The 71,941-nt window shown below is 45.6% G+C and overlaps 1 protein-coding gene across 1 annotated transcript; it reads left to right on the top strand.

Annotated features, from left to right (window-relative positions):
• The first annotated feature begins 28,114 nt into the window (after positions 1-28,114).
• DUSP5 (dual specificity phosphatase 5) lies at positions 28,115-56,022 on the top strand. The gene is made up of 4 exons (XM_003409122.4): positions 28,115-28,508; positions 32,851-32,999; positions 37,261-37,480; positions 40,616-56,022. The coding sequence occupies exons 1-4, from the start codon at positions 28,130-28,132 to the stop codon at positions 41,020-41,022; spliced, it is 1,155 nt and encodes a 384-aa protein (XP_003409170.1). The 5' UTR covers positions 28,115-28,129; the 3' UTR covers positions 41,023-56,022.
• The last annotated feature ends 15,919 nt before the right edge of the window (positions 56,023-71,941 follow it).

The raw sequence follows: 71,941 nt of genomic DNA, 5'->3' as shown, positions 1-71,941 counted from the left end.
GACCAGGGTTAGGAGATAGGGTGGCAAGGACATTGGGAGAGGCTGAGTAACCTGTCTGTCTTGTGTTTAGGGCCACAGAAAGCCAGCAGCATGGGGTGGGAGCACACAGGGGCAAACTCTGGGGAGCCCACATCCTTCTTTCAGTTCCCTAAAGTGTAATGACGTCTTTTCATTCTTAAAAGGTCATTGTCACCACCAAATACATGAAAAGATGTTTGGTGTCATTAGCCATCCAAGAGATGCAAATCAAAACCACAATGAGATACAATTTCATTCCCACTAGGATGGCTAAGATAAAAAAACAGAAAATAACAAATGTTGACAAGGATGTGGGGAAATTGGAACCCTTATCCATTGCTGGTGGGAACGCAAAATCATACAGCCTTTGTGGAAAACAGTGTGGCAGTTCCTCAGAAAACTAAAAATAATAGAACTAACATGACTCAGCAATACCACTCCTAAGTATATACCCAAAAGACTTGAAAGCAGAGACTCAAAAAGAGACTGGTACACCAATGTTCAGTGCAGCACTAGTCACCATAAGTCAAAAAGTACAAACAACCTACATGCCCATCAACAGATGAATGGATAAACAAAATGTAGCACATACATGCAATGGAATACTACTCAGCCAGTAGGGGAAGTAAAGTCTTGATACATGCTACAGTATGGATGGAGCTCAAAGACATTGTGCTGAGCAAAACAGGCCAATCAAAAAGGACAAAGATTGTATGACCTCACATATAAAAAGACAAGAAAAGGCAAATGTATAGAGACCTATGTTTATTAGTAGCTACCAGGGGCAGGAGGGAGGGGGAAAAGGGGGTAAAAGGTGATGGAAAAATCGCATTGATCGAGTGTAGGGTTGTACACCTGATTATTGTAATTTGCTGTCAGTAAGTTGTACACCTGTAAAAAGTTGAATTTGCAAAAGTCATGTGATAGATATTTATTAAAAAAAAAAACTAACTGAGGCTGCTTATGTACAGCCAAGCAGCTCATGGGATTTGGTTCCTTGGTTTAGAGGTTTAGGGTCATGGTTTCATGGACATTCCAGTTAATTGGCCTAATAATAATGTGCTTAGTGCTTCTGTTCTACCTCCTAGTTTATTGTGTCGTATCTGGGGTCTTAAAAGCCTGCGTACAGACATCTAAGGCACAGCAATTGGTCTCTATTCACCTGGAGCAACACAGGAAGGAGAGTCAGGAATAGGAGGATATGGAATGTGTAGCTAATTGCCTCCATGAACAACTGCCTCCTTTGCCATGAGACCAGAAGAACTGAGTGGTGCCTGGCTGCCATAACAGAACACTTTGATCAAAGATTCCATAGAAGAACCCTGATCAAAAGGGGGAAAATGTAGAACAGAATTTCAAATAGTCATTAACTCTAGACTTTCTGGAGCCATGGAGGCTAGATGAACCCCTGAAACTATTGGCCTGAGATAACCTTCAAATGTTAAACCAAAAATATACCCTGAAGTCATCTTAAAAACAAACAATAGTTTAGCTTAACTAGTAAAAAAAGGTCTGCCTTGAGCATTATGGTTTTTTAAGAACTATCTATACGGGATCAAATTGACAACAGCAACTGGAAAGATTAGATAGGGATTTCAGGGGGCAGCGAGTTTATGTTAATGAAGCAGAAACAACTCAGAAAGGGTGAAAACGGTTGCACAACTCAACGAATGTAATGAATGCCACTGAATTGTACATGTAGAAACTGTTGAATTGGTGTATTTTGTTGTTCTCAACAGCAAAATAAATAAATGTTAGAGAAAAAAAAAAAAGATCATTGGCAGAGCCAGAGCCACTGTCTGTGACATAAAAGTGTTTTAGAAATAAAAACCTGAGAGCAGTTAGAAACAGCTTATATTTGTTTTGTTTGATTTGTTTTATATTTTGTTGTTGAGAATATACACAAACAGAATTTTATTTTCTCACAGTTTAGGAGGCTAGAAGTCCATTTTCAGGGTACCAGCTCTACGGGAAGGCTTTTCTCTCTGTCGGCTCTGGAAGAAGGTCCTTTTCTCTTCTGAGCTTCTGCTCCGGGGCAATCTTTATGTGGCTTCACATCTCTCTCCATCTCTGCTGCTCTTGGCTGCTTGCTTAATCTCTCTTATATCTCAAAAGAGATTGACTTAAAACACTCTACCTAATCTTGTCTCACTAACATAATAAATAGAACCCATTCCCAAATGGAATTATAACCACTGCCATAGAGATTAGGATTTACAACACGTAATTTGTGGGGACACTATTCAATCCATAACAGACGACTTTAGGGACATTTTGATTTAAGGTTTAAGGCTTAAAGATTATCTCCAGACAATAGCTTCAGGGGTTCATCTGCCTTCAATGGCTCCAGAAAGTCTGGATTCCATGTGAAATTGAAATTTTATTCTGATTTTATTTATATTTATTTTTATATTTTTAAATTTTGTTTTAATTGTGCATACACATGATAAAAATTTCAGTGTAAGAGCTCTACCCGTCTTCCTTCCTAGAAATATTCTCTGTTATCTGTTTATTTTTTCCAGAAATATTCTCAGCATATACACACACATAGGTTACATATTCTATTTTAAACACAAATACAACATAGTCTACATACCGTTTTGTGCCATTTTTTTAATCAAACAATATTTCTTAAAGTTCATTTTGTTATCAGTTCATGGACTGCTATCTCATTCTTTTCAATAGCTGCATTGTACACTATTGTATGGATATAAACAATGAAAAAAAAAGCCAAACCCAGTGCCCGTCGAGTCAATTCCGACTCGTAGTGACCCTATAGGACAGGGTAGAACTGCCCCATAGAGTTTCCAAGGAGCATCTGCCGATATATCATACAAAAAATGGACATTTGGATGGTTTCTAGGTCTTGACTACTATAAACTATGTTGCAACAAACATTCCTCATATGTAGGTCTTAGGTATTTCTGTTGGATAAATTCCTAGAAGTCGAATTTCTGGCCCAAAGGAAAATTACTTTTTTTTCTGCATTGATAAATATTGACAAATTGCTCTTTGGAGCACTTGGATCAATTTTCTCCCCACCCCCTGCCCAGTAGACTCTCAGAGCACCCCCTCCATAATGACAACATACAGGACATTGTTCAAAGGCTTCATCTTTGCCTATCTCATGACACCTGACAATTTGCACTTTAAATAAGTACAAGCACACCTACATTATTATCACCCCATTTTCCAAATCAGAGAGGTCAGCACACCTGCCCCAGGACACAAAGCCAGGGTCCACTGGGACTGTGAGCAACAGTAGACTGCAGAGAGAGGGCAGAAACCATGGACTGGAACACAACAAGCAAAGCCAGAGATGGAAAACAGAGGCCAGGCATGGAAGTGCTTGCTACCACAGATGCCCAAATATTGGCAATCAAGATAGGCGAAGGGGACACACAGGTCAAAACCAAGAGAAACCAAAGACCCAGCATTTGTGTCTTCTGCACTCCTGCCTGGGCCAGCCTAAGGCTAGACGTGGGTGTGATGAGCCATATCAGAGATGGTAAGTCGGTCACTTGCTGGAGGAGTAGGGAGTTTGGGAACAGAGATAAGAACGGATGTTGGCATCTGGGTCTAATGCTCCAAGTATTCCTTTCTTTCTGCAATAAACAAGTTGGTGGTTCCAAAGCAGGAAAATGCAGGTTCCATTTTAAAAAGGGGGTAGGGGGGAGGAAGGGGAGAGAGAGAGGTCCCTGTCCATAAACCACAGCATCCAAAAGAACCTAAGTTTAGTACCACTCTCTAAGCCTGTTTGGGAGCCTCTTGACTGCCAATTCTTCTAATGGGCTCCACTTCCGTGAACTAAGAGGTAATGGAATTGGCTTCAGCAAAAACAATGTTCTAAATAAAGAAATGCTATCAGAGCGACTGACCTTCGACAGAAAACTCTTCTTGCAGGCCTTGAACTTAAAAAGAAGTGAGGAATGTATGCTATGAGAGGGTGTGTACGTGTGAATATTATGAATTTCAAGCGTGGCTGAAAACTGTAAGAAAGTTCTACCATATCATTAGGACTAGCAAATAACCTTCAAGAAAAAAGATAAAGATGGTGGGGAAACTTGTTAGTTTTGAACTGGCCTCAGGGCCCATCAGGGTGTGGACAGTGTTACTCATGGATAGAACTCCCAAAGGAGTAGGTCTTTAAAGCCCCCCTCAGGGCTCATGGCACATGCCTTCACACCCATCCTGATAAGCCCGCATATGGAGTGCTCCAAGGTGGGCAGCATTGGGCATGAGGTCAACACTCAAAGACTCCTAAGGAAGTCTTGGCCCCTGAAGCAGCATCATCCTAGAAGCTTATGTCCATTAGGAGATGCTTGCTGGGCACTGAGGGTCAGAATCAAGGAAACAAGAAGGGGGTCTCTGAGGGGATCCCAGGCTATTTGCCTGGAGAAGCCCAAGTGTGGTCTGTGGCCAGCAGAGGGTCTGAGATTCTGGGGTTTTTAGTTGTTACCTTTCTGAGTGAAGATAGTCTCTACTCCTTCCCTACCTTTCTGATTGTCTGTCTTCTGTGCCACCTACCCATTCATTCCACCAATTCAGGCAGTCAGTACATAAAGCACCACCACAACTCAGACTGTGCTAGGCATTGTGAGGAGGACTCTTACACGAGGTGGTGGGGAGCAAAATTGTAAAGCTGAGCTTGTCTGCACCCATAGCCCAGCAATTAATTCCACTCCTAATTATAAACTCCAGAAACTCTTACACCTGTGTGAAAGATGTGCCTAAGGAATGTCCAAAGCAGCATTGTCCATAACAGTAAAAATACGAAAAACCCAACGTCCATCGCCAGAAAGAAATCATGGAATTGTGGTCTAGTCCCACTATGTAATACGCAGTTGTGAAAATGAATGAGCTACAGTTACTAGTAATAAGATGGATGAATCTTAGAAACAAAATGATGAATGAAGAAAGTGGATTTCGAAAGACTACATACACTATAACCATTTTTCTGAAGCTTAAAAACAACCAAAACTAACAACATTTTCTAAGGAAATCATACAAATGTGTCTTAAAATTTGTTTAGAACAAGGGAATTTTTTTAGAGCAAGAATATTAATTTTTAGAACAGGGATGCAGATGGCTCCAGCCTGGTTAGCATGGTGCCAGTTTAGCAAACCCAAATGAGCCTTCACCTCACCATGCTCCTTTACAAAATCCTAGGCAAAGACTGTGATTGGCCTTTTTCGGGCCACATGCCAATCCCTAGGCCAATCACTGTGGCCAGGGGAAAAGGTGTGGTGTGGTTGATTGGCAGGTTCAGCCTAACCTCAAGGAGTGAAGGAGGGGAGTTCCCTAGAGGAAAGGGAAGGCGGGGAAAGGATGCTGGACAGACAAATGCAGCAGAGGTCCACTCCAGGGGCTCAGACAGCAAGGGAAGTAGCAGCTTAGGAGCAAGGGACAGCAGTGAAACTCTTTAGAAAAGAAGGTCCTAGCAGTGTAGGCTGAAGGATGAGCAGAACTTGGGGCCTTTGGGGAGGGAGGGAGGAAAGGAGGCTCCCGTCAGACCCTGGAGGCAGAAGACTGTAATGCAGGAATGGCTCCGGGTGACCCTGGGGGAGCCATTTTAATTGTTCTGTGCCTGGTCAGCTCCAGGGTGTAAAAACAAACCCTGATGGGAGGGATTCCCTGTAAATGGAAAATAGGTATGCAGAAGGCAGAGCACAGGAAGTTGCGGAAGCAGGGAGGACGCCCCCACACAGGCCTCTGACTCAAGCGGACGTCTGGGGCTGTGGAGGGGGCAGGCTGGAGGTAGACTGGGAATAGAACACAGCTCTGGGCCAGGAACTCTTCATTCTAGAAGGAGTTGCCTAGAAGGATGGTTTCCATCCGGCCTAATCTGGCTGGCCACCCCCAGACCAGAGCCCTCAGCAATCCTATGCTCAGTTACTATGTCAAGAGGGGACACTCAGTGTGGGGGACCAGCTCCTAGCAGGCTCAGAGGCCATCAAAGAACCTAAGGAGATGCTTGGACCTCCGGGCCCAAGAGTTCCTGCTCTAGAGAGAAGTAGGAAGGGGAGGGGGCTGCAGCTGCCAAATCAACAACACCATGTATACTTACAAGTCCAGGGCTCTAGAGTTTGGCCTGGATTCAAATCCCTACTCTGTCACTTAGCAAGTGACCTGGGCCACTTGGACTGTCTGAGTCTCAATCTGTAAAATACTCATGACAAAGTAGTAGTACCTACCTAAGGAGCAATTGGGAGCTCAGATGACATAACGTTATTGTTGACATGAGATATTCCATTGATGTTTGACTAGTTATAGCCATGAGTTCATAACTTACCCACCCTGTGGTAAGAGTGGTGAGCTCTCCAACAGTGAGAACAGCCACATAGGAACTAAATGACCCCACAATGTAGAGGGCATTGTGCATTGTGTTCAGAGCTCCTTCCCACCTCACGGCTTTGCGTGTGCTGTGTCCTCCACTCAAAATATGCTTCCCTAGGACCCTGCATGGCTGCCTCCTCATCTTCCGAGGTTCAGGATAAATGCCACCTCCTCAAAGAAGCCTTCCTTAGTCAACCTAACTAAAAAAACAACATTCCGCCGTCTATGCCATTACTCCCTTTTACAGTCTTCCTGTTGCTGTGGTTAGGAGCTAGGGCAAACTGTGGCTGCTAACCAAAAGGTCAGCAGTACAAATTCATTATTACCCTCTGACATTAATCTATTTTATTTCCTTATTGTCTGATTCCCCTCTGGAATTTAAACTTGCTGAGGGCAGATACCTCTTTCACCACTGTATCCCTAGCCTGGCACACGATAGATGCTCAAATATTTGTGGAATGAATAAGTGAAGAAAGACCTGGTAACGTTCAGACCTTGCATTTCAACAGAGGTTCAAGGAGCCTGAGTGAGTCCCAGAGACTGTGGCTTTGAGCCCTCACAACTCTCGTGGCCTTATTTGCATATCTCAGGGTAGCTATGAGTCAGAATCAACTCAACAGCAACAGGTTTTACTCAGGGTCCAGAAACACTGGTGGCATAGTGGTGAAGAGTTCGGCTGCTAAACAAAAGGTCAGCAGTTCAAATCCACCAGGGGCTCCTTGGAAACCCAGTTCTGCTCTGTCTTATAGGGTCACTATGAGTCATAACTGACTCGATGGCAATGGGTTTGGTTTTTTTTGGTACTCGGGGTCCTAGAGTCCCTAGGTGCTGCAAATGGTTATCACAGTCAGCTGCTAACCAAAAGGTTAGCAGTTTGAGTCTACCCAGAGGCATCTTGGAAGAAATGCCTGGAGACCTACTTCCAAAAAATGAGCCACTGAAAACCATATGGAACACAGTTCTACTCTGACACTCAAGGTGCTTTCCCAGTAAGCAAGGTAAACATGGGCTTACTTGTGCTTACTTACCAAACCATAGTAAGATGTGGTGAAATCCATATGAAATTGGTCACTACAGATTAGTAAGTAAGCACAAGTAAGACTGTGCTTACCTGTGCTTACTGGGTGATTCATCCCCGTCATGGATCCTAAATTTGAAGAGGCTTTGATTCTGTAGGAAGGTGCTTCAGGGTTGGGAGAGAGACAGATGCCAGCCATACCTCGAAGCAGAATCTTCGATGTGGTGAAAAAACATGAAATTGTTCATTACAGATGATCTGGTAAGCAAGGTAAACACTATGTTTACCTTCCCCATTGGATAATCCGGCCCTGCTGACACTCATGGGGTTGGCATGACTTGGAGTCGACTCGATGGCACCTGGTTATTCAGGGTCCTGACTGTAAGGTCCTGGTTCAAGTCAAGCCATGGAGACTCCAAGACTGGGTACCACCAGTTGACTCCCTGGTTCCCCCTCAGGTTCAAGTGGTCCACCCAGACTAAATCTAACCAGCTGGGCCTTAGCTAGACAATCCAGCAGTCTATCAATGAATATTTGCAGAGAGCTTCCTGTGGGTTCACCCAGGCATGAGGTGAGGGCAGAGTGCCTTGATCTCTGCCGCTGGGGAAGGTCCTGGGGTTGGACTGACCTGGGAAGACAAGGCCTGTTGGATGTCCTCCTGGGTCAGCTGCTGTCCTGAAGCCTTCTGCATGGCATCCCAGCTGTGTCATCAACTACTAAGTCTATTTCCTTACAAGAATTTTACCTCCCTCCTTGGGTTTTTGTGGGGTTTAAAGGAAGATAATAGGTGTAAAGTGCTCAGCATAGAGCTCTGCACTCAGTAAGTGCTCAGTAAGAGGTAGCTATTCTTATTAAAATAACATTTTTGAGACACTGAGTGGGACTCTAAGTGTTTTTGAGATTCCAGGCATTGGAGGGAGGTCAGTGTTGACCAGCTTTGGTGAGTGAGTGCCTGGGTGACAGACAATCCACAGGCCTGTGCACCTCCAAGTGGGGTCCCCACAGACCATTCCAAGAGACTGTGAAGTAGATGGTGGATCCCAGAAGTCTACAATTCAACAGGATCCTCCAGTGATGTTTAGGACCAGGAGGACTGAGAATCACTGCCTTCAGTGTGGCCACACTCAGCAGGCCAGCTCCCTCCCTTTTGTCTTTCAAAGCAGCAGCACATGGATGCATTTCTCCTGGGGGTGCCAAGGGAGGCTGGATGCCTCAACCCTGCCTTCAGCCTCCAGGGGCAGGGCTTTTCAATGTGCAAACAGAGAAATACAGAGATCACAGATTTCAGGGGGCTATGTAAAAATGCAGATTCCTGGACCCCATACAGACCTTCTGAATAAGATCTACAAGGATGTGGACCAGAATTCTATAAGAAGTTGAGTTAGTGAGAAGCCTGGCTCAGTGCCCTCGGCTAGGAGTGCCTTTCCCCCATCATTCTACCTTCTGAACTCCTTGGTCTTCCAAGGTCTAAATGTCACAAATCCTGTGCTGCTGACAATCCAAGGCTGAGCCAGGTCCTCATGCCCAGTGCACATGCCTTATCTGTGACTGCATTAATCTCACCATATTGCCATGATCTATGGAGGCTGTCATCTCCTCCCAGAGCAAGTTGTCTCCCTTGCACTTTTGTGCTCATCCATCCTTCTAACCTCAGCAAGTGGTGCACACTCAGCAGGTGCTCCATGAATGTTTGAGGTATAAATTTGGGGGTTAATTTTTTTCTCTTCTCTCGCATCCCTTATGACATAAAAATACTTAGAAGGCGAGGGTTGCATCCAAACACTAGTCTTCCGCTACAACCAGCCTTCCGTAAATACTTGGTGAGATGAAAGACTGACTCCAGTGTTGAAGTCAGAACTTCCCATGGTTCCTAGTAATTAAGGAAGGCATGATTACTCACATGATCAAGGCTGACAACCTCCAGAACAAAGTAGAGTTTTTGCTTGCTAAGGAAGTCCTACTTAATGACTGGAAATTACCTTTCTTCCGTTTTCCAGCCCCTGAGGTGTGGCTACCCTGAGGAAGCCAGAGGGCACCAGAGCCTGGAACTAATGTACAGGACCACCTGGGATTTCCCTCCCTGACTACGACCAGGGAATTCTGCCAGCTAAGAGCTGTCATTATGTTTAAGCCAATGACCAATGGCTTCCCATCTGGCCCAGATTAAAAGCCAAAGACCTTATGATGACTACAAGGCTCTTGGCAATCTACCTACCCATTCCACAACTCCCATCCCCCACCTCTTGTTATCTCTCTGACATCATCTCCTGAAGCTCTTCCTCAGCCTGTTTTTTTGTAAGTTACTGTTCCACACGACCCATGTAGAACTGCTCCATAGGGTGTCCAAGGCTGTGACCTTTTGGAAGCAGATCGCCAGGACTGTCTTCCCAGGTGCCTGTAGGTAGGTAGGTTTAAACCACCAACTTTTCAGCTAGTGGTCGAACACTTAACTGTTTGCACCATGCAGGGACTATATCCTCCTCAGTCCAGATCAGAGTTTCTCAACCTTGGCATTATGGACACTTGGGGCCAGACAATTCTTTGTTGTGAAGGACTACCCTGTGCACTGTAGGATGTTTAGCAGCAGCCCAGGCCTCTACCCACTAGAGGCCAGTGGCACCCCTTCTCCTGGTAGTGACAACTAAATGTCTCTAGACACGCCAGGTATCTCCTGCCCAGATGCCCCCCTGTTGGAGGTGGGGCAAAATCACCCCATTAAGAACCACTGGTCTAGATCACTGTTGCAACCACTCTGGCCTCATTGCTGTTCTCCAGGCACTTGCTGTTCCTTCTGCCTGGATATCTGCAGGGCTCCCTCTTGAGCTTCTTCCAGGTTTTTACCCAAATGTCATCTGCTCAGCTAGGTCTTCCCCAGCCATTGTATTTAAAATTGCAACCCATCTGAAAACCCCTAAAACCCTTCCTTGCTAAGTTTTTCTCCATAGCACATATCACCATTCAGCATACCATGTGTCTTACTTTCTTTGTTTATTGTCTGTTTACTTCCACGAGAATGTAAGCTCTCTGAGGATGAGATTGTGTTTGCTTGGTATTTTGTTTTATTTAGATCTGCTCAGTCCACCACTGTGCTCCTGGATTTAGAACAGTGGCTGCCACACAATGGGTACTCGATAGATATTCATTGAATGAATGAATGAATGAATTGGGCAGCTCTCATTTCTTCTTAAGAAGAATTGATGTCTTTGAATTATGTGTTGGCAAAGAATATTGAATATATCATGGACTGCCAGAAGAATGAACAAATCTGTCTTGAAAGAAGTACAGCCAGAATGCTCCTTAGAAATGAGGATGGCAAGACTTCATTTCATGCGCTTTGGACACGTTATCAGGAGGGACCAGTCACTGAAGAAGGACACCATCATGTGTTGAATTGTGTCCTCCCAAAATACATGTCAGCTTGGCTGGACCATGATATTCAGTATTCTGCGGTTGTCCTCCATTTTGTGATCTGATGTAATTTGCCTATGTGTTGTAAATCCTAATCTCTGCCTGTGGTTAATGATGCAAGATTAGGTTATGTTAAAGAGAATAAGAGTGATATATAAACCCTTACTCAGGTCACAGTCCTGATTCAATGTAAAGGGAGTTTTCCTGAGGTGTGGCCTGCATCACCTTTTATCTTACAAGAGATAAAAGGAGAGCGAAGTGAGCAGAGAGGGACCCCATTACCACCAAGCAAGAAAGCCAGGAGCACAGCGTGTCCTTTTTGGACCTGGGGTCTCTGCGCTGAGAAGCTCCTAGACGAGGGGAAGATTAATGACAAGGACCTTCCTCCAGAGCCAACAGAGAGAGAAAGCCTTCCTCTGGAGCTGACACCTTGAATTTGGACTTCTTTCCTCCTAGAATGTGAGAGAAAAAATTTGTTTGTTAAAGCCATTCACCTGTGATATTTCTGTTATAGTAGCACTAGATAACTAAAACAGAATTCATTCTTGGTAAAGCAGAGGGTTGGTGAAAAAGAGGAAGACTCTCAGTGAGATGGACTGACACAGTGGCTGCAACAATGGCTCAAACATAGCAACGATTGTGAGGATGGTGCAGGACCAGGCAGTGTTTCATTCTGTTGTACGCAGAGTAGCTCTGAGTCAGAACTGACTTGACGGCACCTAACAACAACAACAATTTCTTCCAGTTTTGGAGGCTCCCAGTCAAGAGAGACGACAAAACTGTCACTTCTGTTACTATGCTCATCTAGGTGAAACCAAATCGTTAACATTTACCGTAGGCCAAAGATAAGAAGGTTAGGGGGCACAGGGAAGCTAGATTAATGAAAATAAAACAACCAAAATGGAAATAACGAGAATGCTAATATATTGTGAAGAATGTAACCAATGTCACTGAACAATATGTATAACAAAAAAACAGAAAGTGTTAAACAGGAACCTAATTTCCTGTGTAAACTTTCAACAAAACCACAATAAAATATTTAAAATACAAACACAAAACTCTCTTACTTCTCCAGCCTGCCCACCAGCAAATCTATGGCAGAACATTGGGGGCTCTAAACTAGGTCTTTCCCCTACTGGCAGGATCCCCCTCCCATGCCAGTGTTTTCTTTCATTCCCCTCTTGTGAGGGTAGTGGAATGTCGCATGGGACAGGGGCTTTCAGAGCTGGCTATTAATACACAGTCACTCCTCCTTTTCTTTCTTTCCTCTCTAACAATTCTGTTTATGGTTGTATGTATCTGTTTTAGGCTGGATTCTTTTTCTCTATATATATACACCAAAAAAACCCAAACCCATTGCCGTCCACTCAATTCTGATTCATAGTAATCCTGTAGGACAGAGTAGAACTGCCCAATAGGGTTTCCAAGGCTGTAATCTTTACAGAAGCTGACTGCCATATCTTTCTCCTGTGGAGCGGCTGGTGGGTTTGAGCTGCCAACATTTTCATTAGGAGCCAAGCGCTTAGCCACTGCACCTCCAGGGCTCCTTATACATACATAGAGAGAGAGACAGAGACAGAGAGGGATGTATATCAAGGAAATGGCTTGCGCAGTTGTAGAGTCCATGGGTGAGGTGTCAGGCTGGAGGCTTTTCCTGGCTCACGTAGGTGCAGGGGCTGACGAACCCAAGATTGACAGGTCAGACGATAGGCTGCTGGCTCAAGTCCCAAAAACCAGAGGTCAAGTGATGATGAACCAAATGCAGGATCCAGAGCAGAGCAAAAGCCAGCGAGCTTTGCCAGAAAGTCCATATATATTGGATGCAGGCCACACCCCCAAAGAAACTCTCTTTCAACTGATTGGCTGCTCATAGCAGATCTCATCATGGAGGTGATTACATTATATCAGATCTCATCATGGATGTGATTGCATCATTACATAACTGCCAAACTACATCATAACTTCCAAACCATGGAGACTCATGGCCTAGCCAAGTTGACACACAACCTTAACCATCACGGTATTCAGGAGTGATGTGGAACCGCATGATACCCGTGTCCTTCGGTGGGGAGTCTAAGTTTCCATATATCTGCAAATATATTCTTGCACATATAATTCTTTTTAGTTATACAATTAATAATATCTGACCTTCTCGGAGTGCTTACTGAATGGCAGGCATCATGCTGACTGCTATACAGACCATCTTGTTTAATCCTCCAAACTACCCTGTCCAGTCAGTGTTGTTGTTATTGTCATCCCACTGTCACATTTGAGCTGAAAGAGCATCAGTATCTGGTCCAAAGACCCACTTCTGGGTTTGAACACAAACAAGATGGTTTGAGTCCTGAGTCCCCCTTGTTCCTAACCACTACAATAGCTGCCTCTCTCAAAAGATGTGCTCACTATCAAAAAGCCAATTTATAAGAAAAGTAAAAAAAGCCCCAGCATGCTCTCCTGAATGAACTACTGTTATCTGATAACACTTTTTTGTGTATACTTGCAGAATTTATTATGCAATACTTACGTAAACACACACATGTGTAGCGAAGTAGGGTTTTTTTTTTTTCCCTATAAAAGTAGTCCCAGACTTTTTGTTCCACTTAGAATTTTCATTCCCAATGTGCTCGGCTACTAACTGAATGGTTGGTGATTTCAAGACTACCCAGACACACCTCAGAAGAAAGGCCTGGCCGTCTCCTCCTGAAAAAACAGCCATTGAAAACCCTATGGAGCATAGTTCTACTCTGACACACTTGGGGTTGCCATGCATGAGTCAGAATCAACTCGAAGGCAGCTAGTTGCTTCATTAATAATACTTTTGGGACCAGGCCTTTAAACTTGACTGAGTTGGTACTGCCCCTCTTATGAGCTTTTAGGCTGATGATCTGGTTGCTGGGACTAAGGATGAAGTGAGATGGAGTAGATAAAGCTAAGCATGACGTGAGATGAGGTATGTAATGACTGGCCAGAACAACAGCCGGATGCATTTGGACTCTTTCTTATTCAATAGCTGCCTTCAAAAGGGGTGTTTCATTTGGTTTTGATTATTTTTGTTTTTTACCTTAGGAGGGTCCAGTTGGCTGAGAAATGAATGAACTTTCCTACCTGTATCAGAGGTTCTAGAAGAAAAGCTTTCCTGGCAGCCCCCGGGAACTGCATGGAGAGTAGCTGACGGGAACAAGGGGCTTCCATTCTTAGGATCCCTTAGGATCTCTAAGAGGGATCAGACCCAAGACTCATCGCCCAACTTCCAGGCACAGCCACTGTGCCAGGTGCCAAACTCATGGGAGTTAGCCATTTAATCTGGACAGTCCTATCAGGACGTCTCACTGCCCCCTTTTACAGATGAGGAAACTGATGCTCAGAGAAGTGAAGTTAACTTGCCCAGCTAGTAAGTGGCAGAACTATCCCTTTCTCACTAAGGCCTCAAAAGATCCCAGCAAAAGGTTGCAGCTATTTGAAATTTTCTAGCTCCAGTCCTCCGTATAAATAAAGTACAGTGGTCTAGTGCCCTGACAAAGCTGGCCACAGGCCACAGAGCAGGTGCAATGAATTGGCTGAAATTCCGTTTTGCAATCTACATTTGCTATAAAAGAATTCTAGGGAAGTTGGTGGAATTGTATGAGGCAGAGTCCTTTCTACATCCTGGTGCCCCAGAGGCATTGGAATAACTGATTCCCTGAAGAGGATTTGCCCACAGTTGAACAGAATTCAGCTGCCTGTCAATATCAATCAAGGGACATTCATCTATAACTTTCCCAAGGGCAAAGCCCCAGACCTGCTGTGCTGGGTCTGTTGATGGAGCCACCCTGGGGTGGAATGAGGTGGGGGCTGATACTGGAAATGAGACATAGGGAAATAGACCCGCTCACTCCAGCCTATTGCAGTGGAGTCGATTCCAAGTCACAATGACCCTAGAGGACAGAGTAGAACCGCCCCATAAGGTTTCCAAGGCTGTAATCCTTATGAAAGCAGATCACTGGGTCTTTCTTCCTGTGGTGCCTCGGGGTGGGTTAGAACTGCCAACTTTAGGTTAATAAACCTAAAACCCAAACCTGTTGCCATTGAGTCAATTCCAGCTCATTAGGCTAATGGTAGAGCACAAACTGTTGCATCATAACGAAAAGTTAAGAAAGGATACAAAAGCAGTATCACAAATTTTTCATAAGGAAAAATTTGGAAGATACAGAAAAATAAAAGGGGAATCACCCCACTCCCAGCATCCCACCCCTGAAAAATAACTGTTTTAGTATTTGATATAGTTCCTTCAGTTGGATGTGGTTATGTTATATAAGGTGGTGGTCATAGTACTGGCTTTGGAGTGTGACCAGGGTTCAAGTCCCAGATCTTCCACTTCCTAGTTGGGAGAGCCTCAGTCTCCAAAACTGTTACATGGAATGAATTCTGCTTTCTCAGGGTTGTTGTAAAGATGAAAAGAGAAAGTATGAACAGACTGAGCCCAGACCCTAGGACATAACACTCAATACATAGCAATTATTATTACCTGTAATATGCCATTTTATTTAACATTTAAACATAAGCCATTTTCAACATTACTCAGCCTTTGAAATCACATTTAACGGCTGCTAGATATACCAGTTTTTTTTTTTAGATATACCAGTTTCTTTTTAGATATACCCGTTTCTTAGCCATTCAATTATGAGAAATGTATCACTGCTTCCATTTTTATCTTCTTATAAATAGCTTTGTGATGAACACTGTTGTGAATATAGTGTTACCTCCCCCCATATTTTGGAGATTTTCCTTAAGATCATTCCCCAGAAGCGAAATTACTGGGCCAAAGGGTAATAAACATTTCGAAGACGTTTTTTAATGTACACACTGCCCAGTTGCACAAAGCCGTTGTTATTTCGTATACTTGATCTTCCCCACTTTGTTACCATCCCCAGCACCTCCTTGCCCCCCATGGAGTGGTCTTTGCATTGTCCGAGGAAATGACACAGGGCTGCTCCTACCCCTCACTCCTGGTGCTTCTGCCATCCTGTCTCCTTCAGCTGCAGAGCGTTCCCCTTCCCTCTGCCTGAGCAAACCTTCCCCGGTTTCCAACACTTATCCTTTTCCCCAAGGAGCCCTGGTGGTGCAGTGGCTAAGCACTTGGCTGCTAGCTGAAAGGTCAGTGGTTCAGGCCCACCAGCTGCTCTGTGGGAGAAAGATGTGGCAGTCAGCTTCTACAAAGATTACAGCCTTGGAGACTCTATGGGGCAGTTCTACACTGTTGCTATGAGTCAGAATAGACTCGATGGCAATTGAATTCCTTTTTCCAGCCCTCGACCATTCTGCCTCCTCAGAACTTACCCAGCCCAATGTATGGACCCTCTTCCATTTTCATAATTCAGATTCAGGCACCTAACAAATAGATGACTGGCCCCTGAGATCAGGAACGAAGTCTTGGGCTTCTCTTCTATTCCCCTTCTCAGCCCAGAGCTGAGAGGCAGATGTACGGAGCTAAGTTCTAAGGCTCAATTTCATGTATTCATTGGGCAAAATGTTTTACTAGGGCCAGCTGGGGGCCAGGCTAGGGGCTGTGGCTGCAGGGACCTGGCTCTTCAATCAGGCAGAGGTGTTAGTTCATGACAACCCCACGCACAACAGAATGAAATGCTGCCCAGTCCTGCACCATCCCCATGAACAGTTGCAAATCGGATGCTATAATCCAAAGAGTTTTCATTGGCTGATTTTTGCAAGTAGATTGACAGGCCTTTCTTAGTCTGAAAGCTCTACCGAAATATGTTTAACATCATGGAAAGACGCAAGTCACCACTGTACTGACAGAGGGGTGGTGGCAGCATGAGGTACCTCAGCTGGGAATCTAACCCAGAACTCTTGCATGGAAGGTGAGAATTCTGTGTGAACCCCCTGGCATAGATAAAAACCAAAAAATCAAATCCATTGTCATCAGTCAATCCCAACTCATAGCAACCCTATAGGACAGAGTAGAACTACCCCCATTGGGTTTCCAAGGCTGTAATCTTTACACAAGCAGACTGCCACATCTTTCTCCAACAGAGAAACTGGTGGGTTTGAACTGCTGATCTTTTAGTTAGCAGCTGAGTGCTTAACCACTGCACCACCAGGGCTCCTCTGGCATAGATGAAACAAAAAACCAAACCTACTGTCATCGAGTCGATTCCGACTCATAGCAACCCTATAGAACAGAGTAGAACTGCCCCATAGAGTTTCCAAGGGGTGCCTGGTGGATTTGAACTGCTGACCTCTTGGTTAGCAGCTGTAGCACTTAACACTATGCTACCAGGGTTTCCCTGGCATAGACAGGGAAGTATAATCAAGTCTAACCATGAAAGATAATGACTTTGACTAAAGTTCATAAGCAGGGGAGAAAAAAGTGAGAGGTCAGTTCAGCTTGGTGGGTTTTGCTCAAGGGGTGATAATTCCTGAAAGTCTTGCTCTGTAGCCCTGAGCAAGTCACTTAGCCTCTCTGAACCTGGATGCACCCATCTGTACTAAGTTTCTTCACTGGGATGTAATGAGGTTAAATAAGATATTTAGGTGAAGTTTTTGGCCAGAGGTATGCAGCGGTGTTCAGTAAATATTTGCTCACGGTGCAGGCTCAGTGCAGACTTGTGAGCTCATTTTACTGCCTGGGGCTGCACTGGGAGGTTGCTTGTGGCTGGGTGTGGGATTCACACACTTCAGCAGGCCTGTTCTTCCCTTGAGGGCTAGGCTGCTGTGTGTCCATTCCCTCCACCAAGGGGCCAATTTCTAGCAGGGTCTGGCTGCCTGGGCCTCAAGCCCAGAGTCCAGAGGGACATCCGGAAGGGCTGGATTCCGGCAGTGTAGCATATGCTTACAAGGAGTTCACTTGTGAATCACCCTTGACTCTGGTGCGGTGAAGCAATGAGATGGCCTGTCAAAAATGCCTCCTTCTACACTGTTTTTCTGGGCATGCTGCAAACTTGCTCCTGTTCAGGCTGCAAGTCATTCCACCCTGACCAGGAGAACTTTGCACGAGGCCCGAGGACCGGAGGATCCTGGGGATGACATCACTGGAGGCTCGATGAATGCCAAGGGCACCAGGCTGGGCTCTCCAGTTATTCATCTTTTCCACCGACAAGGATGAGTGAGCTCAGAGCAGCCCTGCCCCAGCAACAGATGCACCCAAGGATATGGCCAAGGTAGGCCAGTGAGGTGTCTTTTGATGGTGGGGGTGCAGCAGGGGCTACTGTCCTCAAGTTTCAGCAATTTAAAGCTGAAAGGACCCTTAAAAAAAAAACAAAACCAAACTAGTTGCTGTCGAGTTGATTCCGACTCAGCGACCGTATACCCAAACCCAAACCCGTTGCCATCAAGTCGATTCTGACTCATAGCAAACCTATGAGACAGAGTAGAACTGCCCTGTAGAGTTTCTAAGGAGTGTCTGGTAAATTCGAACTGCCGACCTTTAGGTTAGCAGCCTCAGCTCTTAACCACTGCACCACCAGGGCACTATGGTGCCATCGACATGGGCACTATAGACACCATCAAATTCAACCCCTTCCTTTTGCAGAGGGCGAAAATGAGGCTTGGAAGGTTGAGAGACTTGACCAAGAGCACACAGCTATGGAGTGAGTTGTAAAGCTTGGACTTGAACCTGGTCTCCTGACTACTGGTACACTGCTCTTTCCAAGACCCCGTGGGTACATTATGTCCCATCGTCCTCTGCCTCTGGGGTTACCTATCCACCCAACCCCTCTTTACCACCCGTAGACGCACAAATCACTATAATATTGACAACAGAGCTACTATCTATTGGATAAGTGTTGAACATAAGCACCAGGCTAAATGCTTAGAGTGTATTGTCTAATTTAAAACTTTCGACATCGCTAGGATTGGTGGTACAATGGTTAAGTTCTGGGCACTAATCAATAGGTTGGCTTAAACCCACCCAGCAGCTCCACTGGTAGGGTCACTATCCAACAACACCTGCTCTTTCATTTCCTAAAGTGACTATACCTGTTGCCATTGAGTCAATTCTGACTCAGAGCAACCCTATAGGACAGAATACAACTGCCCCGCAGGGTTTCCAAGGAGCACCTGATGGATTCAAACTGCCCGCCTTTTGGTTAGCAGCCGTAGCCCTCAACCACTATGCCACCTGGGTTTCCAAATTGACTATAGAGACTCACTAAAAGAAAACAAACAAACAAAAAACCCTTATTCTGTCTTAAGCAGTAGTATCTGGGGTTCGATATCTGGATTCTAATTTTTTCTAGTAGAAGTTAAAACACATAACAATTCACTTGGGAGATTTTCATCTCTGTACCACCTACAGTCGCCTCTCCTGCCACCAAGAATGCCACACCACACTTGGGCAAACAGCAATTGGCTCTGGAGTACTAGAGACCAGGGTCGGGCCCAGGCTTTAAAAATGACCAAAAGCATATCTTTAGACAAATGGCTCAACTCTTCCGAACTTCATTTTCCTCTGGGGTAAAGTTGGATAATTAATAACTTGCAAGGTAGAAAAAATGATAGATGTGAAAGTGCCTTGAAAGTACTCTGTAAAGCGTTCAGGATATTCTTTTTCATCAGTAATTCTCTGGCTCCTGGGGCTCTGGAATCCTACCTTCCCTGTCCGGGACAGTAGAAAAACATTGCTAAACCCCAAGAGTTAAGAGCAAGGGCTTTGCCCCAGGCTGCACCGCAGCTCCACTCCCTGACCCACTGTGGAACACTGGACAAGTTCCTTGCAGTCTCTGTGGATCAGCTTCCTCATCCCTAAAGTGGGGTTACTTATGGCAGCACTTCTCAAACTTGAATGTGCATACCTATCCCTGGGAGCCTGCTGAAATGCAGATTCGGGTTCTGGGTTCTCTGAGATTCTGCATTTCCAACCAGCCCTCGGGTAATGCTGATGTTGCTGGTTGAGTAGCTAGGAGGTACAGTACTTAACTCCTTGTTGTTGTTAGGTGTCCTTGAGTCAATTCCGACTCATAGCGATTTCATATGACAGAGTAGAACTGCCCCGTAGGGTTTTCTAAGGTGTGATCATTACGGGAAGGAGCCCTGTTGGTGCAGTGGTTAAGCATTCAACTCCTAACTGAAAGGCTGGTGTTTCAAACCCACCAGCGGCTCCTGGAGAGAAAGATGTGGCAGTCTGCTTCCAAGAAGACTACAGCCTTGGAAACCCTGTGGGACAGCTCTATTCTGTCCTATAGGGTCACTATGAGTTGATATCGACTCAACGGATTTGGTTTTTGTTTTAATCTTTATGGCACCAGATCTCCAGATCTTTTTCCCATAGAGCTGCTGGGTGAGTTCAAACTGCTAGTCTTTCAGGTAGTTAGCAGCCTAGCACTTAACCATTGCACCACCAGGGCTCCTTAAAAGAGCAGGTGGCACTCAGTTATTGCAAAATAGGCAAAAGTGGTAAGAGAATGACTGCCCACACTGCCCCTACAAAGAAAGCTCTACTCAAGCTGTTTACATTTAATGTGTAGGCACTTTTCTCCTGTGGCCCTCCTAGCCCACCCGCCCCCACAGTCTTGGAATGAAGCAAATTCAATGCTCACTCAAGGGCTCATGTGCTCCATTAAAAAAATTATAATAGTAAAGATCAAGTTGCACTCGCCATTGATCTCCCAGGCATGAATCACGAGGGTGAAGCTAGAGAGAAGGACAAACATCCTCCTTGTAAACCCTTCCCACTCCCAGCCCCCTTCCTGTAGCTTTCAGGGGTGCCCGGCAGGATCCAGACAGGATCTGAACTGCAGAATAGGAAGTGTGGCACGGGGGTGGCTGGAGCTGGAGGATAAAATCTGACTCTTACCCTTTGGGAATATCCTGCATGCTCCTCAAATGAGGGTGAAAAGATGCCTTCTTTGCTTTCAAGTGCTTGTTCTCTTCAATCTCACCCTTTCTTTTACCATGTCCAGGACCCTTAACAGCCACTTTTTTTTTGTAGAACCTTAGAACTTTGACTAAATAGACATTCTCTGCTGTGCCCCAGTTTCATTTTGAGGGGTCATAAGTAAAGAGTCCTGGCAAACAAACAATAAGTCTTCCTAAGAGTCTGGAAAACTGACATTATAAGGAGCTAGGACTGTTATCTTAGAAAAGACAAGGCAGGGAAGGGACAATATCACTGTTTTCAACTATTTCAAAGAGGGTCTGGACTTATACTAGTTTATGTCTATACGGTATTTCCTCAGGTCTGGAATCAAAGGATAGGAGACATGGGGAAGCCTGTTTCAGCTGTGTGACCTTGAGAGGGGGACAATAGTATTTACTTACATCACTGGGTGGTTGTGAGGATTAAGCAAAGTGCCTAGGACATACCATGCATCGTATAAAATCCCTGGATATGCTTGTTTCCTTTTTCAGCCTCATTTAGAAATGTTTCATGAAGTAGTAAGCCCTTCCTCTGGAAATTTTTGAGCAGGTAGAATTATAACTCCCTACTGCCAAGATTTTGTGCTTCAGTGCTGCCCATGACTTTTCATAAAGAAAAACATTGGCTCATAAGGAAGCCTTGCCATGCTCCAACCACACAGAGAAGGGCTTTACAGATACTTCATTTAATCTCTCAGCCCTAGCAGGCCAGTACTATTATCATCCCCATTGTTTTCAGATGAGTTCATTGTGGCTCAAAGAGGTAAAGTACTTTGCTCAAGGTCACACCATCAGTCAATGGCGGACCACGGACTTGAACCTCAAGTTGTCAGACTCCAAAGCCCCTGCTCTTACAATTGGAGGAGTTATCAAATCTAAACTCTCCTGGGTCCCTGCCCTAATACTTCAGCCTTCATTGATCTCTCTGTACTCTAAATTTCTTCAGCTTTCAATATCAGAACCACCCAGTTCAGCACTTCTTATTGTGCGAGTGGATTCTTTTCTCTCCTACTTTACTGTAAGTGGGTCTGGGGATTTTTATTCTTTAAACATCCCCCCGTACTTAGTAAGGAGCCCTGGTTGCACAGTGGTTAAGCCAAAGATGTGGCAGCCTGCTTCCGTTAAGATTTACAGCCTTGGAAACCCTATGGGACCATTCTACTCTGTCCTACAAGGCCACTGTGAGTCAGAATTGACTCAATGGGTATGAGTACTTAGTAGGTCTTCAGAAGAACAAACTCAAAGGCTTCTAATAATTCTTTCTTTGACCATCAACTGAATTCGACAGGAAGAAACTCTTTCTTCCTTGCACTCTCCCCCTCCCCCACCACGTCTTTTATTTCCTGTGCCATTAGAGCCTTTTCTTGGCTGGAACAAAATACTACAGCCTGTTTTACTAGGTCATATTTATTAAGTTTTTAATATGTGCCAGGCACTGTTCTTAGAACTTTACATGCATTAACTCGTTGAACCCTGACAGTAATCTATGAGCTAGTCCTATTTTTACCCCCATTTCACATGTAAGGAAACTGAATGTACCATTGCATCAGTATTTGACCCAATCAATGAGTAAATGCTTTGCTGGTGAATAACAGTATTAGCAACAACAACCATACAAGTATCTCACATGTGTATCATGCAACACAGCTTTATGGACATCCTGTCATTTTTACTCACCATTACCAGATAGGTACTAATGTCTCTGTTTTATAGAGGAGGAAACCATGACTTCAAGAGCGTGAGTGACCCTCAACAATCACACGGCAATTGCTGGCTGTGCTTTACACATAAAAGACATTCTATAAATACTAAGCCAATGAGTAAACGCTACTAGTAGCAGAGCTTGAATGGAAATCCAGATCTTTGACTCCTAGTCCAGTGCTCTTTCCTTGAGCCAAGATGAGTGAAAAGCATGTCTTAGTTTCAAATCTGAGAGTAGCCTTGATTTAGGATCTTGAGCCAGAGAAAGCAGAACTCTAAAACAAGCACCAATTTTTTTTGTTTTGTTTTGTTTTTGCTTCTCTGCATTTTCTACCTTGACCACAATGAGTATGCACTGCTTTGATAACCAGACATAAACAACGTAAATAAACTGACAGGCAAAATGCATTCCTCTGAGAGGCCTGAGGTACCCCTCGGTTAGCTTGGCAATTGTTCTGGGTCCCCTGCCCTGGCATTTGTGAGACTCTCAGATCCAGCCCCACAGGCCACCAGGCCCAGCTGCTCTAGAAGGCTTATGGGCTGAAAAGACCTTGGCAGGTGAGAGAAAGCAGGCCTGGGTTGGGGCTGGGTAGGTGATGAGCTGGGGAGGGATTCGAGAAGCTTCTACTGAGGCTACAGTGAGCAAGGAAAGTTGCAGGAGTCTCTAGGCTTCTGTCAGGCCTGTGGGCTCCCTGGAGTGGCTGCTCTCATGTCTCAGCAAGAATTAAATTCCATTCCAGCAACATTTAGTAAGCCCCTACCATGTGTTGAAGATGTGATGCCTTTGAATTGTGGTGTTGGTGAAGGCTGTGTGTGTAGTTTTTCAAGGAGAAGGCCCACAACTTTTTAAAAGGGCTTCTATGATCCTCCAAAAAGCAAGAACTTTAGGTTACAATGACAAACCAGGGCATGAGGGTTAGCATGACTGATTCAACAAGGGTCAAGAGACTTAGAAATGTCTTGTCCTCCTCTGAGAATAACTGGCTAAGAGAATGCTGAAGAATAAAGTCCTGCCTCATGGACTCACAATATTAATTTAAATTCTGCTTTTTCTCTTGAACCCACCCTCACCCCCACCCCAAGGCCGTGGTGGAAACAGACATAATGATTTCCTTAAGCCCTTCCAGTCTCAGACACCCTTCGGTTCCTCCTAGGCCTGTGGCCAATGAACTCTAGTCCCTGTTCCTGTGGCCTGTGTGCCCCCAGCTTCCTATCTTGAGCCTCACCCAGTGTCTGAGGCCCTGACTTAAGCTATTGCCAACCTGCTCCCCAAGTGCTTCCTAAAATGCTGACTACTCTCATGTCTTGGCAACAATTAAATTCCATTCCAGCAACATTTAGTAAGCCCCTACCATGTGTTGAAGAAATGATGACTTTGAATTATGGTGTTGGTGAAGAATACTGAATATACCATGGGCTGCCAGAAGAATGAACAAATCTGTTTTGAGGAAGTACAGCCAGAATGCTCCTTAGAAGCAAGGACAAAACTTTGTCTCATGTACTTTGGACATATTATCAGGAGGGACTAGATCCTGGAGAAGGACATCATGCTTGGTAAAACAGAGGATCATCAAAAAAGAGGAAGCCTCTTAATAAGGTAGACTGACACGGTGGCTGCAACAATGGGTTCAAACATAGCAATGATTGTGACAATGGCTCAGGACTGCAGCATTTTGTTCTGTTGTACATAGGGTCACTATGAGTCAGAACTGACTCAACGGCACCTAACAACAACAACCATGTGTTGGGTATCATGAGGGTGACACAGATGGTCAGATAAGGGCCTGGGAGCCTGCATGCTAACGGAAGGACAGATAACACACATGTCAAATGGGGGAAAGAGGGAAGCTGCAAGGGGACATGACAACCCCCAGGGGAATGACTGATTAACAGGCTGGGGCGCTAAGGGGTGGCTTCTTGGAGGCACAACAGTAGCTGGCATGTCAAGGTGGAAAATGATCCCTATACAAAAGAATGAGGAGGCTCTTGAGTGCTGCAAAATTCAGGGCAAACTTAGCTTGGTGAGACCAGAGCCTGGAACTGGGGAAGGGGGTTGGGGGATGGAAAGACAGGAGGAAGGGGAGAAACAAGGTTAAAGGTGGATTATGGATGCCCTACTGGTCGTAACAAGAACCTTTGTTGTTCCACTAAGGACTTTAGATTTTATCAGATAGCAAGGAGGTGTCATGGAAGGTTTTGGAGCAGGCAGGTGGGTTCCATGCATAGATCTACACTTAGAAAGTTTGCTTTGCGGAGGGTGCGAGAGAAGGAAAGGGCTCAGGAATTGGGAAACAGGATGGTAGTACAGGGCCCAGTGGAGAGATAATGGGACCCTTTACCCTAACTGGAGTCCCTGGATGGAGTAAACTATCAATGAGCTCAGCTGCTGACCGAAAAGTTAGAAGCTGCTAATCAAAAGGTTAAAAGCTGCTAACCAAAAGGGTAGAGGTTAGAGTCCACCCAGAGGCACCTCAGAAGAAAGACCTGATGATTTATTTTGGAAAAATCGCCACTGAAAATCCTATGGCGCAAAGTTCTAGTCTAACACATATGGGGTCTCCATGAGTCGGAATCAACTCCACAACAACTGGTTTTGTTTTGGTTTTACTCTAACTACAGCCATGGGCAGATCCAGCTACATGATTTGCAAGGCCCAGTGCAAAATGAAAATGCAGGGTCCTTTGTCCAAAAATTAGTAAGAATTTCAAGATAGTGACAGTAGAATATTAACCCAGGCATGGGGCCCTTCTAAGCGTGGGGGTCTGTGTAGCAGCTGCACGTCCATGAAGCCAGTGCTGGCCAGGGACTGGAAAGGGCAGATCAGGAGAGAGATTTGGAAGGCAGAGTCTCAGGTCTTGGTGATCTGTTGGACGTGGGAAAAGACGGAGCCATCCAGTTGCTGGGCATTCCTTCCTGTACCGGTTGCTGGGCCACCTACTGCTTCCTGGGCAACCCCCTTAGGTGGCCCAGGAACAATTCTAATTTACTGACATGTCTCAAATACACCTGCTCCTCCTTCCTACTGCAGCCCACTCGGAACTTTTCCTGGAGGGTCCCCAATTACGGGCACCACCATTCATTCACCCAGTCACTCCAGCTAAAAGCCCTGGAGTTACTCCACTCCTCTCTCCCCATCCCACTCCTTCTGGCAACTTACTTCCTAAATGTTCCTCCCCCGTGTATGCTGTCTTCTTCGCTGCTATCACTGCCAAGTTCCGGCAGGCCTAATCCGCTCTGGCCTGGATTGCCCACAAAAGCTTCCTATCTGTCTCCCTGACTCTGGTCTGGACCCTACGGTCACCTTCTAATCAAAAGACCCACCCTCCGCAGTATTACCTTAGTGATCCACCCAAATGCTAACCTGAGCAGGTCACTGAGTAAGACCCCTGGGGGGTGGGGAGTTGCTCCGGCCTAGGAATAAGCTCCAAATGTCTTAAATGGCCCACCAGGCCCTCCATCACCTGACCATGCTTAATATTCTAATAAATGCCGGAAGTGCCTTAGTCACCCAGCAAATACCATGCTAGTTTGTTTTTGTTTTCCTTCCTTTACCTCAAACGGTTTCCTCTGACTGGAATGTCCCCACCCCCCTTCTTGGCCTAGCTATACTAAATTCATTCTTGGAAACTCACCTCACCTTCTGTCTCCCTGGGAAGGCTCCTCCAGCAGGCTTCTCCAACCTCGCATTTGTGCCTGGCTCCCACTCCCCACACACACCCTGGGTGCTCTCCTGCACTGGCTAGATAGGACCTTACAGAAGCCTGAGGCTGGGCTGGGGTAGCTGCAGCAGAGAGTGAGTCCCGCTCACTTCAGTGCGGCCAGCATCCAATGCAGAGACCTTCCCTTGGGGGTGCTCCGTACGTACGTGTGGCTCCTGGTTGAATGGTCCAAGGATGGATAGTGTGGGTAAAAGAATCAGAACACACTGGAGAAGGAGTGGGTTGCAGAGAAGGCTTGCACAGATAACCCAAAAGAGAAAGAAAATCACCGAATCACATCTTCGTGGAGACCCCACTGGTAGGGCAAGGGTATTGTTGTTGTTAGGTGCTGGCTTTTGAGTGCATTCCTATAGTGTGCCCATGCAACAGAGTAGAACTGCCCCATAGGGTTTTCTTGGCTGTAATCTTTTTGGAAGCAGATCACCAGGTCTTTCTCCCTAGGAGTTCCTGGGTGGGGTTCCAACTGCCAACCTTGCGGTTAACAGTAGAGCGCTTAGCTGTTTTCGCCACCAGGCCAAGGGCAGTGCCTTTGAATGCATCTGTCACCCAGAGACAATGCCAGTTATCACAGTGTCCTGGTTGATTGTATTTGACTTCAAAATTTCACTTTTGCCAGTTTTTAAAAGCCTCCTTCCCTTGTGTCAACTGTAAACAAGGCCCTCCCTAGGGGAGGCAGGCTATTTTCCATCAAGCAACACACACTCTGCTCCAAGACTAACAATAAAATGATTGGCTGTGAATTTGGGGGCTTGGACATGTTTCCATTTTCCCATATCCCCGTAGCTAGAAAAGCCCCTGTACAGGGCTGACCCTCTATAAATATTTGCTGAATGTGTGAATGGTGTCCAGTTCCCAAAGAGTGGAGGTGGGAGGCCTGAAACTGCTGGGGCCAGCCAGGGACAGCCAGCCTGGGATTATGCTTGATCCCCAGATAATCCCCCAAATCCAGAAGCCACCTGGACAGCAGTTGGCTAGTCTGGGCTCCATCGTGGGAAGCATGCTGATGATGCTGACAACTTGACAAGTTTTTCAGGGACCGGAAAAAGAGCACCTCAAAAATCAATTTATTCTAATTATTATTGGACAGTGAGGGCAGAATCCACTGGGGGAGATTAATTTCTGCCTTTTCTCCTCTCAACGTTGTTGTCGTTGTTATTGTTGAGAATACACAGAGCAAAACATACCAATTCAACCCTTTCTGCACGTACGATTCTAGGCCATCGATGACATTCTTCGAGTTGTGTAACCGTTCTCACCCTTAACTATTGTTAAGGAACTTTTATTAAAATTTCAAACGTACAGAAAAAAGAAGAAAGACAGTATAAATGAGCTCACAGGTACTTATCACCCAGCGTCAACAATTACCAAGAAATCCCAGACATCGACTCATTTCACGCGTAAAGGCTTCGGGAACGATCAGAATCCGTTTCTGACTTCATCTCGGGGCACGCTCCTGCTCTCCTTCCCGTGCCCAGCGCGGGGCCTCGTATGGGCCCCGCAGGTTCTCCACCGACGTCCCTTAAACTGAAAGCACGACTGTGTGGCGCCGGCCCTGCCTCCTCCGCTGCCTCCTCCGCTTCCCGCACGGCGTGGGTCACCTCGGCGCGGTGGCTGGCCCGACCCCCCCAGCAGGCTGGTGATGCGCGAGTGAGTCCCTCCGCGCACGGCCGCGGGCGGCCGGAGGAAGCGCTTCCACTTCCTCTCCTTGGTGCTGACTAAGGCGCCGCGCGCCCGCCCAGCGCGCCCCGCTCCCGGGGGTGGGAGGTGGGAGCCCTGCCCCGGGGGCGTGACCACGGGCCGAAGGGGCGGGGAAATACCCATATTTGGCCTTATATGGGCAGCCACGTCACAGGTCGCGCATTCATTCACTTAAAACGCTGCGCCGCGGGCGGAATCCCCAGCTTCTGGGGCGGCAAGTGGCCGAACCGGGTGAAGAACTTGCAGGGCAGGAGGAAGAGCTGAGCGGCCGCTCCGGCGCCGGGCTCCGTCGGCCGGCTGCAGTGCCTCGACAGCGGGCATCCTGGCCGTGGGCACCTGCGCGGCGAGCGGCGCGGGGCCGCTGGGCAGCGGCGGCGGCGGCATGAAGGTCACGTCGCTCGACGGGCGCCAGCTGCGCAAGATGCTCCGCAAGGAGGCGGCGGCTCGCTGCGTGGTGCTCGACTGCCGGCCCTACCTGGCCTTCGTTGCCTCGAGCGTGCGCGGCTCGCTCAACGTCAACCTCAACTCGGTGGTGCTGCGGCGGGCCCGTGGCGGCGCGGTGCCGGCGCGCTACGTCCTGCCCGACGAGACGGCGCGCGCTCGGCTGCTGCAGGAGGGCGGCGGCGGCGTGGCGGCCGTGGTCGTGCTCGACCAGGGCAGCCGCCACTGGCAGAAGCTGCGCGAGGAGAGTGTCGCCCGCGTGGTGCTCACCTCGCTGCTCGCCTGCCTGCCTGCCGGCCCGCGGGTCTACTTCCTCAAAGGTGAGCTCATCGGGCGCCGCTGGTCCCCTGTCCCCCTGCCTATCCTTCATCTCCCAGCTGGGACACTAACTCCGGGCGCTGGAGTCCTCTCCCTGCTCTGGGCACCTTGCTAGACCCTATGAAAGCCTCCAGTTGACAGTGACTGCACGCTGGGGCTTGACGTGCGCTCGGTGAGGGCACAGCAAATGTCAGCGCCCGGAGCTGCCACCCCCACCCCCCACCCTCGCCCGCTTTCCTAGAAAGCGCCCGGCTGCCTGTCCGCCGGGCTGGGTGGGGGTGGCTGTGCATGGCGGGGAGGCGGGGGGGCGCTGCTGCTTAGCAGTTCAGGGGCCATCGGCTGTGCTGGGCGCCGGCTGCGTTTCTCAGTGCGGGCTCCGCAGCTCTCGCTGGGCGGGGGCTCGGAGCCTTCGTGATAGATCTGTCGGGATCAACAGATTACGACCCTCCAGGAGCGTGGCGCCGCGGTGTCCCCCTTCCTTCCCGCCTGGGTAATTACTGTACGTTACGCGGTGTCTTCTCCCGACCCCTCTTGCCTTTTTGACCCTGGCGAGTCCCTCCCCCTTCCTTTCCATTTCATTTTATTGCTTTTTATTGTTTTCCTCCTGCCTTCTCTTCTCCCCTTCCCGGCCTTTCTGGAGCGCAGTTCGGAGCTGACAGCCTTCCCACCCTTTTCACCTCCTCCCCGTCGCGCCTTGGGTACATTCCTGAGACCGGGGTCGGGGGTCGGGGGGGCGGGGAGGTGGCTTCCTGCTGTCTGCTCAGGATGGGAGGCCCGGGCGCGCTGGTGAGTCAGGACCTGAGAGAGGAGCCGCCGGGGGCGGGTCGTGGTGGAGGGGATTATGTGGCCTTTGAGACCACAAAAGCTACGCAGCAGGTCCTTATGACGTGAGCACTGACGGCCTGCCCATTTCGCCTGCTGGGGAGATAATTCAGGCTACTTTTTACCAGTGATGGGCTGGTGATTGACTCTGAAACTCGAGAGCATTGATTCCTGGGTCACTTGCTATGATTGCACCCCGCATGTATTTGAGCCCTTTGTAACCTCCAAGGTATGGGACACATGGCTGGAGTGCAGAGATGAGGGTTCACACTGGGGGCACCCCACGATGCATCTAGCCCTGGTGCAGAAGCCTGGGGAGTTAACCATGATGGGGAGCAGCAGGTTGGAGGAATAACCCTTGCCTGTCATGTGGTTCAGAGCTCTGGTGCAGTGAACTGAAGAGTGGGGCTCTGTTTTAAAGCCATGCAACTTGGGGAATTTCACACACTCCAGGCCAGGAGATTCCGGAGGCACGTGGGCAGCTCCCACCACCATTAGCACCTCTTGCTGACAGTCCTCTGTTGATTCCTGTTAGAAAGACTGCAGCTTTGGTCCCCAAGGGATAGAGTGGCCTCCCTTGGGCTCTGTGGAGGTTTCACACAGCGCTTCTGATTTCTTTCTCTTCCTGATGTGGTTTGTGTCTCCTGTTCTTAGTGATTCTGGGAAAAACTTCTGCCTCCTCAGGCAGCTTGAAAGACGTGTTTCAGGAACCCCCTCCTGGTGCTACATGTGCTCCGCACCCCTCTCCAAGGGGTCATGCTGACAGTTTAGAAGTTATTATCACAGGAAGCAGGCAGCTCTGTAGCCTCGCAGCTCTGAAAAAATGTTTAAAGTGTTGTTTTTAAATGAAGGTAAAAATGTGAACAGCACAAAAAGCTATGTAGTGAAAAATGGGTCTTCCACACACCTTTGACCCCACTCCCAGTAGATAAGTTGATTCTCCCTGAATATCTTTAAAATGTGGGTTAATGTTGTATATTGCCTGTTCCTGCCTCTTTCACCCAACTAGATCTTGGAGACCCTCCATATCAGAACATATATGTCTGTTTCACTTTTTCAACCAGTCCCTGGTGATGGCCATCAGGTTGCTTCAAGTCTCAGTATTTGAAGTAATGTGGCAGCAGATATTCTTGTCCACATGCTTTGGCATACGCACTAGCAGCCTTGCAGTAAAGTCATGAGAATTACAGGGTCAGAGGTTACGTGCATTTCTAATTTCAGTAGAAATTACTTAATACCAACCCTTGTAACGCTATCGAACTTCTAAATTGTTGCCAAACTTTTTTTTTCCCTTTTTACCTTACTTATGTCCAGGTACGATTTCAGGTTTTAAGTTGGTGGCATCTCAGATCTTGGGGACATGCCTTTCACTCTTCTAGTCATTCTTCACCCTTCTAAAAAAAAGAAAACTCACTAAAATGAGAGGGTGATGACCAATAGAGTTGTCAGTACATGTTTATATACAGTGGTTGTGTGCTGTCTCTGTTCCCCTGGTGGTGTGGTGGTGATTGAAGGTAGAATCACTCTCAAGAGAGTTGAAGCAGCCTTAAGAATCATCCCTCAGCTCTTGCAACTCAAGTGAGGCACCAGAGAGGAATGTTCTGTCTCTCCACGCCTCTGATGAGAGTAGGTGAAAGACAGAGACCATCTAATCTGTAGGACTCCTCCTGACCCCAGCTAGCGGAGACAGGGTCCTGTTTATCTGTCCCTGTCTGCACTGAGACTCCTGGTCTGCCTGCGTATTTTGTCAACAGGCAGGCAGGCTCCAGCCCACACCCACGCCTCTTGTCTGTCCTGTCAGCCAACCCTTAAGTGGTCTATTTAGAGCCAAGAGTTGGGGTGGCCTGAAGGCTTCTCATTCCCAAGCCTCATCCTGAAGTTGGGGACAGCCTGGGCCACTCTTAACAGATTCCACTCCAGTCACTTGGTTCGTCTCCTGGAGCCCAAAAGGTAGAGAGGCTCAGGTGTGAGAAACAACTAGGTGGTTATGACTAGGGACAACTCTTCCAAGGAGGAAACGGTGTGTCAGAGTAGGTCTGTGGCATTCTCCCAAGGTGGGAGGGGAGCCAGGGGCTTATTGGGGTGCAGGGAAGTGAGGCTACTCACACCTCCACCACCTCCCCACCACCCCCATCTGGCCTGGCCTCCTGTCACCATGAGGGGGGAGAACCAGAAGCTTGTCCAGGAAAGCATAGTGGGTGACTTGCTGAAGTCACCACGGGAGATTTGGGTGTACTAAACGGGGGCGGGGACAGTTCAGAGAGCTGAGAGGGAGCAGTGATGGCGATATGACTCATTCTAGGAATTGGCTGCAGCTTCTGGGAGGAAGCTGGTGACTGCCCTGTAATTCATTAACCATTTGTCCACTGCAGTGGTTTAAAAAAGCCAAAGTGTTCTATTGAGGGGTTGTCACAACACCAGAAAGCAGAAGAAAACAGGAGGGCTTTGGGAAAAATGCATGGTCTCAGAAAGCATATTTAATTGATGGTTTGACAGAAGTGAATTCTCTGGACCAGAAAAAGACAGGTGCCCCAGGAAGTGCATTACATTGCTTTGGGTTGGAAGCAAAGGGATTCCCAAGCCAGGCTGGCCTGTTTACCCAGCAACCCTTGGCATTCCGAGGGTTCTGATGGTCTTTAAATTTGGTAGTTTTTTTTTCCCACTGAGCGGAATGGGCCTGAGAGGGCTTATTTATATACGCAAGTCTCTGTGACTTGGGCAGAAAGTAGTTTTTACCTTGACAACGTTTGAAGAAGCTTAAAATAATATTACGGATTTTTAGTAGTTGGCTTATTGATTTATGATGTAGGGGGAGAAAGGTCAGAAGGGGAGAATAAGAAAGAAATGGTCATTAAGGGGCAAGAGACAGATTTTGCTTATGGGGGCTGAGAATTAAGTTCAGAAGTCCTTCCTCCAGTTTGCTTTGAAGGTAATTAGCTAGATTGATTACCCTGAATTGGACCTATTGAAAGGATGGTCAGCAATATTCTTAGCACCTTGGGCTAAGAAGAGGCAAGGCTGTTTTATCGCCCTGAGTTTAAACCTCACATTAGCCCTTTGGGAATGGAGGCATTCTACCTATGGTCCTGCTTAGACCTGAGAGGCTGGATGAAGAAACCAACTAGTTTAGTAATCTCTTTCATCTCGCAAATTAGTGAAATTCTGCATAATCACACCTTCATTTTAGGTAAACGAGAGAAAATAGCTCTTGTCTTCTGGAGGGATTTGGTTATTATTTGCCAGATGTCACATATTTCATTTCACAGTTTAAGCTGCTTCTGGTAGACACAAAAAGTTAATTATTGCCTCTCTGAACTATAGGTTTTTAGATGTGTGTGTCTGGAGAGCCATTTCTACTCAAACTGTTGCTGGTTTTACTGAATTTTTTACATCACCAGAATCTATATTAGCTTCATATTTTTAACTATTCCACACTCAGGGTATAGATTAATTTTGAGTAGTTCCTGGCAGCTTGAGAAAACAATGCTTACATCTGTCTTACCTTTTTTTGTGTGTGTGTAGGGGGTTATGAGACCTTCTATTCGGAATATCCGGAGTGTTGCGTGGACGTAAAACCCATTTCACAAGAGAAGATCGAAACAGAGAGAGCCCTCCTCAGCCAGTGTGGGAAAACAGTCCTCAGCCTCAACTACAGGCCTGCTTATGACCAGGTACATCTCCATTCCTCCTTGGCTCTTCCTCTCTCCACTCAGCAATTGTGGTTAGTTCTTGGTGGCCCAGAGTGTTGGCAGAATCCTCTAGTTTTAGAGAGCCTCTCTTGCTTGCCAACTTGAGTTTCCATCCAAGAGTAAATGGGCTTCCTTCCAGCAAACAACCTGACAAGTGCAAACGAACCACAGGATGCTTGACAGCTTCTGGAGAAAAGGGGAAGCGAAAGATACATTAGTATTAGCTGGAATGGAAGGTTCAGAGAAGCTTCAGAGTATTGGTTTAGGTTTCCCTGAAGACATTTCAAGGCTGACTTTCATGTTTCCTGTGTTGATCTCTTTTGTAATTGTTCATAGTCTATAGTTTCTGTAAACCAGCCCAGTACCTGTCAAGGCGTGTCTCATTAGTATTTTTAAGTGCAACAGAGGGGGTGGGGAAAGAGGACAACCTACTGTTTCGATGGCTAACTTCCTAAGGGTTTCTGATGCTTATAATTCCATAAATTCTAGAATGAGAGGAGATTAAGAAACACTGTATGTTTGCATGTCTCTCTAAACATGTGTGTGTGTGTTTTCCCCCCTTCAAAAAACTGTACTTTGTGACAACTCATTAAAGAAAGAGTAAAGTAGAAAGCTCAGTGGTCAGGCATTACTTAGCATGGTACAGGAAGATGAAGAAAAGGCGGGTGAGAACTCAGTGTGACAGAAACCAGAAATCAAAACCAATCTTCCCCTTTTGTAGGGCAAAAAACTGTTGGTGATTGATTTGCAAAGAGCCTCCCCCGCCCCGCCCAGCTGGTTTATGGCAGCCCCAGGCCCAGAACGCCTTCTCTTAACTCCTGGTGTGGTTCTTTTCAGAACTTTGTTTTCTTTTCCACATGGCTGTCTTTCTAAAGAGGCACCTGACTTGATGGAAGGAGCTTTTCGAACTTTTCCCACAAGACAAGAAAATATCCAAATCATAAGAAGACTTCTAGATGGTGCCTGAAAAAAAAAAAATTGCTGTTGAGTTGATTCCGATTCATAGTGGGACCCTAGGGGACAGAGTAGAGCTGCCCCATAGAGTTGCCGAGGAACGCCTGGTGGATCTGAACTGCCGACTGTTTGGTTAGGAGCCCTAGCACTTAACCCCAGTACAGCACCAGAGTTTGCAGATGCTGCCTAAAATACTAGCTATCTCCCATGAGCAGAACTCTGCCCCTAGGGATGGAATTCCAAATAAAGCCCTGTGACCTTTTCTTAAATGGAATCCTTGGTCAGGAAGCCAGTTAGCTTGGCAAAGTGCCAGAGTTATTGTTTTGTATGTTTTCCTTTATTAAATATACACACAGTCTATGATGAACCCTGGGCTTTCAAGCCATGAGCATCTGGCCTAGTTAGATTTCTATTTTTGTTTGTTTGTTTCAGTTGTGTTTTTCCCGTTTCTGTGAAAGTGAAAGAGAAACAGGAATTGGCAGGGTGTCGTGAAAGCGTGATAGACCTTTGGCCAAGTGAGTGTTGGGGACGCCCTGATGTGTCTTGAAGATTCATCTGGGGAAATCCCTGGTGCTATTTCTTAGAAGTGCTTCTGCACCAAGAGAAGCTAGGCAAGGTTTCACTAACGTTTGGGGTTTCTAAGGGCCTTCGGCTTGTTCCTCTTGATTCTAAACAGGAGATTAAGAAAAGGAAAGAAACTTGGTTTCAGGGGTGTGTTGGGCTAAACACCAGAAGAAGCTGAATAGTATGCCAGGCCTGATGTGTCAGCATTTTCCAGCCACTCAAGAGAGGGAGAGTCAACTGCCTGCTTTATTCCATTGAGGATGAGGCTGTTGGTGCCCATTGGTGGGGACCCACAGCTGGCCAGTGACTGAGTAAGCCTGGACTTGGGTCTCCTGACGCCTTTCCAAAGAACTTTCCACTAACTCTGCTAGAAACTAACTAGTGGTTCCCAGTTACTAACTAGTGGGGAGCTGTGCCCCAGGGAAGGGGTCTAGCTCAGACCAGGCTCAGACCTGCTAGGATTGACTAGCTCAGTGTCTGCCCTGTGTCCTCCACAGGGAGAGAAGCTATATCTGTGGTATCTGTCCTTCAGCCTTTGCATGATAATGGCAACTACGTAATGTACGAGGCTTTAATGCATCCATTAACCCATTTGCTCCTTGCAATTATCCCGAGAGGGTAGATATTATTATCCACATTTTACAGATAAAGGTTCAGAGGTTAAAGAAGCTGCCTCCAAGGATATAACAGCTAGTAAGTCTGGAGCTGGGACTTTACCTAGAGCTGCTCTGTCTGAGCTCAAGCCCAGGTTCTTAACCACTAGACCACATAGCCACCCAGGAAGGCTGCTTTCTATAGGTGAAGGTTTGGGGAGTTGTAAGGGCGGGAATGCAAATGGAAATCTTGTCTCTAGAAGAGAGGAAGGGAGGGAATTCTTTCCTTCCTGTTTTTACTTAAAACACTTGCTTTCTCATAATGTCTCACCATTTTGAAATGACACGCTAAGCAGTCAGAGTTGGGTTTGAATCTCAGCTCTACCAGTGACTAACTCTGACTCGCGCAAGTTATTTAATCTCTCTGAGCCTCAAGTTACTTATTTGTAAAATAAGGATAACATTACCTGCCTCATAGATTTGTTGTAAAATTGGTACTGTATAGGTACATCTTAAGTGTTAAGCCCGGCCATAACCCGTTGCCACTGAGTTGATTGCAAGTCATAGCGACCCTACAGGACAGAGCAGAACTGCCCCGTAGGGTTTCCAAGGAGCAGCTGGTAGATTCGAACTGCCGACCTTTGGGTTAACAACTGAGTTCTTAAGCACTTTGTCACCAGGGCTCCAAGCCCAGCCATAGTGGGTATTAATAAAAATACCAGTTGTTATTATTACCCTATTTAAAACCTTCTAGAACTTTCTTCCAAGTGGCTAAACTGGCCATTGCTTAAATACTTGTTCTCAAGGAAGAGAAAGTAAGCAAAATATGTGAGGTAAAGTGAAAATTGCCTGCTGTTGCCCCTCATCACGCCCCATTCTTATTATGGGTCTGGCAGAGGCCTCTTGAGTTGCCACTCCACTCTTATTCCAGGAGAGGAAATGGAAACTCAGGAAGTGGATGGATGGAACAGGAAAGGCTCCCAAAGAGACAGCAACTGTCCCCAGCCCAGTGCTTTCCTCCACATCTCCAGGGACTTCCATTGTCCAGCTATCACTGTCTTCTCTTACAACCTGAGATAACTCTGTAAATACTGAGACTACAAAGTCCAACCAGCAAGCAGTACTTTTCATCTTTGCCTCAGGGTACATGGTCTCCGGTTCTCCCTTAATCTGTATCTTGTTAACTAGAAACCTGGTGTGTGGGTGGAGAAGTCTGGCGTGTGGGTGGCCTCCCAAAAGCATCTCTCTCCAATCCCCTAAGCCCCATATGAGGCAGTCGAGGGTGGGGGAAGCCCCTCTGTCTAAAAACTTAACTTCCTCTGATTCTGGATAAACAGTGGTTATTTTCAGTTCTAAGAAATACACTTTTGTGGGGAGAGGGAGGTATATTTTAACATCTCTGATCTCTGAAGGCATCTTAGGATCAACAGTGTCTTAGGATTGATGAAGTTGTTGTTTTATGCCATTGAGTTAATTCCTGTAGGACAGAGTAGAACTGTCTCCATAGGGTTTCCTAGGCTGTAATTTTTATAGGAGCAGATCACCAGGTCTTTTCTCCTGCAGAGATGCTGGTGGGTTCAAACTGCCAACCTTTTGGTTAGCAGCTGAGCACTTAACCATTGACCATCAGGGCTCCTTAATTGATGATATACCATATACAAAATGTCAGAGCTGGAAGATGTCATTTTGCAGATAAAGAAACTGAGGCTGCCCGACGTTAAAGGACTCGGCCTGTTCTCTCGAGGCAGCTAGAAGTTCAACACGATCTTTCAGTTCCTCCCATCACACCACGCTGCCTCTCCTCCTTGCGAGCCCAGGGAGGCTGCTGGCATTTCCTGCCTCCATGATATGTGTAAGAAAATGAAAAGCTCTGCTGTGTGTGGCTTTTGCTGTCACTGAGGGATAGCAGGGAACCTGGGAAGACAGCAGTAATGTAGAGAGGAGAGTTCGCCAGGATGGAGGCTCCATCCACACTCTTGGTTGAATTGCCCTGACTCTGAAATCTCTCTACCTGAAAACCAGAAAGGGAACCTCCCACATTAAAAAACAAATAGGTCACGGTTGTTTTTTTTCGTCTCCCAAATGAGCAAGCTAATCCAATATTTCCTGGTGTCATTTGCCCTTGCTTACAGGGTAGCCCAGTTGAAATCCTCCCCTTTCTCTACCTTGGAAGTGCCTACCATGCATCCAAGTGCGAGTTCCTTGCCAACCTGCACATCACGGCTTTGCTGAATGTCTCACGGCGGACCTCTGACATCTGCACGACCCACCTACACTACAAATGGATCCCCGTGGAAGACAGCCACACAGCTGACATTAGCTCCCACTTCCAAGAAGCGATAGACTTCATTGGTAGGTCCAGCTAGTCCCTCTCCCTTATTTTCGGAACCCCCTAAAGGCATATGTTCTTGTATTTTGATGTATTGATGGGGGCTACCTTCACCAAAAATAAAGTGTCTTGTCTACCCAACCACCAAGAGTTGGAGCCAAGATGGGCCACAGCCACCGAAAAGGCAGAAGAGAGGATTTAAGTTGCTATCAATAGAAGTTTTAATTTGCAAGATAAATGAATTAACATACTTTTATGACAATAGTCACTGCCACTTTTTTTTTTTTACTGTTTCTAGCTGGGTGGGGAGCAGAGAATGCATCCACACATAAGGCTCCACGTGAGAGAAGCAGGGGGAAAAGAACCTCCCTAGCTGTGTCTACGTAGGTTGGGATATTTTTAAAAGCAAACAGAAGGATTGAGAGAGCACTACTTACGCACTGAGCCCCAAGAGCCCGGCAGCTTTCCATGGTTTTTGGCAAACAGCTTGGGGGCAATTTGTTTTGCGATTTCAGCTAATTTGGGACTAAAGATAGCACTTGACTCAAGCTCCATGCTTTACGCACAGGAAAGTTGGCATGTTTTGTATCCTCTCTGCATTCCTGTGAGGCAGTTATCATTTAGTCCCTTGGACAGGCCTGAAAACCAAGGTCTTGACCTCTGGCCCCTTGGCCTGGGAAGGGCTTTGGGCCTTAGGGTTCCTGTGCTGTTGCCCTTTCCCCCATCTCTCTCCCTTGGGGCCTGGGCTGACATTTTTCTACCTCAAATTTGCAAGCACCACTCCCCAACCTTGTGAGCATGCCTCCCTTTCCAGAGTCGTCTTTCTGTTTGTCTTCAACACGTTTGGTTGTTGAAATGAGACATGATTTTCCTATGTCTTGTTCTGAGGGATGTTGGAGGGGAAAAGGCAGGTGCTAGGCACAGCTGTAATTACTGAGTACAGGTAGCAATTAAAGGGCCCCCCATTTCAGCTACATGGTGGGCGCTCTCTGCTTATCACACACAATTTCCGCTCTGCAGGAAACCCTGAGGAGAAACTCACCAGAGGCCAAAGGCAGAGCCTCTCGTCCTGTCCCCTGAGCCTCTGGGCTGAGATGATTCCTTTGGAGTCTCTTAGAGGCCGCCAAAATAATGGGTTCAGGATGGGAAACTTTGACTTGTCTCCTTCCTTGTCCCTGGGAAGGCCTTGCCCTTCTCAGCCTGTTATTTAATTACCTAGATAGCTACTTAATGAGGTCATTAAACCCGCCTCCATCCATTTCTCAGAACCCTTCCTACCCATCTTTTGTGTCTATGTGTCTGTGTTTTTGTACACAACCACCGAAACCCACAGAGGAAACCCTGGTGGCGTAGTGGTTAAGCGCTACAGCTGCTAACCAAAGGGTCGGCAGTTCAAATCCGCCAGGTGCTCCTTGGAAACACTAATGGGCAGTCCTACTCTGTCCTATAGGGTTGCTATGAGTTGGAATCAACTCAACGGCACTGGGTTTTTTGGGTACTGAAACCCACATTGTTTCAAAAGCACAGCATACATCGTCCAAGACTCTGCCCAGCTGATGGGGGCAGGGATGAGCATCTCGGTGGGCAGCGTGCTGAACCATGCCTGGACCTCTTCCGAGGACACGGCTATGGGGAAGGCAAGTCCTTGAGGTTTAGAGGAGGTTCCAGAAGCAGTGCAGCCTAGGCCCTTTGCTTTCTTGGATGTGACACGAGGGCAATTAGAAGTTAGACTATAAAGGAGGTCAACAGAGGGGCAGAGAAGAATAGTAGCCACAGCCCTGTAGTCCTAGGGACTTGAGGTCCCCCCTCTGAACTACTTAGAAGGCCTTTTTTTCTTCAGCCAGAGACTCAGTTGAGGGCAGCTCTAATGAGCTACCCTGAGATATTCTTTGGAGTCTTGGCTCAGAAGGGGCAACTCCAGGGTTCCTCTCTGATCCCTCAGAAATTTTACCTTTTAGATCTCACAGATGCATTTGCAAACTAATTGAACTTGAGGGGAGAGGAGGGGCTGACTTTTTTCCCTCTTGGAAATCTTACATATTTTTGCTTACTGTGGCCTCATCTAGCTTCCTGTGATGTAATTGTTTCTTATCAGGAAGAGAGGGAATTGGAAAGACTATATTTTTTGTGGTTTTGATTTGATAGGTATATGCTTAACCTTTTATCTTTTCGCATTTTTTAAATAACAGCTTGTCCTCAGAAGTTGTAGCTTTTTGGGGTGGGAGGGTAGGAAAGGAGAGCATCCTCCCCCCTTTTTTGTCATAGTGAACATAAAGAATGCTAACTGATGGTGGTAGCTTTATAGCAATGACTCCCATTGTTGTGCAAGATGTAGTTTGCAAAAGCCATTTATATCCTCCATCTAGTAAGCGTCACTTAGCCAGGGCTATAATTAGAGGCTGTGCACTATTTACTTTAAGTTTGGTGGTGGGAACCCTGGGAGCTGCCCTGGTACAGCCAGACTGGGTGTCCAGAGAGGCCAGGAGGCCTCAACCAGCACAGGGGCCAGGTCATCACCATTAGAACCAGACCTCGAGAGGAGGAATGGCTGCTCCAGCCATTCTTTGAGTCTGGGATCCTCTCCTCAGAAAAATGCATACCCTTTTCACAGATTTCTCAACACCCTCTGAAAATCTGCTTCTGGAACCCAAGTTAAGATGCTATCCCCAGAAAGTAATTACTCCGCATGTAGCACCTCCAGTGGCAGAAGCAGCAACTGCAAGCATCCTGGAGAAGTGGGAAGCACCTCTAAGGGTTATAAAAAAAAAAAGCCAAACCAGTCTGTTGCTCTCGAGTCGATTCCGATTCATAGTTACCCTGTAGGACAGAGTAGAACTGTCCCATAGGGTTTCCAAGGAGCAGCTGGTGAATTCGAACTGTCGACCTTTTGGTTAGCAGTTGACCTCTTAACCACTGGACCACCAAGGCTTCCTGAAGATTATAAAGGTTCTCAATAAGAATAGACTTAAGTAGAACTTCACAATCTCTGTCCTTACCACTGGTGGTTGAAGACTGGCAGAAGACTAGTAATAAGACCATAGCTCTTAAGCAGGCAAAATGGTTCGATACCTAGTTTCTATAATGCATAATTCTTGTGTCTTGGCATTGCCTTTGGATTCTAAGCCTAGCTCATTCCTACCTTCTTTTCTTCCTTCCAGACTGTGTCAGGGAAAAGGGAGGCAAGGTCCTGGTCCACTGTGAGGCTGGGATCTCGCGCTCACCCACCATCTGCATGGCTTACCTTATGAAGACCAAGCAGTTCCGCCTGAAGGAGGCCTTCGATTACATCAAGCAGAGGAGGAGTCTGATCTCACCCAACTTTGGCTTCATGGGTCAACTCCTGCAGTATGAATCTGAGATCCTGCCTTCCATGCCCACCCCGCAGGCTCCCTCCTGCCAAGGGGAAGCAGCAGGCTCTTCATTTCTAGACCATTTGCAGACACTGAGCTCTGACATGCAGGGCTCCTACTATACATTTCCTACCTCGGTGCTGGCGCAAGTGCCCACCCACTCAACGGTCACAGAGCTCAGCAGGAGCCCAGTGGCCACAGCCACATCCTGCTAAATCCAGAATGGGGAGCCAGCGCAGCCCCAAGAGCAACTGTGATTCTGATTTTTAAACTCATGGACATTTCATACCTGTGCAATACTGAAGACCTCACTCTGTCACGCTGAGCCAGTGGGATAGTGAGGGGTCACCAGTTGCAAATGAACTTCATACTGACCTTGGGGATACATTCTTGGGACTGAAGGAAGGCCAAGCCATTATGTGAGCACAGCGTGTGCTGACTACTGTACTTCCAGACCCCCTGCCCTCTCAGGACTGCTCAGTCCTTGCACCTCAACGTTCGCCTTTTCATTTCAAGCATAAGGCAATAAATACCTGCAGCAACGTCAGAGAACGCAGTTGCTGGACCAGGAGAAAAGGCAGTTACAAGCCAATTCATTTTGAAGGAAGCACAATTTCCACCTTATTTTTTGAACTTTGGCAGTCTCAATGTCTGTCTCTATTGCTTCAGGGCATAAGCTGATCACCATCTAGTCACGAAAGTAACCCCACTGGGTTTGTAGGTCCATGGGTGTGAACCATCCCAATAGGAATGTTGCTTTCCTGTTGAGGTGCGTCCCTAAGCTGACATAAAATAGAAGCCCTTGGGCACAGACCACCTGCCAGCCCACACGGGGAGGTAGAGCAACCTCATTGGGTTGTGCATCTGGTAGTTTGAACCTACAGATGTTTTTGAGATTCCCTTTTGGGTCCACTGGAGGCAGTTGGTTGAAGTAGCAAGACGTTGACTCTTTGGGGTTTCTTTTTCACTGTGAGTTCTTCCCTGACCTTGGACTTTGGTATGATTCTTATTCATACTTGAACCTTTCTTGTTGCATCTCTTCTCAAAGCCCCTGTTGTGTCATTTTAAAACTACTCTAGACTATAGACCAAAAATCATCTCTTTGTGGTGGTAGCAGTGGGCACCAGGAGGACAAGTAAGCCCACTCTATATTATGGTCAGTGGCATTGAAAATCGTCATTTCGCCTGCTTGCTGTCCTTATATGTGCGCGTGTCTGTCTCTTGTGATACTTATTTTCATCCCTGCCCCTAGGGGTTGTCTTCAAGCTGTTGACTTCTGGGGTTTGCAGATTTTGCAATGTGGTACTACTACTTTTTTGTCTATAGGTTATTTCTGTAGGGGAAAAGGCAATAATTTCCTAAAACCCTTGTGAATGTGAAGAAAAGCAGTATGTTACTGGTTGTTTTTTTATAGTACAAAATAAAAATCATAAAAGGAAAAAAGCACTTCTCCTTTGTCCTGAGTGAATTGGGGTAAGGTAAGAGTACCTTGAGGTGGGGGCCCAGCCTGCCTCAGTGGGTTTTATTTCCAAATAAACTCTAAGGTGATGGTGGTGGGGTGTGCAACTATAGGCATAAGGCTGTATGTCAGCTTATGATTTAGTGATCTTAACGATACAGAATGCCATCTGCCTGCTATGGGCTCTTCACTCCATGACCCCAGGCAAATAGTTCCACTTGATCCTTGGATTCCTTATCTATGAAATGAGTGAGCTGTGTTAGATGATCCTGAAAGTCCCTTATAGCTTGAGGCCCTTGAGTCCAGCATCCTGAGAGCCAAGCTTGTGACCAGCCTCCACCCCCACGTCTGACACAAGGCAGATATTCAGAAAATGTTGAGTAAATAAACAGCCAAGGGATGGAGAAGTAAACCAGACGAAGGTTTAGCTTAAGTGCCTGTTCCCTCCTCTTTTTACCCTTGCAACTAATTCTTCCAGATAATTCCCTCAGGAGCTCTATGTAAATCCCTCAATGGGTGGGTTTAAATCCAAGGCTGAATCAACTTGCCTTCTGAGTAATTTCCACTGCGTTGTTGGAGGAAGGAAGGGGCATAATTGGCTTCTCCCCATGCCTGGTCCTACCTCTGTTCCAGCCTAACTCTTAGGGCCTTTGTCCTAGTCAGGGGATGTGGGAGATTGACTGGATTTGTTCTGCCCCAATCAACTGGTGCCTAATACAGGGGGGATTCCAACCATACCCTTCAATCTCAGGGTCCAAAGAGGCCTCCAGCTCCTGCAATGTGCACCATGTCAGCAAATAGCAAGATGGCAACAGAATCCAGGGTAGCCCAACTCTAAATATCTCACCTCAAACACTTTGCATGAGACCTTGCTTTCCAATCTCCTTTCTCCAATCCACCCTGCACAGCTTCCTTGGAAAGCCCACAGATGAGAAAGCCATCCTGACAGGGGAGGCCATATTTTCTCCAGTCCACTCTCCTTGACCACATAATTCAAGCAAGAGTTTCCACAGGAACAAAGTGGACAGGGGTTGAAAAGTCCTGGGTTCTAGTCCTTAACCCTGATACTGGAGGCCCCTTTCCTATTTCACACCTCGGAGCCTCTGATGACCCTTGGAGTGTGTCCTCGAAGGCTGCCTACTGTGTGGGCCTGTCCAGGTGCTAGAAGGGCCTCAAGCAGGGAAAGCAAGCAAGGAGTGGGAAGGGGGATGCAGGCTGGGGTGATGTGCTAAGCTGTGTCTCACTTGCTGACATTTGCTTTATTGGATTAAAGTCTTTCTCCGAAGGGTGAGTAAGTCCTCTAAATCAGGCATATGAAAATTGCTCATAAACTGGTGAGTCATTGGAGGGTAAGCCAAGTGAAGGCCCACAGCTGGGGATGCTCTGTAACTCTCCCTCCATTTAATAGTCTCTTCAATTGCACCTCCATTTTTGCCAAGACCAACTTCACACTGACCTCCAGGACCGGGTGGAAATTCAAGCTGGCAGTGTCCACTTCCTTCATGCTTGGACTTTAAGGGACACCTCTGTTGGTCTCCAGCATCTTCTCAGATAGAGGCATGTCTGGGAGAGTAAAGATGATAATTCTCCCTGATTCTGCTTCTCTGCTGACCTCGTGCCACACTTTTGATATTAGCCAAATGCCTGAGAGAGAACCAGGGTTCGATAAGAACTAACTTATTTTTACATTCCAGTGGGAGTGAAAGTCATAAAAAGTTAACAAATAGGAGTTACTACTTAGAGGGTACAGAATTTGTTTGGGGTGATGAAAAAGTTTTGAAAATAGATAGTGGTGACAGTTGCACCACATTTTGAATGTAATTAATGCCACTGAATTCTTATAAATTGGTTAAAGTGGAAAAATTTAATGTTATATACATTTTACAGGAAAAAAAGATATTAAAAAAAATAATGAACAATGCAAGAATGCCTAAGGGATGAGTCAAGGCAGGATTCGGAATGCTAGGGCAGTTAATGCATGCAATCAGTTTCCACCCAGTTCAGAGATCTGCCTAGCTCAGATTCCCTTACAGGGCAGTTTCAGCTGGAAGGCACAGGAATCCTGCCAAGTTGCCATGTAAAATGCTTAACTAATACTTGCAGATTGAGTGTCCAATAAGAAGGGCACAATAAAACTCAATCCCCCTGCCTTGTCCCATCTCCAGTGAGCACCCTAAGGTGATAAATTATGGTATCTAAATTTTAAATGTTGGCTTACTTGTAGTAGCAGATCAAATCTCCCCCATTCATTTATAAAGTTTACAGAAACCAATATGCCACCAGGTGAGGGGCTTAAAATAGACCCTTGAAGCGTCTGTACATTTGTCATTCTGGGCTTTCTCAGAAGCCAGGAGAAAATGTGCACTTGAGAGGAGCAAACCTCCCAAAGAGTAGAGCCTCAAATATACCGTTATGGTGGGAAGATGAAAAACAAACTATTTCCAATTGGCAAGGAAAGAACCGTGGACTTAGAATCGGGAAGCATGGCTTCTGGTACCAGACCCTGGGGAAATTCATGCTTGGGACCTTAAAAGAGAGCTGTCCCCAAAGGCAACATATGTGTATGTGAGTGTAAGGATGGGGGTTGTGGGATGAGTGGGGGACTGGGAACAAGTCCTCTAATCCCCTAGAGCCTCTCAGGCTAGAAGTAACTTCGAAAAGTCGTGTAGTTCCATTTCATACCTCAGAAGAACCACCCCCCAAATAGCCCAGAATTACCTGTTTTTTATAGAAAAGCAGGGGAGGGAGATGACAATTTCAATGTTCCAAGCAATTACTATGGGCAGGCCCCATGCTGGGTGCTTTGTATGTGTTCTCTCATTTAAGATCTACCAGAAGCCTGCAAGATGGATATTGTTAGCCCTGTTTTACAGGTGAGAAAACTGAGCGATTACATGCTTCACCCAAGGTTACACAACTAGAGCCTGTCAATGTCAGACCCACAATACCCAACTCACGTTGGACTCCAAAGGTCATACTCTTTCCAATACACAGTACTGTTTCCAGAAAAGGAAATTCAAAAGTTTCTCAGTTATGTGTCTCCATGTCTATGCCCTTAAATATGGTTATGAACTCTATTAGTTCTTTGGAGCAGGGTTTCAAGTGATCTCATTATAAAAAAGTTCATTAACTTTACAAAGTCTTCTTTTCCAACATTATTGCATTTAGATCTGGGAACTGAATTTTAAATGGGTTATGAACAAGCTGGTGTGTACGCAGATGATGTCAAACAGGGCAGTGAAGGGATTAGAGACTATGTTATACGAAGGGTTAGAAGAGGTGGTGATGTTTGTCCTAGATAGAAGAGTCAATGAATTGTCTAAAAGAAGTTGTATAGTGTTTAGGAACTCAAAGGCTGGAGCTTCATAAATTCAAGTTTAAATTCTGGCTCTGCCACTTACTAGCTGTGTGGACATGGACAAATATTTCAGTCTCAAAGTTTTTATACATAAAATGGGTACACTACTGTGTGGGTACAATTATGAAAAGTAAACGTGATGAGGAATAATAAATGTGATAAGTCCTCAAGGAATGGTGGTCATGACTTAATTACAACAGTCACAGTGGTGGACTAGGGTTGGGCAAGCAGAAGTGGGGTTTCTATTGGCATGGCTGCTGCAGAGGGGGCTTTTGCACACATCCCTCCTCTACGGGGAAGGCTCATCCTTTCCCATCTTCATCCTCCTAATTTATGGGTCTCCTATGGATCTCACCCATGACTTCCCTTACTCAGGGAAACCTCTTCAGATTTCAGGCTTCCATATTAAATGCCCTCTGGGTAACTATACCTACATCCAGAGCTCTATCACAATGGGAATTAAATAATGATGTTTGTAATTTTCTTAAATTAACTTTATTGAAGTATAATTTACACACAATAGAATTCACCCATTTTAAGTTTACAGTTAAATGAGTTTTGACAAATGTATACAGGTAGTCCCTGACTTACGATGGGGTTCCAATCCAATGACTTCCTCGTAAATAGGTTCTGACGCAAGTTGAATACGTAATTTATTTTTTAGTTTTCATTATTATTGCCTTTTATTATTATTATCTTTGTAAATACAATCTTTGAACATCTGCGAGTGAACATCTGAGAATCAACAAGTTACATGCTTCAACATTGTGTGTAGCACATGTTACTAACAATAAGATGTACAAAAAAAAAAAAAAAAAAGATGGTCTTACATGCAGTTTGTTGTAAGTTGAATATATCATAAGTCAGGGACTACTTGTACATACAGATCATTAAAAAGAGACAGGAAAAAAAGAAAAGACCAAAGATGTCAGAAGAGACTCTGAAACTTGCCCTTGAATGTGGAGTAGCTAACGCAAAAGGAAGAAATGATGAAGTAAAAGAGCTGAACAGAAGATTTCAAAGGGCAGTTCAAGAAGAAAAGTAAAGCATTGTAATGAAATGTACGAAGACATGGAATTAGAAAACCAAAAGGGAAGAACACGCTGGGCATTTCTCAAACTGAAAGAACTGATGAAAAAATTCAAGTCTTGAGTTACAATATTGAAGGATTCTATCAGGAAGATATTGAATGATGGAGAAGTATCAAAAGAAGATGGAAGAAATAAACCAGTCACTGCACCAAAAAGAATTGGTTGATGTACAACCATTTCAGGAGGTACCATATGATTAAGAACCAATGGCGCTGAAGGAAGAAATATAAGGTGCATTGAAGGCATTGGAGAAAAACAAGGCTCCAGGAACCGATGGAATACCAATCGAGATGTTTCAACAAATCGATGTAGCACTGAATGTGCTCCCTCGTCTATGCCAGCAAGACAGCTAACTGGAAGAGATTCATATTTGTGCCCATTCCAAAGAAAGGTGATCTAACAGAATGCAGAAATTATCAAACAATATCATTAATATCTCACACAAGTAAATTTTGCTGAAGGTCATTCAAAAGCGGTTGCAGCAGTACATTTACAGGGAACTGCCAGAAATTCAAGCTGGATTCAGAAGAGTAAGTGGAACAAGGGCTATCATTGCTGATGTCAGATGAATCTTGGCTGAAAGCAGAGAATACCAGAAAGATGTTTATCTGTGTTTTATTGACTATGCAAAGGCGTTTGACTGTGCGGATCATAACAAATTATGGATAACATTGCAAGGAATGAGAATTATAGAACACTAAATCATGCTTGTGTGGAGCCTGTACATAGACCAAGAGACAGTCGTTCGAATAGAACAAGGAGATACTGTGTGGTTTAAAGTTAGGAAAGATATGCGTCAGGGTTGTATCCTTTCACCATACTTATTCAATCTGTATGCTGAGCAAATAATCCAAGAAGCTGAACTATATGAAGAAGGTGGCATCAGGATTGGAGGAAGGTTCATCAACAACCTGCAATATGCAGATGACACAACCCTATTTGTTGAAAGCGAAGAGGACTTGAAGGACTTGCTGATGAAGATCAAAGACTACAGCCTTCAGTATGTATTACACCTCAACATAAAGAAAATAAAAATCCTCACAACTGGACCAATGACCAACATCATGATAAATAAAGAAAAGATTGAAATTGTCAAGGATTTCATTTTACTTGGATCCACAGTCAATAGCCACGGAAGCAGCAGTCAAGAAATCAAAAGACACATTGCATTGGGCAAGTCTGCTGCAAAAGACCTCTTCAGAGTGTTAAAAAGCAAGATGTCACTTTGAGGACTAAGGTGCACCTGACCCAAGCCATGGTGTTTTCAGTCACCTGATATGCATGTGAAACGTGGACAATGAATAAGAGAGACCAAAGAAGAATTGCCGCCTTTAAATTATAGTGCTGGCAAAGAATATCGAATATACCATGGACTGCCAGAATAAGGAGCAAATCTGCCTTGGGAGAAGTACAGCCAGAATGCTCCTTAGAAGCAAGGATGGCAAGACTTTGTCTCACATACTTTGGACGTTTAATCAGGAGGGAGCAGTTCCTGGAGAAGGCCATCATGCTTGGCAAAGTAGAAGGTCGGGGAAAGAAAGGAAGACTTCCAATGAAATGAATTGACACAGTGGCTGAAACGATGGGCTCAAGCAAAGCAACAATTGCAAGGATGGCATGGTAACTGGCGTTGTTTTGTTCTTTTGTACATAGGATCGCTCTGAGTCAGAAGCGACTGGATGGCAGCTAACAACAACTATAGCTAATATGATACTATCTTAATTACTACAGCTTTTCAGTAAGTCTTGAAATCAGAGGTTTGAGCCCTCCAACTCTTTATTCTTCCTTCTCAAGATTGTTTTGGCTATTCTGTGTCACTGGATTTTCATGTGCAATTTAGGATCAGCTTGTCAATTTCTGCAAAAAGTCAGCTGGGATTTTGATAGGGCTTGCATTAAATCTGTAGAGCAATATGGAGAATATTGCCGTCTTAACAGTACTAAGTCTTCCAATCTATGACTTGGGCCATCTTTCCATTTATTTAAGTCTTTAATTTCCATCAACAATGCTTTGTAGTTTTCAGTGTACAAGTATTACACTTCTGTTATTATGTTTATTTTTAAATATTTTTTCTTTTTGATGCTATTGTAAATGGAATTGTTTTCTTAATTTCATTACATGGGTTGATTTTTGAAAGTTGATTAAACCTTGCATTTCTTGGATAAATCCCACTTGACCATAATATGTTATATTTTTTATATATTGCTGCATTTGATTTGCTAAGATTTTGTTAAGGATTTTTGTATCTATGTTTATGCGGGGTATTGGTTTCTAGTCTTTTCATGTGGTATATTTAGTATCAGGATAATGCTGCCCTCATATGATGATTTGGGAAGAGTTCCTTCCTCTTTGAATTTCTGTAAGAGACTGTATAGAATTGATATTTCTTCTTCAAATGTTTGGTAGAACTTAACGGTGAAGTCATTTGGGCCTGAAGTTTTCTTTTTGTGAAGATTTTAAACTATGAATTCCATTTATTTAATAGATATTGAGCTACTCCAGTGATTTGTTTCTTCTGGAGTAAGCCTTAATAGTTTGCGTCTTTCCAAATAAATTATTTATGTCATCTGCATTGCTGAATTTGTCTAGCATAAAGTTGTTAATAATATTTTCTTATTATCCTTTTAATACCTTAGGATCTATAGTGGTAGTCCCTCTCTCATTCCTTATATAAGTAATTTTTATCCTTTCTCATTTTTTCCTATCAGTCTAGCTGGAAATGCATCAATTTTATTCATATTTTCCAAAAATATAGCTTTTGGTTTCATTGATTTTTTTTCTCTGCTGTTCATCCATTTTCTACTTTATTGATTTCCGTTCTTATCTTTATTTTCCCATCCTTCTGTTCACTTTGGGTTTAATTCTTTCTTTCTTTCTTTTTGTTCTAATTTCTTAACCTGGAAACTGATAATTGATTTTTATACTTTGCATGATTTGATCCCTTTAAATCATTGAGATTTCTTTTATGGCCCAAAGTACGATCTATCTTGGTGAATATTTCATGCACACTTCAAAAAAAAAAATATGTACTCTACCGTTGTTGGGGGTGGCATTATGAAATTTCTATTCGGTCAAGTTGCTTGATAAAGTTATTCAAGTCTTCCATGTCTTACTGATTTTCTGTCTACTCTCCTATCAGTTACTGAGAAAACAAGTCTCCAGCTATAATTGGGATTTGCCTATGTCTCCATTCAGTTCTGTTATAATTGGAGTTTTTCCTCATGTATTCTAAAGCTTTGCCATTAAGTGTAAAAATGTTTAGGATTGTTATGTCTATTTGATGAACTGACCTCTTTGTCGCTTTGAAATGTTCCCCTATGTCTTAGTAATATTCCTGGTTCTGTTTTCTGTATTGTCTGGTATTAATATTGCTACTCCAGCTCTCTTTTTACTATTGCTTGCATGGTATAACTTTTTATTTTACTTACCCTCTACCTGTGTCTTTATATTTAAAGTTATTTTCTTGTACACAACATATAATAGAGTCTTGGTTTTCTTATCCAGTCTCTCTCTGCCTTTTAAATTGCATTTAGTGTAATTATTGATACTGTTGAACTTAAATCTACCATTCTGCTGTTTGTTTTTAATGTGTTCCTTCTGTTCTTTGTACATTTTTTCCTCTGTGTCTGCCTTCTTTTGGATGATTTGAGTATTTTTTAAAAGATAATTTTATACTTTCTCCACTATTGGCTTATTGGTTATACCACTCTCTTGTTGTTGCTAATGGTTGTGCTAGTATTTACAATATATGTCTTACCACAACCTTCAAGTAATGTTATATTATTTCGTGTCTAGTGAAAGAACTTGTAACAGTAAACTTATATTTCCCTCTTCCTAGTCTTTGTACTAAGCTGGTACTTGAGGCAGCCTTTGAGATTATCTAATTCAATTGTTATAATAAATTTACTTCTACATATGTTATAAACCCCATAATAACTTATTATTTTTCCTTTAAACAATCGATTACCTCAAGTAGATTATAAAACATGAGGAAACCATTTTTCTAGACCCTTGATTTATATAAAAAGTGACCAGCCCAGGGGGTGTGAGGATGGCCTGAATCATGATGGTGGCTCTTGCAGTGAGAATAGAGGACAGTTCCTGAGCCCGCCGCTGCCTGCAGCTCCACTCTGGGCCACATGTTCTCCCATCCTTCTTAGTTACTGCCCTAGTAGTGGATAGGGCTGACTACCTCCATTGTTGGGCTCCTTTCCTCTTTCTCTATAGATGCCCACAGCCAAAGACAGCTGCGATACCACCTTGAGCTCCTTTTCAAGTTTGCAAGGACATTGACCTTTATTCCAGAGCATTAATAATCATGAATGTTCACATTTATTGAGGTCTTTCTATGTGCCTAACACCTTGCTAAGCCCTTTGTGTGCAATATCTCATTTAATTCTCACAGAAACCTGATGAGGTAGATGCTGTTATTATCCCCTTTATACAGGTGAGAAAATGGAGGCAAGATAATGTTAGTAAATTACTCAAGGTCATACAGCAAGTTCAATAAGGGAACCAAAATTTGGTCCCCATGGTCTGACATCAGAGCCAAGCACTCTTATGCACAGGGACATTTTGCTACCCTCTTAATACACTCACCTCCACTGATGTTTTACACCTGGTGAACAACCGAGGATCCCATCTCTCCCCATTCCATCCTGCACGTGAGTGTATGTGTTTGTCTTAGTCATCTAGTGCTACCATAACAAAAGTACTGCAAGTGGATGACTTTAACAAAGAGGAATTTATTTTCTCACAGTCTAGTAGGCCAGAAGTCCAAATTCAGGGCACCAGCTCCAGGGGAAGGCTTTCTCTCCCTGCCGGCTCTGGAGGAGGGTCCTTCTCATCAATCTGTCCCTGGACTATGAGTTTCTCTGCACAGGGACCCTGGGTCCAAAGGATGCGCTCTGCTCCTGGTGCAGCATTCTTGGTGGTATGAAGTCCCCACTCTCTGCTTGCTTCCCTTTCCTTTTATCTCTTGTAACATAAAAGGTGATGCAGGCCACATCCTAGGGAAACTCCCTTTACATTGGATCAGGGATGTGACCTTAGTAAGGGTGTTACAATCCCAGCCTAATCCTCTTTAACATAAAATTGTAATCACAAAATGGAGGATAACCACACAATACTGGGAATCATGGCCTAACCACATTGACGTTGACGCATATTTTGGGAGGACACAATCCATGACGGTGTTGAAGCACACACACTCTATTTATCAGTGGGGTTTAGTGGCAAGCATTCTGGACTGGGAGTTAGGGGATTAGGTTCTCATTCCAGCTCTGTTGCTTTCCAGACTTGTCTCTTTAGGCATGTTAGTTAACGTCTTTGGGCTTATAGTTTCTCAATACCTAAGGTAAGGAGAATGAATTAGATAATCTCAAAGGCCACTTCAAGTACCAACATCCTGTGAGTCTATCAGTTAGTGGCCTTGCTGATAGAGAGCTAATAATTACCTAACCTGGCAGGACATCTAAGATTTATTTACTTTAATTACGTTTTTCAAAACCATAGAGCTTAGCCACTCACTTTATGCTCACATATCTTCTCTGGCTTCCTGTTTATCCCAGAGGTTATCTTTTCAAACTGCCCTTTGGGTGTATAAAATCTCCTTTGTGTTCACTACATATTATTAAAAGAAAAATTAGGTGAACAAAAAGCAAGTTGCAAAACTGTATGTAGCCCATCTTATTAACAACAAATGTGTGTGTACGTTTATGCTTGTATTTACACTTATGTTTATATAGTCTGAAAAAATGTACACCAAAATGTTAGGTATGATTATTTCTGAATGGTGAAATGATTGGTAATTTTCATTTTATTTTTTCTCTCTATATTTTTGTCCTTAGTAACTTTTTTCCCAATGGGATTGCTTACATTTTCAATACGTATCGCTTATAAACATTAAGCTAGAAAACCAATAAATAATGTCTCCTTTGGACTCAGAATCTCTCTGGCCCTTTAACATGGTCTCTGATGTCTTCTCTGGGAGTGGCTACAAATCTCTCTGTCTTAAATGACAAGAAATTGGGGAATAGGATGCATGCCTCCTGGGACTGAGCAAATTAGCTTCTGGAAGTCACCCTTCTCTAGCCCCAGCTTTTAGCTATGCCCCACCTTCCCCCACCCCGATTCACTCACTTCCCGTAAGCAACATTATGATAAACAGAGAAAAAATTGAAATTTTCAAGGATTTCATTTTACTCAGATCCATAATCAACAGCCATGGAAATAGCAGACAAGAAATCAAAGAACATATTGCCCTGGGCAAATTTGCTGCAAAAGACCTCTTAAAAGAGTTAAAAACCAAAGATGTTGCTTTGAGGAGTAAGGTCTGCCTGACCCAGGCCTTGATATTTTCAATCACCTTGTATGCATGCAAAAGCTGAACAATGAATAAGGAAGACCGAAGATGAAATGATGCCTTTGAATATGGTGTTGGTGAAGAATATGCAATAAACCACGGACTGACAGAAGAACAAACAAGTCTGTCTTTTTTTTCCTTTTGTGTCACCACAGATGGATATTTTCCCCAACTGGTTTTTCCACTTTCAGCTTCTCTCTCTACGATCAATCTTGAGCAATCCCAGCATTCAATAATGCCAATTATGCATAAATCAGACCAATAATGGAAGAAGGGTGGTATTTAGAGTTGAAGAATGAGGTTTGAGTCCTGAATCTTCCCTGGGTATACGAGGATGATATGAAAAGCACTTGGGAAACTGCAAAGACTGGATCAATGGGAGCTGTCATTGTCAAGATCCTGTGCTGAGCCCCGTGGGGGAACATAATGGAGAGGAATTTGTGTACTCAAGGAGCTTAGGGTTGTTTGAGAGATTCAAGGTATAAATGCAAAGAGAGTCAGTGGAGACAGGAAAGGATGCAGAGACAATAACCAGAGACTTGGGGCTGAGTGGACCCTGCAGAGGAGGAAGAAGGACGAGTCAAGAACCATCATAGGGTTTGGGGCCAGGGTGACCAAGAAAATAGTGGTGCCATTAATTGACTTATCAGTTATGTAATCCATTCATTTTTCATTCATTCCACAAACACAATTGAGCATCTGCCAGTACTATCATTGGTGCAGAGATGCAACAGTGAGCATCCCCTCCCCCCATCCTATTTTGCTTATATTCTGTGGGACAACAGGCAACAAGGAAACAAGTCCATACGTAAGATCACTGCCGATGGTGATAAGTGTTATGAGGAAAATAAACCTGGGTAGTGTGTCAGAGAGCAACCGGGGGAGGTGACACTTGTGCTGACATGTCATTAGCTGAAATAGAAGCCAGGGGCTGGTCTGAGGAGGAAGATGATGAATTCTGTGTTGCAGCTGCTGATTCGGAGATGCCAAGACTCCCCTCCAGGTGAAAATATTTTAGCCGCCTCTAAAGGCATTCAACTGTGTGGATCATAACAAATTATGGATAATATTGCGAAGAGTGGGAATTCCAGAACACTTAATTGTGCTCATGAGGAAACTGTGCACAGATCAAGAGGCAGTTGTTTGAACAGAGCAAGGAGATACTGCATGGTTTAAAATCAGGAAAGGTACGTGTCAGAGGTATATCCTTTCACCATACTTATTCAATCTGTATGCTGAGCAAATAAACTGAGAAGCTGGACTATGTGAAGAAAATCATGGCATCAGGATTGGTGGAAGACTCATTAACAACCTTTGTTATGCAGCTGACACAACCTTGTTTGCTAAAAGTGAAGAGGACTTGAAGCACTTACTGACGAAGATCAGTGGGGGTTATACCTCAACATAAAGAAAACAAAAATCCTCACAACTGGGCCAATAAGCAACATATGATAAACAGAGAAAAAATTGAAATTGTCAAGGATTTCGTTTTACTTGAATCCACAATCAACACCCATGGAAATAGCAGTCAAGAAATCAAACAACATATTGCCCTGGGCAAATTTGCTGCAAAAGACCTCTTAAAAGTGTTAAAAACCAAAGACATCACTTTGAAGACTAAGGTCTGCCTGACCCAGGCCTTGATATTTTCAATCACCTTGTATGCATGCAAAAGCTGGACGATGAATAAGGAAGACCAAAGAAGAAATGACGCCTTTGAATTACAGCATTGATAAAGAATATGGAATATATCATGGACTGCCAGAAGAACAATCAAGTCTGCCTTGGAAGAAGTACAGCCAGGGTGCTCCTTGGAAGTGAGGATGGTAAGACTTCTTCTCAGGTACTTTGGACATGTTACCCTGGAGGAGGACATCATGCTTGGTAAGGTAGAGGGTCAGCAAAAAAGAGGAACTCCCTGGACAAGATGGGTTGACACAGTGGCTGCAACAGTAGGCTCAAACATAGCAACGATTGTGAGGATAGCACAGAACCGGGTGGTGTTTTTTTCTGTTGTACGTAGGGTGTCTATGAGTCAGTACCAACTATATGGTACCTAAGAACAACAAACTCTACATCATATCATTCTCTGGCTCAGAAAGTTGCAATGGGTTTCCATTGCCCTCTGGACAAAATCCCAAGTCTTTAACTTGCCATTCAAGGGCCTTTACAGTCTCACCCAGCCTGTCCGCCTACCTCCCCCAACCTCACATGACCCTTCCACTCTGGCTGTGATGGGTTATTCTCTGTCCCCATTTAGGCCATGTCCATACTTATGTCTCTATACTGACCTCTCTAGTCCACAACTGTCCTGCTTTTGGGGCTCAGGCCTTTTTTCTACCCTCCTGTCCTCTTCTTGTTATTGTTAGCTGCTGTCAAGTCAGCCCCCCACTCATGAGGACCCCAAGCACAATGGAATGAAATGCTGCCCAGCCCTGTGCCATTCCCATCACTGGTTGCATTTCAGACCATTGTGATCCACAGGGTTTTTGTCGGCTGATTTTCAGAAGTAGATCGCCAGGCCTATCTTCCTAGTCCATTTTAGTCTGGAAGTTCCACTAACACCTGTTCAGAATCATAGCAACACACAAGCCTCCACCGACAGATGGTGGTGACTGCACACAGGAGGTGCTTTGGCCAGGAATCAACTACATGGAAGGCAAGAATTCTACCACCCAACCACCAATGCCCTCTGCCTGTCCTCTTCCCCCGCTGCGGTCAAGTCTATTCTGACCATGGCAACCTTAGGTGCTTCAGAGTAAAACTGCACTCCACAGGGATTCCTTGGCTATAATCTCACAGAAGCAGATTGCTACGCCATTCTTCTGCAACACCACTGGGTGATTTGAACCTCCCAACCTTTTGGTTTGTAACAGAGAGCAAACTGTTTGACCTAGCCAGGGATCTTCCTGCCTTTTGTTGTTGTTGTTGTTAGGTGCTGTTGAGTCGGTTCTGACTCATAGCGACCCTATGCACAACAGAACGAAACACTGCCCGGTCCTGCGCCATCCTTACAATCGTTGTTATGCTTGAGCTCATTGTTGCAGCCACTGTGTCAATCCACCTCCTTGAGGGTCTTCCTCTTTTCCGCTGACCCTGTACTCTGCCAAGCATGATGTCCTTCTCCAGGGACTGATCTCTCCTGACAACATATCCAAAGTATGTAAGATGCAGTCTCACCATCCTTGCTTCTAAGGAGCATTCTGGTTGTACTTCTTCAAAGACAGATTTGTTCTTTCTTTTGGCAGTCCATGGTATATTCAATATTCTTCGCCAACACCACAATTCAAAGGCATCAACTCTTCTTTGGTCTTCCTTATTCATTGTCCAGCTTTCACATGCATATGATGCAATTGAAAATACCATGTTTTGGGTCAGGCGCACCTTAGTCTTCAGGGTGACATCTTTGCTCTTCAACACTTTGAAGAGGTCCTTTGCAGCAGATTTGCCCAATGCTATTTTTTTTTATGCCTCTTTTGATTTCTTGACTGCTGCTTCCATGGCTGTTGATTGTGGATCCAAGTGAAATGAAATCCTTGACAACTTCAATCTTTTCTCTGTTTATCATGATGTTGCTCATTGGTCCAGTTGTGAGGATTTTTGTTTTCTTTATGTTGAGGTGTAATCCATACTGAAGGCTGTGGTCTTTGATCTTCATTGGTAAGTGCTTCAGGTCCTCTTCACTTTCAGCAAGCAAGGTTGTGTCATCTACATAACGCAGGTTGTTAATGAGTCTTCCTCCTATCTTGATGCCCCCTTCTTCTTCATATAGTCCAGCTTCTCATATTATTTGTTCAGCATACAGATTAAATAGGTATGGTGAAAGAATACAACCCTGATGCACACCTTTCCTGACTTTAAATGAATCAGTATCCCCTTGTTCTGTCCGAACAACTGCCTCTTGATCTATGTAAAGGTTCCTCATGAGCACGATTAAGTTTTCTGGAATTCCCATTCTTCGCAGTGTTTTAGGTTGTTTAAGTGTTATAAGCACGGACCCATCTCTCCAGTGAGAATGCAGTCTTCTTGAGGGAGGGACCAGTCCCTTTATAATTCTCTCTCCATTGGATTTGCTTTGTACACCTGACCAGAAACATATTAAGTAGCTTTACAGACCAACTATTTTCTTGTATGAAATGAAGAATGAAAGACAGAATGAGAAGATGCTAGACAACCAGAGTTTTCCACCCAAATTTACACAGCAAGGAGACAAAGGAATTCAGCTGTGGCCGAAAGTGTTTAGAGGCAACAAACAAAGAATAAGTTCAGTTTGCTAGAGGAATTAGACGTTGGAATGAACTCCAACTGACTTTAGGGTTTAAGAGTAAACCTCTCTGGCATCAGTGTGGCCTGGGCCAGGGAGTTCTGGAATCCCTCTGATCTCTCAATCCTCAAGAGAGGGAGAGTCCTGGGCCGTGGGACCGTGGTACAATTAGAGGCTAGGTCCAGAGTAACCCATAACTCCCTCTCTCCAGGCTTCCTTCCTCGGCTTTCTTTAACCTATGAGGAAATGGAGCATCTCAGTTTACCCATGTGAGATGCAGGACGATGGAGGATCACTTGTCCCCTGCCCTTCCCTCCTGCCCTTTAGTGGCATTCAATACTGATGCTCAGCTTCTGATATTTTGAAGCCAGGATGTCGGGGCAGTTCAGAGGTTGAGAGAGGGACACGTGAGTGTCATGAGCAGGTGTTTGGGATGAAAGTCAATACTGTAAACACATATTCATCAGGACACTCCTGCCATGTCTTTCATCTGGAAGAATCTCAAAGCCCTGGATAAATGGTAATTAATTTTCACAACAGCTTCCACGGGAGGATACAGTGTTGCCTGCCAAAGGCCAGAGGGGCATTTTCCTAGAATCCCTCCCCAGCCCTTCCTGCTCCTTCCCAGCCACTGCTGGCCCCAAGGTGACAGTGCCAGGCAGATAGAACTCCTAGGTCATCTACTCGCTACCAGCTCTTCTTTGCCAACAAGGCTCCAGGGGCCTATGGAAGCTCCTCACTAGCTTCCTACCCCCACCCCTCACCCTGCTCTCCCAGAGGATGACTAAGAGTGAACCAGGGCAGGAGTGGGAGCATTTCCGGCCTACACCGACAGGCTGGGGCCAAACAACTAGTTAGTTGACTCAGCAAAAACCACATAGCTCCAAAAATACAACTGCCTCTGCCTGGTTCCACACCACGCTCTCTTCACCCTTTGGACACTGTCGACTTCTCCTCCTCCGCCACCCCTCCGCCTGGTTCCACACCACGCTCTCTTCACCCTTTGGACACTGTCGACTTCTCCTCCTCCGCCACCCCTCCGCCTGGTTCCACACCACGCTCTCTTCACCCTTTGGACACTGTCGACTTCTCCTCCTCCGCCACCCCTCCGCCTGGTTCCACACCACGCTCTCTTCACCCTTTGGACACTGTCGACTTCTCCTCCTCCGCCACCCCTCCGCCTGGTTCCACACCACGCTCTCTTCACCCTTTGGACACTGTCGACTTCTCCTCCTCCGCCACCCCTCCGCCTGGTTCCACACCACGCTCTCTTCACCCTTTGGACACTGTCGACTTCTCCTCCTCCGCCACCCCTCCGCCTGGTTCCACACCACGCTCTCTTCACCCTTTGGACACTGTCGACTTCTCCTCCTCCGCCACCCCTCCGCCTGGTTCCACACCACGCTCTCTTCACCCTTTGGACACTGTCGACTTCTCCTCCTCCGCCACCCCTCTGCCTGGTTCCACACCACGCTCTCTTCACCCTTTGGACACTGTCGACTTCTCCTCCTCCGCCACCCCTCTGCCTGGTTCCACACCACGCTCTCTTCACCCTTTGGACACTGTCGACTTCTCCTCCTCCGCCACCCCTCTGCCTGGTTCCACACCACGCTCTCTTCACCCTTTGGACACTGTCGACTTCTCCTCCTCCGCCACCCCTCTGCCTGGTTCCACACCACGCTCTCTTCACCCTTTGGACACTGTCGACTTCTCCTCCTCCGCCACCCCTCTGCCTGGTTCCACACCACGCTCTCTTCACCCTTTGGACACTGTCGACTTCTCCTCCTCCGCCACCCCTCTGCCTGGTTCCACACCACGCTCTCTTCACCCTTTGGACACTGTCGACTTCTCCTCCTCCGCCACCCCTCTGCCTGGTTCCACACCACGCTCTCTTCACCCTTTGGACACTGTCGACTTCTCCTCCTCCGCCACCCCTCTCCCCCCAGGGGAGGTACTCGAAGGAATTTTCATCTTTAATTTTGCTTAACTCTATGCTCATTATAGTAAACTTGGAAAATATAGGAAGCTACAAAGAATTATTTTAACAATTCCATAATCCCACCACTGCCAAATAGCTACTCTTGGAATCTTGTTGTATTTCCTTCCTATTTTTTGTTCTTATTCTAAAATTAATACATACTCATGTAAAAAAAAAAGTATATATATAATATGAGCCCTTGTGTGTGTGTGTGTATATATACAATATATACATAATATGAGCACTGGGTTTTTACTGGCCTTGTGGCACAATGGTTAAGCACTCACCTGCTAACAGAAAGGTTGGTCATTCTGAAACCACCCAGTAGCTCCATAGGAGAAAGACCTGGTGACCTGTTCCTGTAGAGATTTCAGCCTAGAAAACCCTATGGGGCAGTTCTATTCTGTCATATGGGGTTGCTATGAATAGAAATCAACTCAATGGCACCTAACAACAGCAACAACAACAAATATATATGTGTGTGTGTGTGTGTGTGTGTATTCAAATAAAACAGAAGGTTTTAAAGTGAAAAGTCAAAGCCCACTCCCAGCATTCTACTCCCACCCGGGAGAAAACCACTGTTAAGAGTTTCTTGTGTAGTCTTCTAAAAATAGCCTATTGCATGTACAAACATGCATATAACATGCACATTTTACATGAGTGAGGTCATACTGTGTGAATAACTTAGCCTTTTTTTCACTCGACGTGAATACATGAGCATTTTCCTATGTCATTACAAATTACTGGTTAAACAACATTTTTATTGACTGTCTAACAGTTTATCTAATTGATATGCCATAGTTTACTTAACCTTCTCCCTGTTGTTGGACATTTAGCTCAAGTGAGGGTCAAGGAGGGGCACAAAGGTGGAAGCGAAGGCAGTCAGAATAAAGTTTTGGGAGAAGGAAGCAAGTAGAATATGCCAATCCCTCAGCGAGAGAGTTAGGCACTATCCCTATATTGCAAACAAAGAAACTGACGTTAAGAGAGGTTAAGGAGTAATTTGCTAGTATATAAGACAACCAGGGTTTGAGTAAGGCTTGTCAGCTCGAAAGCCTGTGGTTGTTCTGTTTTGCCAAGGTACCTTGGAAAAGTCCCAGGGCTTATGGTTCACATGGGGATGGGTAGAGCCCTTCATTCATTCATTCTCTCATTCATTCCAATGGTGTGTATATGCCAGGTTTAGGGCTACGAGGGTGCAAAAGACCCAGTCCTTGTCTTCTAGAAATTCACAGTTGCATGGGAGTATAAACAAGCAATCACAACCTGGAGTGGGAGAGGAAAGAGCAAGGTGCCATGGGAACGCAGAAGAGGGGGTCCTCTCCCACCCCAAACGTCAAGGGAGGGATCCTGTGCTGAGTCAGTTCCCCGGCACTAGCCAGGAAATGCCAGCAAGGCCTCCCCAGATCTGTGGCCCAGTCCCTGGGAGTCCCTGGGAGGCCTGAGTTAGCTCCTCCCTGGCCTGGATTAGGCCTCTAGCTTCCTGCCCTTCATGAAATGGCTTCCCAGGCTCCCACAGCACTAGGGTGGGTGGTGGGCTGCCAGTTTCTGAGAAGATTCTCCGGTAAACATTGATGGTTTGTTTTCTAGAAGTTCAGGAAATATGTATCACACTTTTGGAAAAGAGTGGGCAGCACAACAGCATTGGTTAAGTCTTAGGCTCCGGATGGACAGGTCTGGATTGGAGTCCTGCTTCCACCATTTTCTCTGGGACTGGTGGGAAATCACCGAGGTCAGTCAGGGCTCTTGGTAACAAACCACAAAAATGGACCCTAACCAGCTTAAACAAAAAAGAGAATCCACTGCAGCAGAATCAGCACGGGCGGAAGGGACAGTCTGGGGTAAAGGAAGGAAGTAAGGCAGGCAGTCCTTGGGGCCCAGAGCACCAGGAGGTGTAAGACCATTATCTGGCCCGGAGGAGTCTAGCCCAGACTCTGATGCCAACTGCAGCCCAATATCACAGCAAATGGAGTTCTAACCCTCCAGCACTCAGGGATCCTGGAGCCCAGGCCCCAGCCCTGTATGGCTGAGCCTCAGTCATAAAGCCACACTCATGGCCAGGAAGCTGGAGAGGGGAGGATTGCCCCTGCCCCAGACCTGGGTGGTGGGAGGTGTGGTGCTTCCTCCCTCTAGGCCAACATATGAGGGGAAGCCCTGCACACTTGACAGGGGCTTTAGATCCTGGACAATCAAAAACTCACTATCCAAGGCCTGCCCTACGTCTCTGAGCCTTTGTTTCCCCATCTCGAAAATAGACATAGTGAGAGACAATAGAAACACCTCACAGGATGGCTATGAGAATTTTTTTTTTTTAAGTAAAATACTTAACACAGTGCCAGACACCTAGTAAATTCCCCAGTGTTAATTATTATTGTTGCTGTTGTTGTTGTAATTACTATTACTATTCACTTCCTCTTTTAAAATAAAATACTGAAAAATTTCACTATCAAAATAATGTGTGCAATAGAGAGGTTGAGAAATACAGAAAAGCTGAAAGAAAAAAAACAAAACAAAACAATGCCTACCACTCACAGAAAACTGCTGTTAACATTTTGGTGTATTTCCTGTCCATCTTTTTACTATGTATAGGTTTGGATTCTTTCATTTTTTTCTTCCTTTCAAGCAGCTGTGCTCACCCTGTGTATATGGTTGTGTGTCCTTTCTTATAGCACACACATTGCGTCCTGTTATGGAAGATCATTCTAAATAGCAGAGTATTCTGTTTAGTGGATAGGTTCATTCCTGCCTGCTTTTTCTGCTTCTGGGGGGTGGTGATTAACATATTTATAAATTATGAACATCTTTTCAAAAAATATTTCCAATTCTGGGATGTTGCATTGGAATCCCAATCGATTCTTAATTCAGATATCACTTTGTTCCAATAGGCTTTGAGGCAGCTGTTTTTTTTAAATTCTCATAATTCTGATGGGAGTCAGTAAGTATGAGCCTCCCAGATGCATATCACCTCGTGGTGTTTGGAGGGCACATTTTCACTGCCACCAAAGGCAAGAGAGTCCTACAGTTCCACTGTCACCTGGACACCACTGGTCGGCCCACTGCTTTCTCACATTCCCAACCTGCTCAACCACTGATTAGACTGGACTGGTTTATCCTGCTGCCAAATTATCTGGCATTAGTGTACTGGAAAGTGCCCCAGCTCTGCTTCCTGCCAGTGTGGGACTTGGGGCAACGCTCTCCTACCTCTCAACCTCTCCTGGAAAATGAAGAGAATTGTGTCTATTTTAAAGGATTAAAGAGGGACGATTAAACGCCAACTAGACTGTTTTCCTTCCCTGTGAGTTTCATATTCTCCTTTTCTGCCCCCTTACACTTCACGCGCGCGCGCGCACACACGTGCCCGAGGCTGGGTTCCAGGAAGTGGCTGGTGCCAAAGGCTGGCTCAGAGCAGCTGGGGTATCACGTGACCCAGCTCACCACCGGGGTGACTAAAATGCCAGTGATGTTGATCATGTGGACTTCCTGGGCAGGGCTGGCACCCGCCGGTGGTGGAGCTTCGGAAGCAACAATAATTAATATTTTGTTGAATGTGATTCCGATCGCCCAGCCAAGGCGCGGGGCGGGGGGTGGGGGGTCCCACCCTAAGCTGGGAGCCCGGTGAGAACTGCCCCGGCAGCATTCCGGGCAGCGATTGTGCAATGGGCACCTGGGCCCAGTGTAGCTGGGATATGGGGCGGGGCGGGCAGTGGATGTGCCAGAGGGGCGGAGCCCTAACCTACTACCATCCAGTCTCCAGGACTGGGCAAAGAGAAATGAGTTCTTTCTTTCCCCTTCTACTCACCTTCCGGCCCCCCTTCCAAAGCATCATTAGAACTTGGAAGATGGAGGGGGCTCACAGGCTTTCTTCCCCAACTCACTCATTTCAGGGAGGAGGAAACTGAAGCCCAAGGGGAAGTGAATCGCTCTACCCCAAGCTTCTATAAGAAATGGCCAAGGTAGGAGAGCAGCTAGAGCTTTTGAAAGCACTGTCCATGACATTGTTTAGTGAATGTGATTTCGGTGACCCAGAAGGGCTCTCACCCCCCAAATCACACCTCCCCTCTGTTCCACCATTAGGCTTTTACTGGACGGCTTTGATGCCAATTTAAAGTTAAGCTTCCCTGGGCAGGGATCACTTTCCACTTCAGTGTGATGGCGCTTCTGGTCTTGATGGAGAGAGGGAAGGAGAAAACATGCAGCCTCAAGGCGTCAGGAGTCTTCGTAATGCCTCCAAGTATGGCATTTCTCAGTCTTCAAGGCACTTGCGTGGTCATCTCCAGTCCCCTAGAAACAACGCTTTGAGGAGGGAGTATCACTGTCATTCCCATTCTGCAGAGCAGGAAATGGAGGCTTGGGGAGGTTAAGTAATTTGCCCAAGGACATGCAATCTGTAAAAAATGCCCCGAAATAGGGTTGAAATCACAGCCCAGTACATGGGTGTGGCGTTAGTATTTTCGTCAATTTGTATATGGGAAGTATGAAAGCAAGTCCTGGGGTTCCGGTTTGAGAGAACTTGGAGTGATGCAACGTAGAATGCTTGCTTTCTTTCATTTAAGCCTCTCAACAGCCCTAGGCAAATATCGCCCCATTTTACAGATGAAAAAACCTAAGGCTCAGAGATTTACTAAATTCAATCAACTGAGTACTTGCAGGGTGGGGAACTGAGTCATGCCCATCTTTCTGTGTTTGATTCATTACTTTACCACAAATGTTTGAGTGTTTGCAGAAAGAATTGGCAAGATCATCTAACACAGCCTGTGCATTTTACAGATGGCTAAACTGAGGTCCAGAGCAGTTAAGGGATATGCCCAGGTCACAGTTAGTGACAGTGTGGACCTCAGAGCTCCCAGCTCCCTGTCTAGTGTCCTTTCCACTTCATTCATTTGTTCATTCATTCATTCTATCATGCATTCATCCATTTATCCAACTATCTGAGCTGACATGCTATCAGGTACTGTGCCGGGCTCTGGGAATGCACATAAGCTTGGTAGGGACTAGGGTGAGGAGAGTGAGGCACTTGCTCAGGCACAAAATCTAAGAGGTACCAAAAACATCACTAATCAAGATAAATAATATTTTAATACAATATGTTTTTAGAAATCAGCAAACAATGTCCCACAGGCCCGCAGCCCATTTTTGTAAATAAAGTTTTATTCTGAGATTTAGGCACCCACAGTTTATGGGGGAGGCGGGGGGGGGTGGGGAGAGAGACTGAAAGGGAATATTTAACTCTTTATGAATGCCCTCAGGCCCCACGCAGAAGGCATGGTTGGGAGGGGAGGCATTCCAGAAGGGGAGGGAAGCATGCATAAGCCCAGCTCTACGGCACAGCTGTGTCTGTTGGGGGAACCGCAGCAAAATCAGTTATGTAGGAGCACCAGGGTCAGAGCCCAGGGAAGGAGTGGTGAGTGACCAGGCTTCAGAGGTCAGGTGGGGCGGGGTGGTGCAGAGCCCACCAGGCTGAGAAAGTCTGATAGGGATTTTGAACTTTACACTATAGACATGGCTGGCTGCCCTCAGGCTGATACTCATACTGGCAGGATCAGACACAAACCAGAGAGGGCAGTTCCTCCCTCAGAAACACATTTAAAACCACAATGAACATGTTGGCTGGTTTGTTCCTAGGTGTGCCTGGGCCGTGTGCCCATATCCAGTCCTTGCCCCCCAACCTGGTACTCAGGAGGCCTCATCTGTGACTCAACCCCTCCTAAGGGCAGAAGCTGCCCGACAGCTGCTACTGCCTTGATTGAGCTCCTGAAAGCCAGGGAAAACCTTGGGAGGACAGAAGCTGCTGAGAGATCCTCTTCACTTGCTGAGAATATTCTAAGATAAAAACCAGTTGCCGTCAAGTCGATTCTGACTCAGAGCCACCCCATGTGTGTCAGAATAGAATTGTGCTCCATAGAGTTTTCAATGGCTAATTTTTTTAAAGTAGATCACCAGGCCTTTCCTCCACGTGCCTTTGGGTGGACTTAAACCTCCAGCCTTGTGGTTAGCAGCCGAGCAAGTTAACAGTTTGCACCACCAGGGACTCCCATATTTGAAGATAAAACTCAAACCAAATTCACTGCCGTTGAGCCAATTCCAACCTATAGCCATCCTATAGGATGGAGTAGGATTGTCTCATAGGCTTTCCAAGGCTGTAAATCTTTAGGGAAGCAGACTGCCACATCTTTGTCCCATGGAGCAGCTGGTGGGTTCCAAGCGCCAACCTTTTGGTTAGCAGCTGAGTGCGTTAACCACTCTGCCATACTCCATGTAAATCACTCAGGACAGAACCTGGTATAAAATAAATACTCACCAAAAAAAAAAAAAAGATGGCTGTTACCACTTTATTATGAAAAAAATTACAATTTGAAAGACTCTTCCCCAAGTTTGCAGGCCATTGTGTTTGTGTTGGTTGTTGATGGTTGCAGAAGTGCCTGCTAGTCCAGGCTGTGGCCTAATAACTGAGAGAACGTGGGGTTGGGGAAGGATTAGAGTCCTGAGGGAGGTTTAATCCAGGAAGACTTCCTGGAGAGGGAGAGTTTGGGGCAAGGTTTTAAAGGATAGATATTGATGAGAAGATGAATACAAACACTCTGAATGACATGACAACTGAAAGATGGAGCAATTTTACCTACCTTGTATGAGTGTTAGCTGAGATCACATATAAAATTGTTGGCACATAAGCGCCCAGTGAATGACAGATGATGGAAACAGAGGAAGAGAGGACGGGGAAAAGATAGGGGTTGAGAAGCAGGAGACCTCAGTTCTAGGCACATCTGTGCCTCTGATTCACTATGTGAGAACTTGGGAACATCACTGCCCCTCTTGACACTTCAGATTTCTTTTCTTTAAAATGGATGATCTCTGGCAGTCTCCAATTATAATAAACATAAACCAATAACAGCCATTGTTTATTGCACACCCACCTCATACCAGTCTCTCTTCTAAGTGATTCACATGTAACATCTCATTTACTTTTCACAACAACCCTATTAATGGATTCCATTATTGCTTCCATTATATGGATGAGGAAATAGGGCCTCAGAGAAGTAAGGTAACCTGTCCAAACGGAAGATCTGACTTCCAGAAGGCACAGGGATGCTGCCTCGTGGGGGCTGTCCGTCTCCAGAGAGGCATTTTCTCAGGTGGCTGAGTTCCCTGGAGATGCTAACATTGCGGGAGGCTGCTCTCCTTCCTGGTTTCACTACCCAGTCTCTGTGGCGGCACCAGCCCATAACTTGAGCCTCCCCCCACCCACCCACGCCCCCACCTCAGCACAGTGACTTTCCCCAAAGGCTGTGTCACTCCCAACAGACGACACTCAGGGAAAAGCTCTGTGGTTGAATCAGTGTGACCACTTCCTGTTCCATTCAGGGTCCCCTGCCCTCCCGAGCCCTCCCTCTGCCGTGCCCTATTTAGTAATGAGAGCCACAATATTCATGACCCCCGGGTTGCTAGGGACGCTTAGTCACCCCTTCCTACACCTTCATCCTGTTAGGCTGAGGGGCCCTAACTCTCAACTCCAGGCATCGTCCGAGTCCTCTCCCACGACCCTGCTATGGAGAGCCTAGGTGGGGAACCCTGGTCTTCCTGGGGCTGTGTCATGAGGGCCAAAGAAGGGGTCCGCATCCCTCTAGATTGATGACGCAAGGCTGACAGTGAGAGGTGGGTGGAAGTTCAAGCCTCAGCCGTGAAGTAAAGGCACAGTCACTGACCCTGTGGGCACCTTGTAGGTACCTACTCATTGGACGTTGTTGTCTTCAAGCACAAGGGTCAGGACACCAAACGGAAAGACACACCCAGAGGGGGTTGTTTGCCTTAGGGGGAAACCCCCGTTCTCTCCCATTTGCTCAAAAGGGCTTCCTGGAGGCAGGCAAACTGAAACGAATGTTGCTTCTGAGAGCTGAGGGCATTATCAGATACTTGAGGGCTGCCTGGGGGAGATTTCCCCTGGGTAAATGCAGAGAGCAGAATTAAGACCACAGGGCTGGTTTAAGATCTTTAGAAGTTCTAGACCTCTAAAGATTATGGTTCTTTGCCCCGCCCCACCCCCATCACAGACCTGTTACCATTTAGTTGATTCCAACTCATAACGACCTTATACAACAGAGTAGAACTGCGCCCGTAGGGTTTCCAAGGAGCAGCCTGTGGAATCGAACTGCCAAATTTTGGTGAGCAGCCGAGCTCTTAACCACAAATGTAACCAGCCCAGAAAACCCATTGCTATTGAGTCTATTTCTACTCATCGCAATCCTATAAGTGAGAGTAGAACTGCCCCCGAGGGTTTCCAAGGCTGTAATCTTTACAGAAGCAGACTGCTACATCTTTCTCTCACAGAGAGTCTACTGGGTTAGAATTGCCGACCTTGCGGTTCACAGGTGAGCACTTAACCACTGTGCCACCAGGGCTCTTTTCCACACCCACAGGTGATTCCAAAGAAAACATACTAAACCCTAAAAAAGAGCCCCTGATGGTCCGGTGGTTATGTACTCACCTGCCAACCATAAGATTGGTGGCCCACTCTGTGGAAGAAAGATGTGGCAGTCTACGGCTATAAAAATCACAGCCTTGGAAACCCTATGGGGCAGCATTGCTCTGTCCTATAGGGTCACTATGAGTCAGAACTGACTCGATGGCAACAACAAAAATAAACTAAAAACAAGCATAGCAAGTTAGATTTTTTCCCCTATGATGATCACTTCAGTGCTTTTTAATTTTTTGTACTATTAATTATAAATGTCCCTTAAAAAAATTTTTTTTTTCATGTTTTCAGGTGCTCCCACTTTGCTAGTGCCATAAGCCCCTGTCTGGTCTTCCCAGCTGCATAATCCTTCGCTCGGAGCAGTGGGTGAATGTCACTGGCCACAATGTCAGCTACCGTAGGAAGTTCTAATTCTTTGTGTTATGTGACCACTGAGTAGGCTGCCCCAGGGCGGAAGTGCCTGGTCACCGAGCAGAAGTCCCTATCATGGGGATGGAATGTGTTGGGGGAGGAATTTGGAAAGAAGGTGGGCTGACCTCTGAAGTTCCCTCCAGTTACAGGATGCTAGGTTGAGGATGCCAAGTGCTTTGGAGGGAAAACATCCATGAGGTCTGCTCCAGGCTGGGGGTCACCAGGTGTGGGGGTAGACTTCTGGGGTTCTCTTGGGGACTTTGAGAAAAGGTTCCCTTTTCACCGTGAAGCAGCAGAGTATCTACAGAAAATAGCGCCTACGGCAATAGTTTTAAATTGCTGAATGATCTCTCACAGCTGGCGATGGAAACTGTGATGGCCGTAGAAACTGTTCATTGGCAACCCTCCCCCACTCCCCGCCAAGCTGCGCCCAGGGCACTTGTCATACCTGCCATACCTTAGACAGCCTCTGCTAGGAAGCTTAGCCCTTCTAGCCCTTGGACCAACCAGGCAGCTAAAAAAACCAAAAACCTGTTGTTGGCCAGTTGATTCAGACTGGGAAACCAGTCACACTGCCACAAGATGGTGCTAGGGATGCATGGGTGAGGACCAGATGGGGTAGGGTCGAGGGACATTTTGGCCACTAATCGAAGCAGTCTGGGTTCGGTCCAGTTTACATGTGTGTCCCCGTCTACTCTACTGTGAGCTCCTTGAAAGTCAGGACTGCCTTATTGGTCCTTGTATTCCTGGTGCTGGTCCTCAGTTGGATAAATTGAATGAGGACAGTCAGGAGAAGTGGGATGGTGTGTTTCTTTCAGGCAGTATTTACCTGCACATTCTAGAGACACTAAGTAAAATGCCCTTCAACTTTTTGGTAACTTTTCAAAAGGATACATAGGAACATGGTGATGGTGGTTGCCTCTGGAGAAGAGGTTCAGGGAACCTTCTCATGGGAGTGAGACTATTTGTCACTTAATGCCTTTGTTATCCTGTGTATGTATTAGTGACATGGAGCCCTGGTTTCACAGTGGTTAAGAGATTGGTTGCTAGCCAAAATGTCAGCAGTTCGAATCTACCAACTGCTCCTTGGAAACCCTATGGGGCAGTTCTATTCTGTTCTATAGGGTCGGTATGAGTCATAAACTAAAATAAAAACACTGGGTTAAAATGTCTCCAGAGTGGTTCCAACAACCACAATAGGTGACTTAAGTGTGCAATAGAAGAAGGACTGGACGTAGAGCAAGTGCGTGACACTCCATAGAAGTGCCTCTTGACCTTTTACTCAAAATGTATTGACTTTCAATTTACAAACAACTCTAATAACCCTGACATGTTTATCTTCCAGTACAGAACTCATTAAAAGCATCAGATTAAAAGCAGGCAAGCACACTTACACCAAGAGAAGAGTCAGAAAAACAATCTGTTTCATTTGGGGTACATCAATCAGTCACAAAGATGTCCAAGAGCACTTCGTAAAAGATTACGTTATGTTCACATTCTTTTATTTTATTGTGGTAAAATATATATGTATATGTGTGTATATATACATATATATACCCCAACATTTACCAATTCAACATGTTTACATTATTTTTAAGAAAGCAAGTCAAAATACCTCCTCATTAAAATCAGCGAGTCCGGACAACCCATGCATCTTGAGACCAGGCAGTGAAGCAGGAAAAATAAGCTGTTGGCCTCAGCTAATTCTAAACTCCTGGAGGGGTTTCTTAAAGCCTACTGCGTAGGCTTCACGGACTGACACCAAGAAATTTGTCATCACCCGTGAGAAAAAGGCCACGGAGAGAGAATTTCTGCTTCAAGGGCTGGTGCTGGGCCATCGCCTTCCCTTAGCTTCTCTGACTAACTCCAAGGCAAAACGCACGTCCCCTTCTGTCATCCACAGTAACATGTGCTTCATTCCCCACCAGCGGTGTGACCTTGGGACATCGCTCACACTTTTGGGGCCTCAATTTTCTCAACAGTCAATTGGAAATTAAAATTCCTACACTTTGTGCTGTGTCCTGATTGTGATGGTAGTTACATGAATCTATACATGGTTAAAATGGTTAGGACTGTACACCAAAAGGAAAAAAAAAGTCAATTTTACTGGAGGATAACTTTTTAAATACAATTTTTGAGAAAATTTCTATGCTTCAGGAAGGTGCAGTGGTGGTACAGCAGTAGAACTCTCACTTCCATGTGAGAAACCTGAGTTTGATTCCTGGCCAATGCACCTCAGCACAGCCACCACCCATCTATCAGTAGAGGCTGACGTGTTGCTATGATGCTGAACAGGTTTCAGCAGAGCTTCCACACTACAACAGACTAGGAAGAAAGGCCTGGCAATCTACTTTCAAAAATCAGTCAGTGAAAACCCTATGGATCACAACAGTTTGATCCCATCGAGCATGGGTTCCCCATGAGTTGGGGGCAACTCAATAGCAGCTAACAACAACAACTATGCTTAAAGATCCTGTGAGGATTAAGTCAGAAGCTCCTAAGTGGCATTCTGGTTTAATTGTTTGTTCTCTCTGGCATCCAGTATAAGGCTGGGCTCACAGGAAACATCCAACAAGTGGTGTATTTGTTCAGTGAGGAATGAATACCAGAAAGAGCAGAGTGCTGATCCCAGGCAGGCACTCAGTAGTTGTTAGTTACTGTCACCACCCCTTTATTCATTTCAGATAACAGGACCTAGTACAGGTCCCTAGAAAATACTACCTGCTTGCTCTGTTCTCTTGGAGACCGTGGTGGCCCAGGTGTTTCTTGGAAACTCTATGAGGCAGTTCTAGTCTGTCCTATAGGGTCACTATGAGTCGGAATCGACTTGATGGTAACGGGTTTGGGCTTTCTTTTTTTTTTTTTGGCTCCTTTCTCTGCTGGCTTGGGCAATGTTTGCCCTACGGGGAGAGAAAAGGCAGCTGCTGGTAGCCTGCTTTGATTAATAAAAAATACGAGTTGTATCACACTTAAATTTGGTCCTTAGAACAACTCAGCAAGCTAGGCACTGTGCCTCATCCTGTTTTACAGATTTGGAAACTGATGCCCAGGGAATTTAAGCAAATTCCCTAAATAACTCAGCCAGGAATCCAGCCCAAAGTGCAGAGGTTGGTTATTATTTACATATTTCTTTTATTGTTGCTGTTGTCTAATTTACCCCACATAGAGTTCAATGCATTACTCAGTTCAGGAAATTCTCAGTCAAATTTGTCCCAGTAAACAAAGGGTACCTGTGAACACAAGAGAAGCAATTTTCTCTGGGGTTTCCCTCCAGGCAGGGTCAGGGAGAGTGGTCTGGCTGATTTCCTGTGGCCGGGGATTAATTTATTCAACCTTGACCGAGTGTCTTCTCCATGCCAAGCATCATGTTAAGTAGTATGAATATTGAGTCTCGATCAGGTTGGGCAATGGAAACTGAGTGTTTATCCCAATGCCCAGGGTTAACACATGCTGGTGTGTCACCCAGCTGTTGGTATTTACAGAAGTCACAAGCTTATTTCAAATGACCCAGTGGGAGCCAGCGTGAAGGAGACTGAGCAGAAAACCAGCCAGGGTAGCCAGAGCCTGCCAGCATGGACCCTGGGTTTGGTCCTATGTTTGGCAGCTTCACTGCCTTGATTCATCAGTTCCCCCAGCCCTAATCACGTCTGAGGGACAAATTTGTAGTAATTAATCAACAAGTATGAGGATAAAGAAACAGGAAATGAGTACATTTGTTTATAAGGCAATTCCCTGTGTCCAC

Source organism: Loxodonta africana, chromosome 16 (assembly GCF_030014295.1).
Source record: "Loxodonta africana isolate mLoxAfr1 chromosome 16, mLoxAfr1.hap2, whole genome shotgun sequence".
Classification (NCBI taxonomy): Eukaryota; Metazoa; Chordata; class Mammalia; order Proboscidea; family Elephantidae; genus Loxodonta; species Loxodonta africana.
This window is presented reverse-complemented; position numbering and strand designations above follow the sequence as displayed.

Coding starts and splice junctions, on each gene's coding strand:
- DUSP5 (XM_003409122.4), top strand. CDS start 28,130: ATGAAGGTCACGTCGCTCGACGGGCGCCAGCTGCGCAAGATGCTCCGC. Junction 28,509..32,850: donor GCGGGTCTACTTCCTCAAAG/GTGAGCTCATCG, acceptor GTGTGTGTGTAG/GGGGTTATGAGACCTTCTAT. Junction 37,481..40,615: donor AGAAGCGATAGACTTCATTG/GTAGGTCCAGCT, acceptor TCTTCCTTCCAG/ACTGTGTCAGGGAAAAGGGA.